The 71,480-nt window shown below is 42.8% G+C and overlaps 3 protein-coding genes across 3 annotated transcripts; 1 reads left to right on the top strand and 2 right to left on the bottom strand.

The window, feature by feature from the left end:
- Window positions 1–23,387: 23,387 nt before the first annotated feature.
- On the bottom strand, window positions 23,388–37,672 carry LOC123796941 (WAP four-disulfide core domain protein 8). The gene is made up of 6 exons (XM_045804519.2): window positions 37,587–37,672; window positions 30,857–30,966; window positions 27,648–27,788; window positions 26,255–26,422; window positions 24,495–24,635; window positions 23,388–23,527 (listed from the first exon to the last, which is right to left on the bottom strand). The coding sequence occupies exons 1-6, from the start codon at window positions 37,643–37,645 to the stop codon at window positions 23,388–23,390; spliced, it is 759 nt and encodes a 252-aa protein (XP_045660475.2). The 5' UTR covers window positions 37,646–37,672.
- An 8,151-nt stretch (window positions 37,673–45,823) lies between these two features.
- On the bottom strand, window positions 45,824–47,533 carry LOC148108023 (protein WFDC11-like). The gene is made up of 3 exons (XM_087853940.1): window positions 47,371–47,533; window positions 46,310–46,459; window positions 45,824–45,927 (listed from the first exon to the last, which is right to left on the bottom strand). Exons 1-3 carry the CDS (start codon window positions 47,477–47,479, stop codon window positions 45,824–45,826), a joined length of 363 nt encoding a protein of 120 aa, XP_087710066.1. The 5' UTR covers window positions 47,480–47,533.
- A 14,429-nt stretch (window positions 47,534–61,962) lies between these two features.
- LOC123797091 (WAP four-disulfide core domain protein 10A-like) lies at window positions 61,963–63,132 on the top strand. Its single transcript, XM_045804807.1, has 2 exons — window positions 61,963–62,053; window positions 62,984–63,132. The coding sequence occupies exons 1-2, from the start codon at window positions 61,963–61,965 to the stop codon at window positions 63,130–63,132; spliced, it is 240 nt and encodes a 79-aa protein (XP_045660763.1).
- The last annotated feature ends 8,348 nt before the right edge of the window (window positions 63,133–71,480 follow it).

The raw sequence follows: 71,480 nt of genomic DNA, 5'->3' as shown, positions 1-71,480 counted from the left end.
AAGGCCCAATTAGAAGGAAAAGTGAGCCCACTTCCAGGGATAAATACTATTCCCTGGTTCTGGTTCCTTGCCTGTCCCACTGAATGCAGCTATAAAAAATGGAAAGTCAGTACTAACAGGCAGATGGGAAAGAAGGCTAGAATTCAAGCACCACGTTGTTGGTGATGAGTCTATTGGGATTTTTCTCCCTCTCGTATCCCTGGCCAACCTGAAAAGAAGCACTAAGGCACAGATAGAGAGAATGTCAGGAGAAACCATCTAATTTTGACTCGAGTCATAGGAAAGGGAACTAGCAATGCCCAGAAGAAGTGCAGAAATCCCCTGGTTTCTTCTCTTTCTCTTGATTCTTCCCCTTCCTCCTCCTCTTCCTCCTCCTCCTCCTTCTCTTAAAGATTTTATTTTTAAGTAATCTCTACACCCAACACAGGGCTCAAACTCACAACCCCAAGATCAAGAGTTGCGTGCTGTACCAACTGAGCCTGCTGGGCACCCCATAATTCTTCTTGTGTGTCCTAGTCCCTAAGAAAATCTATAGTAGTGATGGGCAGCAGCTGGAATCAGGATTGGAAGAAGCCAAGACTGTGAGAGAAGGGAAATCTTCCTCTATTGGTGCAGCCGTAATTCTAAGAGAGCGGGTGGCCCCTGTTGTCCCTGTTTCTCTTTTCTCTCTTTGTTCTCTCATCACTTGGCTCTGGATACAGATGTAGTTGCGGAAGGGCCTCGCAGAGCAGGGTAACCAAAGCCTAAGCTGTTTGGAGCCTGAGGGAAACAGAAGGCACTGGGGAGATCACCGAGGGAAGAACTTGAGGAAGCAAACATGTACAGTGGTTTATTTATTCCTGGGTTCACTTCCAAGCTGTGCATGCACGGATATGATCCTCGCTGACATACTTGGAGAAATGAACCAAAAGATACACCAACACCTAAGTCCCAGACTAGCCACTTGGTGGTGCATATGCAGGGAGGCACTAAATGAACCGCAAACAGAGGCTTTGAAAAACTGAACTGACATTGGAACACAACTCACCCAAGACAGGTTGAACTTTTCAGCCTAAACCTAACCATTTCAATTACTTTTCAAAACACAGTGTCAACCTTCTCCATTGGGTGTATGCAAGACTCAGAGTCTTATTACATTCAAAATGTCCAGGATAGAATCCAAAATTATGGAACATATGAAGGAAAAGGAAAGCATCAACTCCTATGGCAAAAGGCTACCAACGGATTCCAGTTTCAAGAGGAAATAAACGGAATTATCTGACAAAGATGTTAAAGCAGCTACTATAAAAATTCTGAAGCAAGTAATCAAGAACACCCTTGAAACTGATGGAAAAATAGAAAGTCTCGGCAATGAAATCAAAGGCATAAAGGAGAAGGAAATGGAAATTTGAAATGAACATAATAACTGAGATTAAGTACTCATTAAATGGGCTTAATATCAGAATCCACATGACAGAGATAGGAGCAACAACCTTGAAGACTGATCCATGGAAATTATACAATTTGAACAACAAAGAAAAATACATACTAAAAAAACATATACAGAGCCTATGGGACAATAACCAATGTTCTGACATTTATGCCACAGGCCTGGAAGGAGGGAAGAAGAGTACAATGCTGAAAAAGTGTTTGAGGAAATAATGACTGAAAATTTCTAAATATGTTGGAAGACATAAGCCTATAGACTCAAGAAGCTTGTGATGATCACTTAAGATTGCTCTCTCATAACATAACATAATAAAAGAAAAAAAAAGATTTGCTCTCTCAGCAACTTCCAAATACTCAGTACATTATTATTAACTAGAGTCAAATGCTGCACATCAAGTCCTAGCACCTGGCAGGGAAGATCTGTGGTGGGGGTGGGACCAGGGGTGTGCAGCTGCACAGCAGGAGAGACTGTCTGTAGATGGCTGCCATGGTAGAGGCCAGTGACTGAAGACAGGGCCTGATCCAGGACCACAAGCAGTTGCAGCAGCCCTGAGGGTCAGCATGCCTTTCTGTGGCTTTGCGGTTTCTCTGGAGCATGTGGACTTTAGTGGAGGCCTGTCACAGGGAGAGGGGCCAGTGCCAAGCATGCATACTTCACTCCAGTGGGGGTCAGTCATGGGGGTCTAGACGGCCATCTTACAATGCACAGCTGGAGAGGCGTGGGTTGGCTACTGGTGCACTTCCTGGGCTCCAGGTGGGCAGAGGGTAAGAAGTAGGGAGAGACTCAGGTGGCCGGTGACAGTGAATGCAAATACTCATGTGGCAAAAACCAGTGAAATCCACAGGGTTCTGTGGCTGCCATGCTGGCCATTGGTTTCTTTAGTGGCAAATCTGCTGGGTTTGTTTGTAGGACAGGTCACCGTTTGCCACAATGACGGCCACTGCATGGCTGCTACTGCTTTTCGTCCTTGTTCCTAGCTGTCTCTATGTCTCAGCTTTCCTGGTCTGTGTGGGGTGAAACCAAAACCAAACTTTTGTGTGGTATCCCAAAAGGCTGGGGGGCCAGTGGCTCCTCCTGCTCTCCCTTCCCTTGGGAAGGGAACTCTAACTGAACATTTCTCCTTGGCATGGAGTGTTGCTGGCCTGGGGATGGGGTGATGCAGGCAAATGTAGCTATACTTCCATCTCTTCCTATGCAATTAATTTCAGGTGCTTGTTCCCCTGTGTTGTTGAAGTTTCTTACATGGACTCCAGAGCTCTTCCAGAACTGTTTTTATTCATGGAGAGCTGTATAATTATTGATCTTTGTGGGGGGACAGAGGCTGGGGTCTCATTGTTGCCGCTTGCTGGATATCACTCTATATACATATGTTTTGAGATGTCATATTCATTTTTCAGTTCAAAATATTTTCTATTTCCTCTCATGATTTCATTTTGACCCACGATTCCTCAGAATTGCTTTCCTTAATTTTTACTCATAATGAAAATTCTTCTATCCATTTTACTTTATTTATTTCTAATTTAATTCTGCTCTTGTCCATTTGATTTCAATTTTTTTTCTGGATCATATAGTATTTTTATTTACTTATTTATTCAATTTTATTTATTTATTTATTTATTTTATTTAAATTCATTTAGCTAAGATATAGTACATCATTAATTTTTTATTTTTATTTTTATTTTTTAGATTTTATTTATTTATTTGACAGACAGAGACAGCCAGCGAGAAAGGAAACACAAGCAGGGGGAGTGGGAGAGGAAGAAGCAGGCTCCCAGCGGAGGAGCCTGATGTGGGGCTTGATCCCAGAACGCTGGGATCATGCCCTGAGCCGAAGGCAGACACTTAACAACTGCGCCACCCAGGCGCCCCACATCATTAATTTTTGATATAATGTTCAATGATTCATTAGTTGATTTCAACTTCTTGACATATATTGAGACATTTAAAAATGTTCCATTTGCTCTTGTAAAGAATGTATATTCCACAGTAATTCTGAATTCTTTCTGATACAAGTTAGTCACTTTTTATTTGTATTGTTCAAATCTTCTAGATCCTTACTGAGTTTGTTGCATTTTGTTTTGTCTTCTTAGTCGTTCAGTTACTGAGAAGTATGTTAAAATTTTCTGCTTGTCAATTATGCTTCTGGCAATGGCAGGCCAGTTTACTTGGGACTAATCCTTCCAAGAAAGCAAAATGAGACCCCTTGGGGTCTCCCAGCCCCACATTTGGATACCAGTCACCTCCCAATTCTGCTTCTAGAGTGGGTTAACTCTGGGCTTTGAAGTGAGACACCCAAGTGCAAAGGCTCACTGTGTTACTCAATGCACCTACTGGTTAAGAGTGTCCTATCTGCCTGGTAGCTCCAGAGTTTTTCTCAACTGCTTCTTTATGTTAATTGCTTATCAGGAAACAGTTCATTGGTTTTGTCCTAAGGCAATCACTCCCTGCTAGTCCAGGAGAACACTATGGACCTGTCCTCTTTTGCCAACTCAGCTATCACTCATTCTGCACAACATACCTCCCCAACCCTATCAGCACTAGACCCCCTATTTTATGTATTTCAGGAAACTCGGGTAAAGAGACATTTAGAGAATGAGGTCTACATATCTATTTCTCATCAACCTGCTGAGTGGACTTGAGTAGGATCAGCCACCTGTCTGTGCCTGTTTGTTTTCCTTTGTTAATTTTAGCAAAAGAGACTTCTGCTCTGCAGTTTTTATGGGTGTAACAATGGAGACCAAAAAGGAAAAGTTGACAATTTACAATATGGTTGAGTCATGGAGCTTAATACCAAATTCGTGATTCAACCTTGTCCACAACTTCCTCTGTTGGTGTTGGGAGCAGGAGGAGGATAGGGTATCAACCTTTCCTTCAAGTTCCCTTTCTTCTCCCCTCAGTCTGTATTTAATTCTGCCATGGAGGAAAACCAGCTTTCATTCTGAGCTACCCCAATTCCTCCCTATCACTATCCCTCAAGGTGGAACCAAGTATCTCTTCTTCCAGGAAACCTGATACCACGGCGACAGGTATGATGACCCCTCTGTTTATACCTTAAGGCACTGACTATATATCCCATTCATCCCTTCTTGCCATGCCCCATCCTGGTTTCTGCTTGTTTGGATCATAAGATTTAACCCTTCCTTGGGCTATATGCCAACAGATGGTCACACCTCCACTCACGAGGAGTGGTCCTTGCCACAAGCCTGAGCACAATGTAGGCTCTCTATAACCCTCCAAAGTTTGCCTATTCTTTCTAGGAATATTTACATTTGAAAATATTCCTATAAATTCCAAGTGATTGAGTAAAATGCTAACAAATAAGGCAATGTCTGAGAGGAGAGATTGGAGAGGCCAATGGCATTTCCTTTCAATTCTAGATCATGGGTACTGTCACCTGTAAGGAAGATTGTACTTCCCTGGATTAGTTATAGGGAAGCCACTTGTGGGAATCTACTAGAATCACAGGCTTCAAATAAGGAAAAAAGGTTGTACCAAGAAGATCGGGGGAACCCAGAGGGACAGTGTTTTCTTTAGCCATAAGATCATCCCACACATAAACAGTTTCCCCCAGAGATGGTAGTCAATGAAAAAGAGAGCCCAGGAGTCTTGGCCAAAGGGTTCGATCTTCTAAATGGTGAGAAGGCAGGGAAATCCACTGGGAAGCAGGGGTTGGGGGCTTAGGTAAAAGGTGGAGGGAGTGAATGGTACCGGAACTATAGAAGAAGAGACAGAGGTTCTGGGTTACTGCCATAGTTTATTCTTCAGGAAAATGAGGCTGATAATGTAATGGATCTGGGAAGAGGGTTGGCAAGGAGGAGGGACATTGCCCTGGGACCCCCCCCCTTCCTCCCTCCCCTGGCTTCCCAGCTGGGACAAGACGATGGTACCAGAGGACATCAGGTGGAATTATTTGAAGTTTATCATCCAACTCTCAGTGGTGGTTGTGGGATAGAAAATAGTTTCTTTCTTGATGATGGGGTTATTGTTCTTAGTGGTGGTCTCTGGAAGAAAGAAGGCGTAGGTATTCAGTGGCCACACAGTCTGCTGAAACACATTTCTTTGAGAGTAACAGATCCACCCAAACCCTGGGGGCAGAGATATTTTCTGTGGTTTAGGAGATGCCTATACAAGGCTTCTCTCAGGGTGTTTTAAGCCCAGTGAGCAAAGAGACATAAATGTCAGATCTCCTGAGCTTTGGATAAATCAGGCAGGCCTGCAAGTGGACAATGGGGGCTTGGGCTGGAGGAAGAGGTGGGTGTCCCAGGTTGGAATGGGTACCAGGACTGGGAAGGCATAGTCTCCTTCTTTCTGCTCCCTCACATTTAGAGGTTCCATAGACTTTGAGAACCGCATGGCAAGAGAAGAGTGATCCTTAGGTCCTACCACCTTGTCTGATAAACAAGCAGATTTTTCCACAGACAGAAAAGCAGCATTCATAGCCAGTATCACAATCCCAGGAATATTTGCACTTTCTGCGGCACTCTTTGAAGGCAGGATTCCTTGCGCAGTATCTAGGTTTCGTGTATACTGAAACTGAGAAGGAACAAATGAGCAGTGACTCCAAGAAGAAGAAGAGTTTTTCTCACTATTATCAGCCCCTCTAAGGCCCCAGCATGCACTCCATTGGTTTCTCTTCTTCTGCCTGCTTAGGGATCTGGGTGGTCTCTTCCATCCCTAGAGTCAAAATCCAGCTCCCACTCCCTAGCAAATCCAGCAACCATGAAGTCACCTCCATGGAATTAAACATCACAGGACCTGAGTCCTGAAACCCAGTTCTCAGAACAAAGAGGCCTAAGAGATCCTCTGGTCTCCTGCTCTCATTTTACAGAGTGGGAAGAACAGAGTCCCAAACAACAGGAGGAACTGTCTTGTACTTTCCCCTGTCTGTCTGAGACAGCCTTCCAAACCTAGCTGTTCCCCAGAAACCTTTGCCACCAGTTATGGACCCACTATTCTCCCCTCAATTCTGCTGATTTTAATTCTTTTACCCTAGTGATTCCAAACTTCTCTTGGTCAAGCACCCATTTTATTTCTCCTTGCCATGCCCAATATTCTAAAATACTCAATTCCGTAAACAAAGGGCACATTTCAAGAAATAATAAGTACCCCTTTCCCAATTTGGTGCTCTCCCTTGGAGCCTCTAACTGGAGGAGAGGAGCTCCTGGTGGGTCAAGCTAGGCAAGGTCCATGCAGGCTTTGAACCCTGTGGAGCTTTCCACTGCTATGGGTCCTCCTCAACAAAAACACCATGTAGCCACCACAGTCCCCACAACATACATAAAAACATTGTTTCTCGTATCATCAGGAGACTGTCAAACTTGAGAACAGCACATTCAGCTTTCCTCAGGTATCCTGGCTTAAAAAAGGAACCAATGCTTTCACATATGCCAGTCCCTAGTTCCTTTTGTTTTCTACCCCCTCTTCATTTTAAAGCTCAACTAGAATACCTACTGAAATCTGGTTGCTTAGTTACAGGCACGCGTTTTCTTCCCATACCTCCTGTCACTGTCGTGATCACCAGGCAGTAGAGCGTCAGCAGCTGGAGAACGAACCACTTCATGATGTTTACTCTGGATGTCTGAGTGTGAGCCCGGCAGGAGACCCAGGATTTTACTAGGTCAGGCACAGGGTAGAGAAGGGCTTTGGGGTGTGGGGTTGGGAGAACACATGACTGGTCTCTCACTGCCCATCTGGTTCTACCTCTTCTCCTCCAGGCACCACTTCTTGGATGGCTACTGGCATCTCCTGAGATTCTTCTCTTCTCTTATGGTTTCTACTCCTCTCATTGCAGTAATGAATTCTTCATAACTTATCATTTCTTATTTTAGAAATTTGAAAAACACAGAATTACAAAGGAAACGAGTAAGATATGATCAGTTATCCATTACCTAGAGAGATAGCAGTATCATTTGTTTTCATAGAAAGACAGCTTTAGAACTGACTTTCCAACAAAAAATCATACATATTTATTATTTACATATTTTCATATCTTTTAAAAGCCATTTAAGAACATCAGTAATGTAAGGAAATTAAAATTTAAAAATCACCAGAGACTTTTAAAAACCGATTACAAAATTTGAACTGGAACAACTTTTTCTAAGCCTGAATTTCCCCCAACATTTTCTGTGTTTCACTGGAATTAGCTCCTAAATGATACCAGCACATTTCATTTTTAAAGCACACAATTTACAATTTTTATAGAGGCCCCATTTATTTTATAATATTAAATCCTTTTAAGGAACTTTTTGGGAGTGACATCAGCAAGATGCCTGAATAAGACTCCCCTGCCTGAATTCCCTCACTACCACACACACAGAATTTGGCATCCACCCACAACAAAAGTACCTTGGTGGAATCTGTGGATGCAGCACTGTATGCCAAGCGACCCAGGAGAAGCCATTGGCATAGGACCCTGAGGTGGCCTGAGAACTGACTCTAACCCCCTCAGCCACAGTCCAGGGGCCACTGGAGAACACTCATTTAGACAATTACCCACAGAAGACAGAGCTTTGTGGAAGTCTAGGCGTGTAACAGAGAAGTTCCATCACACTGTCTGAGAAAAAAAAAATCCACGTGTGGACCCATTGGAGAGATTAAAAGTAACAGTTTGACTTTACCTGCATCATATCTATCCAGAATTAAAAAACTTACTCTAAGGAACTGTGCATTCAAAAGTGTTTAAGCTGTCTGTGAACGCAGGCAAGAGGATGTATAGTCCCTGCCTCACACTTCAGTTTGTTCTGTACTCACATTGTTTACGCATATGGTGCGTTATCAATATCATCATCCCCACATTACTAAGTGAAAACATCTTCTACAAAATTGAAACCTTATGAATTTGGTTGGCATGAGCCAAGGGGTCTGAACAAGCCCACAATATTAGAAGTAAAATTGCTAAGTGTTTAGCATTTGAACAGTGAACACACCCAAGTCCGACTACATAAAATGTTTTCATGATTCTTCTGTGCACAAGAAAATAAACTATGAAAGTTCTGTAGGCCCTAGAAAGCTGTAGTGAGTCACCAGGGCATGGCCTAGTATTTCTGAATGCTGGAGAAATACGTACGTACAATGATAACCATGATCACTGTGGGAGGAAGTCAAGCACTGGGTTGATACAGCAAATCCTGTTGGATATCTTCAAATATCTCAGGAAGAAGGCAGAGGGCCTTGAGGTACTTCTGTGAAGACATCGAATTCCAGAGAGTGCAGAAGAGTTTCAAGAGATTTGAGAATGGCGAAAGACTGCTGAATTTACATACAGAAAATAAAGACAATGAATAAAAGCAAGTTTTGACTGTTTCTTTTTTTCTTTTCTTTTTTGTTTTTTTAAAGATTTTATTTATTTATTTGATAGAGACAGCCAGCGAGAGAGGGAACACAAGCAGGGGGAGTGGGAGAGGAAGAAGCAGGCTCCTAGCACAGGAGCCTGATGTGGGGCTCGATCCCATAACGCCGGGATCACGCCCCGAGCCGAAGGCAGACGCTTAACAACTGCACCACCCAGGCGCCCCAGTTTTGACTGTTTCTTAAACAGGCTTTCGTAACAACGTCTTTTCAACCACATCCACCTCCCCACCTTCAGACACCTGATGGCTCACTTCTCAGGCTTTGTGTGGTTCTTTGGTTACATGAGCTGGCTTTGCAGTCCTCATCCAGCCCGCCCCACAGACTGGCATGAATCGGGACATATCCTCCAGGCAGTTTGGTTTTCTCTTTTCTAGTGAAGTAAGATACTTACTAGTTAGCCATTCCTTTCTAGCTTTGAGTGTCTTGAAAATGCTTATTTACTGTTTCCTCTCCTGTTCTCTTTGACCTTGTGTATTAATGTGGTTTTTTTCTCTCACAACATTTCTTTTTTTTTAAATGATTTTTTATTATATTGTGTTAGTCACCATACAGACATCCCCGGATTCCGATGTAAAGTTCGATGCTTCATTAGTTGCGTATAACACCCAGTGCACCATGCAATACGTGCCCTCCTTACTACCCATCACCGGTCTATCTCAATCCCCCACCCCCCTCTCACAACATTTCTTTTAAGATTTTATTTATTTATTTGAGAGAGAAAAAGTGAGAGAGAGAGAGAAAGCACGTGCATGAGAGGGGGAAGGTCAGAGGGAGAAGCAGACTCCCTGCTGAGCAGGGAGCCCGGTGCAGGATGGATCCTGGGACTCCAGGATCATGGCCTGAGCCGAAGGCAGTCACTTAACCAACCGAACCACCCAGGCACTCCTCTCTCACAACAGGTTTTAAGTGTAAGCAGAGGTAAAGAGGATAACCATGCCCATGTCTCAGGCCCTGGCACCTGTGACTTCCTGACCTGAGGTGCTAAAGGGGCTTTGCAGATGTGATGAAGGGTAGGGACCTTGAGATGGGGAGCCAGGTGGGACCAGTGTAACCAAGAGTCCTTAAGTAGGGAATGTCTCCTGGCTGCAGTGGGTTAAAGAGCAGCAGAAGAAGCTAAGAGCTGAAGCATGAGGACCCACCTGGCGCTTGCTGGCTCTGAGGATGGAGGAATGGAGCCCACGCCAAAGCATGTGAGTGGCCTCTAGAAGCTGAAAACGGCCCTCAGCTGACAGCCGGCAAGGAAACGGAGACCTCAGTCTTAGGTCTTGGAGGAACTGAATTCTGCCAACAATCGGAAGGAACACACACATGGATCCTTCCCTCTAGAGAGGAAACACTAAAAGGAGCACAGCCCTGCTGACACCTTCATTGGAAGGCATGAGACCCGTGTGGGACTTCAGACCTAGGGAACTGTGAGATGATAATATGTGTGGTTTAAGCTCCTAAATTCATGGTGACTTGGTACAGCAACAATAAAAAACAAAAATCATATTCAAACACCCTGTTTAACTGGTGTACCCGCTTCTGCGTTGGGATTTCCTAACCTATCTGGGTGTTTCAGTTTCTTCCTAACCCACTCCTCCAGTGTCTTCCTTCACACCGGCTTTCTCTCTCAGCAAGCAATAATGGCTTTCAAAACTATTGTGGCCCTCAGATCCATGGCCATGACTCTGTCCTCACTGGTTTATTTTGTGATCCCTTTTCCCTGGGGAAATAAACCTCAGCTTCATGTCCTTATTTCGTGGTCAAAGTGCTTGTTGGAAAAACAAGGACTTGCAGAAAAAGAAAAACAATAACTCGATTAATACTTTTTAAAATGCTGCACCATACTGCCATTTTTATTATTAAGGTCACAGAGTCTTTCCTCCTCCAGTTTTGAGCAATATCATATTCCATTTTCCTCTAGTTTGGCTGTGGCTGGAATTTTCTTACTTCGATTTAACGTTTAACCTGTCTGAATGTCATTCTCGAGTGAGGGGCATATTTAATATCTTGCTTAGACCTTGTAGGTCATGAGGTGATGATCTTGGAAATGGAAACTTCATGTCAAGGGTGATGGAGCAAAAAGGTGAAGGCACCTGGATCTTCCATGGTTTTGTGTTGTCCCCAAACTTGTTCTGGATCCCTAATACCTGACTCTTCCACGTGAACAAAGATTGACCTGTGTTATTTATGCCAATATTTTCTTTGTTGCTGCTGTCTTCACGTAGTCGAAATGTATCCACCCTGAAAAACCAGCCAAAGTAGTATTAATATAGAACGGAAGCATAAGAAGTCTTTATTTTACTTATTTCTTTTTTTAAAATTTTATTTTATGTTATGTTATTCACCATACAGTATATCATTAGTTTTTGATGTAGTGTTCCATGATATATAGCTTGCTTATAACACCCAGTGCTCCATGCAATACGTGCCCTCCTTAATACCCATCACCAGGCTACCTCACTCCTCCCCCACCCTCTCCCCCTCTGAAACCCTCAGTTTGTTTCCCAGAGTCCATAGTCTCTCATGCTTCATTCCCCTTTCTGATTACCCCCTTTCTTTATCCCTTTCTTCTCCTACCGATCTTCCTACTTTTGTTCCATAGATGATAGAAACCATATAATTGTCTTTCTCTGCTTGACTTATTTCACTTAGCATTATATCCTCCAGTGCCACCCATGTTGCAGCAAATGTTGAGAAATCGTTCTTTCTGATAGCTGAGTAATATTCCATTGTATATATGGACCACATTTTCTTAATCCAGTCATCTGTTGAAGGGCATAGTTTGCCATTCTAACTGGCGTAAGGTGGTATCTCAATGTGGTTTTGATGTGAATTTCCCTGATGGCTAATGAATTTGAACATTTTTTCATGTGTCTGTTAACCATTTCTATGTCTTCATTGGAAAAGTGTCTGTTCATATCTTCTGCCCGTTTTTGGATTTGACTATTTGTTTCTTGTGTATTGAGTTTGAGAAGTTCTTTGTAGATCTTGGATACTAGTCTTTTTTTTTTTTAAGATTTTATTTATTTATATGAGAGAGAGACAGCCAGTGAGAGAGGGAACACAGCAGGGGAGCGGGAGAGGAAGAAGCAGTCTCCTAGCGGAGAAGCCTGATGTGGGGCTCGATCCCAGAACGCCGGGATCACGCCCTGAGCCGAGGGCAGACGCTTAACGACTGCGCTACCCAGGCTCCCCTGGATAGTCTTTTATCTGTAGTGTCATTTGCAAATATCTTCTCCCATTCTGTGGGCTGCCTCTTAGTTTTTTTGACTGTTTCCTTGACTGTACAGAAGTTTTTATCTTGATGAAGTCCCACAAGTTCATTTTTTCTTTTGTTTCTCTTGCCTTTGGAGATGTATCATGAAAAAAGTTGCTGTGGCCGATGTCAAAGAGTTGCTGCCTATGTTCTCCTCTAGGATTTTGATGGATTCCTGTCTCACATCGAGGTCTTTCATCCATTTGGAGTTTATCTTTGTGTATGGTGTGAGAGAGTGGTCAAGTTTCATTCTTTTGCATATAGCTGTCCAATTTTCTCAGCATCATTTATTGAAGAGACTGTCTTTTTTCCACTGGGTGTTTTTTCCTGCTTTATCAAAGATTAGTTGCCCAAAGAGCCGAGGGTCCATTTCTGGGTTCTCTCTTCTGTTCCATTGGTCTATGTGTCTGTTTCTGTGCCAGTACCATGCTGTCTTTGTGATCACAGCTTTGTAGTACAGCTTGAAACTGGCAATGTGATGCCCCCAGCTTTGTTTTTCCTTTTCAACAGTTCCTTGGCGATTTAGGGCCTTTTCTGGTTCCACACAAATTTAAGGGCTGTTTGTTCCAGTTCTTTGAAAAATGTCATTGGTATTTTGATCAGGATGGCATTGAAAGTGTAGATTGCTCTGGGTAGCATAGACATTTTAACTATGTTAATTATTCCGATCCATGAGCATGGAATATTTTTCCATCTTTTTGTGTCTTCTTCAATGTCTTTCAAGAGTGATTTGTATTTATTTAGTCCGACTCTGAGGTCTCTGAACTGCCATTTCTTCATAATAATAACTGTAATAATAGTATAAAAAAACCAGCAACAATAATGATAATAAATAATAATTAAAATGATGGCTTACCTTTGCAGGGAGAGAAGCAAGATTACACTCATAACTTGCATGGACTCGTATATACAACCACAAGCTGCTGTTCTCTGGACACAGAGGCACCTCTCAGGACCCAAAGGAAAATGCTGTGACAGTGTACTCACTGTGGAGCTGATCCAGCCTGACCTTCACATGCCTGCAAATGGGCTCTCCGCTCCTCAAGATACGGTTCCTACCCCTGCACCAGTCAGAAGATAAATAGGTTGTGGGGATCCAGCGTGCAGCATAGTGATTACAGTTAATAATACCGTATAATGGACTTGAAAGTGGCTAAGAAAGTAGATCTTAAATGTTCCTGCCACAAAAAAGAAATGGTGATTATAGGATGGGATGCAGGTGTTACCCAACACTAGGGTGGTCATCATTTTGCAGTCTATCAGTGTATCAGATCAACACCTTGTACATCTAAGACTTACACCACGTTACATGTCAATTATATCTCAATAAAGCTGAGAAAAAAAAAAGAGTGATTTGTAGTTTCTAGAATATAGATCCTTTACGTCTTTGGTTAAGTTAATTCCGAGATAACGTATGATTTTTGGTGCTATTGTAAATGAGATGGATACCCTATTTTCTCTTTCTTCAGTCTCATTGTTCATGTATAGAAATGCAACTGATTTCTGAGCATTGATTTTGTATCCCACCACATTACTGAATTGCTCTATAATTTCTAGTAGTTTGGGGGTGGATTCTTTTGGGTTTTCCATATAGAGTATCATGTCATCTGCGAAGAGAGACAGTTTGACTTCTTCTTTGCCGATTTGGATACCTTTTATCCCTTTTTGTTGTCTGACTGCTGTTGCAAGGACTTCTATACTATGTTGAATAATAATGGCGAGAGTGGGCATCCTTGTCGTGTTCCTGATCTTAAGGGAAAGGCTTCCAGCTTTTCCCCATTGAGAATAATATTTGCCATAGGCTTTTCATAGATGGTTTTTATGAAATTGAGGAATGTACCCTCTATCCCTACACTATGAAGTGTTTTAATCAGGAAAGGATGCTGTATTTTGTCAAATGCTTTTTCTGCATCTATTGAGAGGTTCATATGGTTCTTTACTCTTTTCTTGTTGATATGATCTATCACACTGATAAATTTGTGAATGTTGAACCACCCTTGCGTCCCAGGGATGAATCCCACTTGGTCATGATGGATAATCCTTTTAATGTACTGTTGGATCCTATTAGCTAGGATCTTGTTGAGAATTTTGGTGTCCATATTCATCAGGGATATCGGTCTGTAATTCTCCTTTTTGATGGGGTCTTTGCCTGGTTTGGGGATCAAGGTAATACTGGCTTCGTAGAATGAGTTTGGTAGTTTTCCTTCTGTTTCTATTTTTTGAAACAGTTTCAGGAGAATAGGCATTATTTCTTCTTTGAATGTTTGGTAGAATTCCCCGGGGAATCCGTCAGGCCCTGGACTTTCATTTTTTGAGAGGTTTTTGATAACTGCTTCAATGTCTTCATAGTTAATCAGTCTGTTTAAAAAAATCAATTTCTTCCTGTTTCAGTCTTGGTAGTTTATAGGTTTCCAGGAAGGCATCCATTTCTTCTAGGTTGCTAATTTATTGGCATAAAGCTGTTGATAAAAGTTTCTAATGATCCTTCCTATTTCATTTGTGTTGTTTGTGACCTCTCCCTTTTCATTTATAATTTTGTTAATTTGGGTCCTTTATCTATTCTTTTGAATAAGTCTTGCCAGTGGCTTATCGATTTTATTTATTCTTTCAAAGAACCAGCTTCTAGTTCTGTTGATCTGCTCTACTGTGCTCCTGGTTTCTAATTCATTGATGTCTGCTCTAATCTTGATCAACTGCTTTCTCGTGTGTGGGTTAGCCCTGTTCTTCTGTTCCAGCTCCAGCTTCTTGAGGTGAGAATATAAAAACTGCATTTTAGATTTTTTTATTCTTTTGAGTGAGACTTGGATGGCTATGCATTTTCCCCTTGGGACTGCCTTTGCAGTGTCCCATAGGTTTTGGACTGGTGTGTTTTCATTCTCATTGGTCTCCATAAATTGTTTAAATTGATTTTTAATCCCCTGGTTTATCCAATCATTCTTGAGCAGGATGGTTCTTAGTTTCCAAGTGTTTGAGTTTCTTCCAAATTTTTCTTTGTGATTGTGTTCCAATTTTAAAGCATTGTGGTCTGAGAATATGCAGGGAATAATCTCAGTCTTTTGGTATTGGTTGAGACCTGTTTTGTGACCCAGTATATGGTCTATTCTGGAGAACGTTCCATGTGCATTAGAAAAGAATGAGTATTCTGTTGTTCTGGGGTGTAGTGTTCTACATATATCTATAAGGTCCATCTGGTCTGTCAGTCAAAGCTCTTGTTTCTTTGTTGATTTTCTGCTTAGGTGATCTGTCTATTGCTGATAGTGGAGTGTTGACATTCCCTACTATTAACGTATTTTTATCTGTATGTCTCTTTATTCTGGTTAAGAGTTGGCTTGTGTCGGGGCGCCTGGGTGGCACAGCGGTTAAGCGTCTGCCTTCGGCTCAGGGCGTGATCCCGGCGTTCTGGGATCGAGCCCCACATCAGGCTCCTCCGCTATGAGCCTGCTTCTTCCTCTCCCACTCCCCCTGCTTGTGTTCCCTCTCTCGCTGGCTGTCTCTATCTCTGTCGAATAAATAAATAAAATCTTTAAAAAAAAAAAAGAGTTGGCTTGTGTATCTTGCTGCTCCCCTGTTGGTGGCATAGATATTTATAACTGTCATATCCACTTGTTGGATACATCCTTTAAGAATAATATAGTGTCCTTCTGTATCTCTAACTACAGTCTTTAGTTTAAAATCTAATCTGTCTGATATGAGAATTGCTCCTCCAGCTTTCTTCTGATGTCCATTGGCATGAAAAATTGTTCTCCATCCCTTCACTTTCAGTCTGGATGTATCTTTAGGTTCAAGATGAGTCTCTTGTAGACAGCAAATGGATGGGTCATGTCTTTTTATCCAATCTGCAACCCTGTGGCGTTTTATGGGAGCATTTAGGCCATTCACATTGAGAGTGATTATTAAGAGATATAATTTTAATGATGTCATGTTGCCTGTAAAGTCTTTGTTTCTAAAGATTGTAAATTTCTGTTCTGTATCACTCTTGGGGCCGTTTTACTTTTATAGAACCCCCCTTAATATCTCCTGTAGGGCTGGTTTCGTGGTTACAAAATTGGTCAGTGACTGGCGATTCTGGAAGGTCTTTATCTCTTCATCAATTCTGAATGACAGCCTTGCTGGATAAAGGATCCTTGGCTGCATGTTTTTCTCTGAAAAGGCTTTAAAAATGCCCCCTCCCCAACCCTTTCTCTCCAGGTCTGTGTAGACAGGTCTGATGTAATTGTGATACTTTTGCCTTGGTACCTGAGAAATTTCTTTGCCCTGGCCACTTTCAATACTGTATCCTTGGATCTAATATTTACGAATTGCACTATGACATGACGTGGCATAGGTTTGAGCTTGGGAGGGGTCCTCTCTGCCTCTTGAACATGAATGCTTGTTTCCTTTGCTAGATTAGGGAAGTTTTCAGCTACAATTTGTTCAAATATCTCTTCTAGACCTCTGTTTTTCTCCACCCGCTCGGGGATGCCAATGATTCTGACATTGGAACGTTTCATTGAGTCAGTAATCTCCCGTAAGCTACATTCTTGAGATTGGATTTTTTTGAGCCAAGTTTCTGTTTTAGCTTTCTCTTCTACCAACCCATCTTCCAATTTGCTGATTCGTTCTTCTGCCTCATTTACCTTGGCTGTCAGAGCATCTAGTTTTGACTGCATTTGATTCATAACATTTTTAATTTCTGCCAGATTCACTCTCATTTCTGCCCTTAGAGATTCTATATTCTCATTAAAATTTCGTTAATATTTTTTTCAAGTCTACACATCATCTTGACCATTGTTACTCTGAACTCCATTTCTGATAATTTGGTTATATCCATATCCATAAGTTCTGTGGTGGAGGCCACAGACTCTATCTTTTCTTTGCTGGGGGGCATTTCTCCTTCTCATCATTCTGATGAGGAGAGGTTGTGGAGATGCCCAGAGCCCAAATTATTGACCAGGACCCAGGCAGTGTGCACTTGTTTTATAGGGACCTTAGGGATGTGGGCTTCTTGATTTTTCAGCCTGCCTTCTGGGGGAGGGGCCTGCCATGCTGATATTCAGGCAACCCTGTTTGGGTAGAGTCTCCCTGTCCCCTGCGAGGGGGGATGGGGATGGGCACAATGTGAACCGGTATTTCCGGGCTTTTGTTCTCTGGCAGCTTTCCCTGGTGGTTTTCTGTGGCTCTTCTGAGAGTCAGAGCAGCAGTGGCCGTATCCTAGCCTCTGTCTCAGAACAGAGAGATCGCAGTCCACTCTCCACTGAGCTCTCTTGGCCACTTTAACTCTGTTTCTGTCGGTGCTGCTAAAAACCCTGCAGCATCCCAGGTTGTGCGCCCCACAGCCGCTCTCCCAGCCCTCGCTCCCAGGGCTGACACATCTCTGTCCTTTGTGCTTCTAACACCACCAGCCGCCCCCAGTTCCCACGCGTGCTCCTGAGCTCCGTGGTGTGGATGCTCCGGAGCGCCGGTTTTCCGTTTGGTCGCACACGCATTCCCAGACTCACGGTCTCATTCTGCGTTCTCATGGGTGCCCATCCATGAGTCCGGCCCACTCCCCAGTGCAGGTGGCTACTGCTTTCCCATGCCCAAGCACGGCAGCTCCCTCCCCCTTCCGTTTATCTTCCGATATCTGTGCGCGGATTCACAGCTCCCGCTTCGTACCTCAATACACTGTGTTGCAGATGTTCATTTGGAGAGATCCAGATGTATCTTCCTGCATCTCAGGCTGATTTCATGGGTGCTCAGGATGGTCTGGTGGATACCCAGCTCGATTCAGGGGACCAGCTGAAAAAGGGGTCCCCTACTCCTCCACCATCTTTTCTCCCTCCAGATCTTACATCCAGGGTTTTCTATTCTGTTCCATTGATCTATGTGTCTGTTTTTGTGCCAGTACCATGTTGTCTTGTAGATCACAGCTTTGGAATATAAGTTGAAGTCAGGCATTGTGAATCCCCAGCTTTGGTTTTCTTTTTCTACATTCCTCTGGCTATTTGGGATCTTGTCTTGTTCCATACAAATTTTAGGATTGTTTGTTCCACCTCTGTGAAAGATGTCAAGTGTATTTTGATAGGGATTGCTTTGAAAGTGTAGATTGCTCTGGGTAGCATACATATTTTAACAATATTTATTCTTCCAATCCATGAGCATGGAATGTTTTTCCATCTCATTGTGTCTTTCTCAATTTCTTTCATAAGTGTTCTATAGTTTTTAGAGGACAGATCCTTTACCTCTTTGGTTAGGTGTATTCCTAGGTAGCTTATGGGTTTTGGTGCAATTGCAAATGGGATAGATTCTTTAATTTCTCTTTCTTCAGTCACATTGTTAGTGTATAGAAATGCAACTGATTTAGTGCATCAATTTTGTATCCTGCCACACTGCTGAATTGCTCTATGAGGTCTGGCAATTTTGGGGTGGAGTCTTTGGGTTTTCCACATAAAGTGTCATTTCATCTGTGAAGAGAGAGAGTTTGACTTCTTCTTTGCCAATTTGAAAGCCTTTTCTTTCTTTTTGTTGTCTGATTTTTGAGGCTAGGACTTCTAGTACTATGTTGAAAAACAGTGGTGAGAATGAGCATCCCTGTCGTGTTCTTGACCTTAGGGGGAAAGCTCTCACGTTTTCCCCATTGAGAATGATATTCGCTGTGGGCTTTTCATAGATGGCTGTGATGATATTGAGGTAGACTCCCTCTATTCCTACATTTTGAAGAGTTTTAATCAGGGGCACCTGGGTGGCACAGCGGTTAAGCGCCTGCCTTCGGCTCAGGGCGTGATCCCGGCGTTATGGGATCGAGCCCCACATCAGGCTCTTCAGCTATGAGCCTGCTTCTTCCTCTCCCGCTCCCCCTGCTTGTGTTCCCTCTCTCGCTGGCTATCTCTCTCTCGGTCAAATAAATAAATAAAATCTTTAAAAAAAAAAAAAAAAAAAAAAAAAAAAAAAAAGAGTTTTAATCAAGAAAGGATGCTGTATTTTGTCAAATGCTTTTTTTGTATTAATTGAGAGGTTCATATGGTTCTTGTCTTTTCTTTTATTAATGCATCTATCACATTTATTGATTTGTGAATGTTGAACCATCCTTGCATGCCAGGAATAAATCCCACTTGGTCATGGTGAATAATCCTTTTAACGTACTGTTGGATCCTATTGACTCATATTTTAGTGGGTATTTGGCATCCATGTTCAACAGGGATATTGGTTTGGAATTCCCCTTTTTGATGGGGTCTTTGTCTGGTTTTGGAATCAAGGTAATGCTGGCCTCATAGAATGAGTTTGGAATTTTTCCTTCCATTTCTATTTTTTGAAACAGCTTCAGTAGAATAGGTATTATTCCTTCTTTAAGTGTTTGATAGAACTCCTCTAGGAAGCCATCTGACCCTGGACTTTTGCTTTTTGGGAGGTGTTTTGTTTTGTTTTAAAGATTTTGTTTATTTATTTATTTGACAGAGGGAGAGAGTGATAATGAGAGAGAGCTTGAGCAGGGGGAGAGGGAGAAACAGACTCCCCTTTGAGCAGGAAGCCCAACACGAGGCTTGATTCCAGGACCCTGAGATCATGACTTGAGCTGAAGGCAGACACTTAACTGACTGAGCCACCCAGGTGCCTCAGGGAGGTTTTTGATTGCTGATTCAATTTCCTTGTTGGTTATTGGTCTGTTCAGATTTTCTATTTCTTCTTGTTTCAGTTGTGGTCATTTATAAGTTTCCAGGAATGCATCCATTTCTTCCAAACTGCCTAATTTGTTAGCATATAGTTGCCATAATATGTTCTTAAAATTGTCTGTATTTCGTGGCTGTTGGTCATGATCTCTTCCCTTTCATTCATAATTTATTATTTTGGGTCCTTTCTCTTTTCTTTTGGATAAGTCTGGCTAGTGGTTTAGCGATCTTATTAATTCTTTCAAAGAACCAGCTTCTAGTTTTGTTGATCTGTTCTACTGTTCTTCTGGTTTCTAGTTCATTGATTTCTGCTTTAATCTTTATTATTTCTCTTCTCCTGCTTGGTTTAGGCTTCATTTGCTGTTCTTTCTCCAACTCCTTTAGGTGTAAGGTTAGCTTGTGCATTTGAGACTTTTCTAATTTTTTGAGAGAGGCTTGTATTGCAATGTACTTCCCTCTTAGGACCACCTTTGCTGTATTCCAAAGGCTTCGAACAGATGTGTTTTCATTCTCATTAGTTTCCATGAACTTTTTAAACTCTTCTTTAATTTTCTGGTTGACCCATTCATTCTTTTTTAGGATGTGCTTTAACCTCCAAGTGTTTGAGTTCCTTCCAAATTTCCTCTTGTGATTGACTTCAAGTTTCAAAGCATTGTGGTCTGAAAATATGCTGGGAATACTCCCAATCTTTTGGTACTGGTGGAGACCTGATTTGCAACCCAGCATGTGATCTATTCTGAAGAAAGTTCCATGTGCACTCGAGAAGAATGAATATTCTGTTGTTTTAAGATGGAATGTTCTGTATATATCTGAAGTCCATCTGGCCCAGTGTGTCATTCAAAGCCCTTGTTCTTTCTTGATCTTCTGTTTAGATGATTGCTGTGAGTGTGGTGTTGAGGTCCCCTACAATTAGTGTATTTTTATCAATGTGTTTCTTTACTTTGGTTATTAATTGGCTTATAAAATCAGCTGCTCCCATGTTGGGGGCATAAGTATTTACAATTTTTAGATCTTCTTGTTGGATAGGCCCTGTAAGTATGATGTAGTGTCCCTCTTCATCTCTTACAGCAGTCTTTGGTTTAAAATCTAATTTGTCTGATATAAGGATTGCTATCCCAGCTTTCTTATGAGGTCCATTAGCATGGAAAGTGGTTCTCCATCCCCTCATTTTCAATATGAAGGTGTCTTTAGATCTAAAATGAGTCTCTTGTAGGGGCGCCTGGGTGGCTCAGTCACTAAGCGTCTGCCTTCAGCTCAGGTCATGATCCCAGGGTCCTGGGATTGAGCCCTACATCAGGCTCCCCACTCAGCAGAAAGCCTGCTTCTCCCTCTCCCACTCTCTCTGCTTGTGTTCCCTCTCTCCCTGTCTCTTTCTCTGTCAAATAAATAAAAAAAACTTTAAGAAAAAAATAATAAAATGAGTCTCTTGTAGACAGCATATGGATGGGTCTTGCTTTTTTATCCAATCCGATACCCTGTGTCCTTTGATTGGAGCGTTTGGCCCATTTACATTCAGAATAACTATTAAAAGATATGAATTTAGTGCCATTATATTACCTGTAAAGTCCCTGTTTCTGTTAATTGTCTCTGTTTCTTTCTAGTCTATGTTTCTCTTCGGCTCTCTCTTCCTTTTCAGGATCCCCTTTAATGTTTCTTGCAGGGCTGGCTTGGTGGTCACATATTCTTTCCATTTCTCTCTGTCCTGGAAGCTCTTTGTCTCTCCTTCCATTCTGAATGACAGCCTTGCTGGATAAAGTATTCATGGCTGCGTGTACCCTGAATATATCATGCCAGCCCTTTCTGGCCTGCCAGAGTGCTGTGGATAAGTCTGATGTTAGTCTGACGTTCCTCCCTCTGTAGGTTAGGAGCCTCTCATCTCAAGTTCCTTTCAGGATTTTCTCTTTTTCTCTGAATTTTGCAAGCTTCACTATTATATGTCAGGGTGTTGATTGATTTATTTTTATTGATTTGGGGAGAGATCCTCTCTACCTCTTGGACATGAATGCTTGTTTCCTTCCCCAGATTAGGGAAGTCCTCAGCTATGATTTGCTCAAATATAGATTCTGGTCCTCCGTCTCTCTCTTCACCCTCAGGCACCACAATAATTCAGACGTTGGTACGTTTCATGACATCACTGATTTCTCGAAGCTTCTCTTCAAGGGCTATTAGTTGTTTTACTCTCTTTTCCTCAACTACCTTTCTTTACATCAACCTATCTTCTAGATCACTTACTCTCTCTTCTGCCTCATTCACCCTAGCTATTAGAGCATCCCATTTAGACTGTCTCAGTTGTAGCATTTTTAAATTCCGTCTGATTAGGTCTCATTTGTGCACTACGAGATTCTCTGGTGAGATGCTGACTTTAAAATAAAGAACCAGACAAGGATAGATGTCATTGCCTTTATTTTCAACATTGTTCAGAGGCTCTACATGATATAAAAAGACAAGGAAACAGAAAATCTTCTGCACAGCCAAGGAAACAGTCAAAAAAACTGAAAGGCAGCCCACGGAATGGGAGAAGATATTTGCAAATGACACTACAAATAAAAGATTAGTATCCAAGATCTATAAAGAACTTCTGAAACTCAAAACTCGGGAAACAAATAATCAAATCAAAAAATGGGTGGAAGATATGAACAGACACTTTTCCAATGAAGACATAAAAATGGCTAACAGACACATGAAAAAAATGTTCAAAATCATTAGCCATCAGGGAAATTCAAATCAAAACCACATTGAGATATCACCTTATGCCAGTTAGAATGGCAAAAATTGACGAGGCAGGAAAAAACAAATGTTGGAGAGGATGTGGAGAAAGGGGATCACTCTTACACTGTTGGTGGGAATGCAAGTTGGTACAGCCACTTTGGAAAACAGTGCGGAGGTCCCTTAAAAAGTTAAAAATTGAGCTACCCTATGATCCATCAATTGCACTACTGGGTATTTAACCCAAGGATACAGACATAGTGAAGAGAAGGGCCATATGCACCCCAATGTTCATAGCAGCATTGTCCACAATAGCTAAGTTGTGGAAGGAGCCGAGATGCCCTTCAACAGATGACTGGATTAAGAAGATGTGGTCCATATATACAATGGAATATTACTCAGCCATCAGAAAGAACAATTTCACAACATTTGCAGCAATATGGACGGGACTGGAGGAGATTATGCTAAGTGAAATAAGTCAAGCAGAGAAAGACAATTATCATATGGTTTCACTCATTTATGGAACATAAGAAATAGGAAGATCAGTAGAGAAGGAAGGGAAGAATGAAGAGGGGGCAAACAGAAGGGGGAATGAACCATGAGAGACTGTGGACTCTGGGAAACAAACTGAGGGCTTCAGAGGGAAGGGGAGTGGGGGATTGGGATAAGCCAGTGATGGGTATTAAGGAGGGCATATATTGCATGGAGCACTGGGTGTTATACACAAATAATGAATCATGGAACATTACATCAAAAACTAAGGATATACTGCATGGTGACTAACATAACATAATAAAAAATTATTATAAAAAAGGCAAGGAAACAAAGTAAGTCATGAAATTGGAATAAAGAAGAGTCAAATTTCTCATCATTTTAAGATGATATGATTATATATAAAATCAAAGTAACCCCATTAAATATTGTTATACTTCATAAGACAAGTTGGGAAGGTAGTTGGATAGAAGAGAAAATTGATAGCTTTTTATTATGCTACTCATAATTAATTAGATCAATGATAATATTTTTCACTTACTCTTCAATTTTGAGGTTCCAGGCACTTCAGTCCACAATGTGAACAGCACTTCTGTAACATTGGGCAATCATGATCCTGCAGGCACTTGGGTCTATCAATCTTGGAACACTCGATGGGCTTGCGTGGGCAGAAACTTGATTTGACTTTATGGGATAAAATAAGACACTTGAACTTGAAATACTTGATCATAGATTGGGGGAACTTGGGGAACCCTAAATAGGGTTTTATTCTGACTAAGTCTCTTACCTTTCCCCCCAGAGTAACAATAGAATGCATAAGGCAGAGTATCAACTCTCAGTGGCTAATAATTTGAGGAGTACCAAAAAGGCTTGCCATCTCTGACTTGGACAATCTGATAGGATTCCTGTTGATCCCCACAGAATTAGTGAATATGGGTTATCAAATCCCAGAGTACCAGAGGTAGAAGGACTATTAGACAGCACTTAGAACGTCCTTATTTGATAAATTGTAGAAATTGAGGATCATGTAGGGGCAAGTGACTTGTCTATGGCCATAGAGAAAACAAGTAGAAGAATTGAGTCAGTTGCAAGGCCCTGGGTTCCTTCCAGCATACCGTGCTGTATACACCACAAAACACTAAGAATCCCTGGGACATTACCATACTATCCCATCACTATGTTAGGAAATGAGCAGTAGCCTCAGAGGCTCCAGAGTTCACTTCTGCCCCAACAGCATTTTGCTACTCATCTTTTCCTCAGCATACCTTTCAGGATATGAATATGCTGTACATGTTGTGAAGTTCTGTGTAGACATAAGGGTTTATTAGGAATGTACCTAATGGTTATCATTTTTTTTGTATGAATAAGTGGATATTGTCACCTGTCAGTCAGTGAAGAATGAGACTCAGAATTAAATAAGTTCTCGTGGAGAAAAATAGGGAATGATAATGTGCATGGTTGGCTTTGAAGACTAGCACCATGGTTTCCTGAAATCAGGAGGACAACACAAGAGCAGTGATTGGGCATTAAAGAAGGAAAAATTCCAAGAGATATCTAAGGTCAACCAAAGGGGCATCCCCATTCCATGGGACAGCATGGCATGCTTAGCATATGTCCCAAAGATTTTGGGAGGTATATCCCCAGTCCTCACCTGTCCAGGCCTTGGCACAAACAAAGCCACACATGGATTCACAACATTTGTCAGTTTTGGAGCAATCGAAGTCACTCTTACATGAAGTTGGACACTCCATACGGTCCTTGAAAGGGAAGAGTGGGCACTGTCCCTTCTTGACTAAAACAAGAGTAGATGTGAGTTCCATCAAACCCCACCCCATCTCACACCCTTCAAACACCTCCCTCCCCCTTTGAAACTAGTGTGTCTTTCTGTGACTTGGTTCACTCTACCGTGACTACCTCTGGTAGGCTGTGGAGAAATGGAATGCCTCAGCATCTCATGGGATGTAGGAGAAAGAGAGTTAAGCTTTTTCTTTGAAGCTCCAGATGAGAAGACAGGTCCCTGGATTGGGGTGGCAGCTGAAGACGTGGTAAGAAGTGGTCAGAATTGAGGTGGCAGAGCAAAAATGAGGAGTTCCATTTGAGACAAGTGAAATGTGAGTTGTTTGTGAGGTTGAGATGAAGGAGTAGAGTATGCAGTTGGAGTTTGGAAGTCAAATTCAGACTGGGGTTACAACTGTGTGGGTCACTAGGACATAGATGGTGTGGAAATAAATTCTTTCAGATTTTGTGCATGTTTCCTATTGTCATTATCTAATTGCAAATTCAAGGGCAGAAAGTATTTCCTTTCTTCTCTTATTCCTTCTCCTCCTTCTCCTTCTTCTCTTTCTTCTTCTTCTCTTTCTCCTCCATCTCCCTCAAGTCAGACTCTGACAGAGTGTGGTATGTTTGACCCTCAGAGCTATTGTTAGGTTCTTCGTGAGCCCCAAACTAAATTTTCCCCAAACCTGCCCAAGCCCATTTCCCTGCCTTCTTCCTCCTGCTGCTTCTGAGGGTCAGCCAAGGTCTAACACATAGTGCCATGATTCCTTAAAGCCTCCTGCAAAGGGTTAGACCACAAGACTGCATTTGCTATTCAGGCCCAATGGACTTACAGAAATAAATTCCAGATCCACCCCTGCCCTACTGTGAATCCTTGGGAAAGTAACTTTACCTCTCTGATCTGTTTCCTTGTCTGTATACTGGAGGTGACGGTACATTATTCTGCCTGCTTTCCAGACTCTGAAAGCAAGGATCTAGTGTTGCCTTGTAAGTCATACAGTGCTGTATTTGAACATCAATGTTCACCACCTGGAGTTCTACCATTTAGCAAACCCACACTACTGACCAGCCCCCATGTCAAATCCTTTTGTTCTGATCATATATAATCGACCAAAAACTCAGTGAGGTCTTTGCTGTTATTCCAGTATTACAGGGGAGGGAACTGCACCTCCAAGAGATGAAGAAATTTGCAGTAAATGGAAAAAGGAGGATTTTTATCTGGGTTATCTGGCACCTACCTCTGTAAGACACTGTTACTGGTGGTTGTCATTATAGTAGGAATTAATCCACAGCCCTTACCTTCACCTCAGCCTATTCTTCACTTACTCCATGCTCTACCCCTACTTCTTAGGAGTCCAGACCTGACCTGTTTATGCTTCATTCTTGGGTGAGTCCCCAAGTACTACTCAATGGATATGTACACTGTGTCATTTTTCTGGCACAACAACTCCATTAGGTAAATGCTATTATTATCCCCCTTTTATAGACAAGAATGCTGAGCTTCAGCTGACCCAGGACCACCCATCAGTGAATGACAGAGTTGACTTGAACCAAGGCAGTTTAACTTCAAAGCCTGACCATATAACTATGCTGGTATACTAATTCTGGTTAGACTAATATCTCAGATTGCCTTACCAGTTGATGAGCAAGCCATTTGGCAGTGTACAACGCTGATGAAGTTGTTGGCATTCCCATGGCAGCCTCCATACTTGAAGCGTTGGCAGGACTGACGTTGAAAGTCAAAATACCAGCGCAAGAGACTAATGTTACACTGTCCTTTGTCTGAGGGTAGCATGCAGGGTTCTGAACACAGGGAAGCAGAAAGGGAAGAACATAAAGGGTAGGGAAAAATAGAAAGGGTCAGGCTCTCAGCTTTTACACAATTCTTGGTATGACCATACAAGTCATAGAGAGAGCCACTGTCAATAAAAGTTCTAGCCTAGCTCTCCTACAAATATGGAGCTGATCTTTCTTCTCTAAGGCCCTGAGCTTTGTGAGGTAAGATTTGTTCAGCGACTATATCCAAAGTGCCTAACAAAGCACCTGGCACATAGAAGGAATGAAACATGAAAAAAGAAAAACAGCAGCCTCTCATGTCTGGAAGCTGATCTGATGCTTACAGCTGAGCCATGTCAGATATAGACAAGTCACAGGACATCAACATCAAACAGGGTCTCTCTGGGACCATCATAAAGGTAGACTAAAAGACGGTATTGTGAAACCCACAAAATACCAAACACCTATGAGTGCTTTATGTTTCTCTACCCATTATAACTTTATCCTTCTCTACCCATTATAACTTTATCCTCAGTCTAGCCTGCCCTCTCTGTAGATAAGATTCCCTGAGATCATCACAAAATTGCCTGACTTTCTGACATCACCCAATGTAGAGCAAATCCACTCCCCAAATTCCCCAATCAAAGCCTCAATCCTATAGTAGATTATTTCCAACAGCTTCTTACTGAGATCCCTCAGGTTGTCTCTGGTGAATGTTCTCTCTCAGTGCAATGAGTAATAAATCCAACTTGTTCAACTACAGGTGTGCTCCTGATGGTCTTTGACTAAAGGACATTAACAATAGATAACAACAATGAGTGAATGAATGAAAATGTGTATATATAATATTTCCTATTATGAGATGCTCTATACTTTGAGTCCTCAGAAAACCTCTTTGAAGGCCACAGAGTCCAAATCCAAGCCCAGCATCTAAGCTGACTGACGTTTGTATTTACCACAGTGCCAACAATAGTCTCTTAACACTTAGTGATCATGCAAAAAGTATTAGTTATTTGTGAATGTTTGAATGTTTGATCAAAGAAGACTATCATCAATATTTTCCAGTTGACATCCACCATGCCTGGACTCATTGTTTGTACTTGAGGGTTGGGAATCTGATTAGAGAAAGAGAAAAGCATGAACCCTGACCTCTTTGTCCTACAATCCAAGGGAATCATTCAGCCAGTTCTGGATGGAGCAGGAAGTAAGACACCTGAAAAGGCACCTGTGCCCTCAGCCTGGGGTCTACTACCTTGGAATGGATCCATGCACTTTTTCCCACAGGCGAATGAGCAGCATTTCATGTGGTTTAGGCACTGCCAATCAGTTGTGCAGTAGTCTGGAACTTTAGTCATACAGATGACCCTCTCTTGGGGGCACACTCCTGGTTTCTCTGCAAGAAAGCAATGTCCAAATTCACATCCCTTGAGGGTTTCAGCTCTCCTCCCATGGAAAAGGTAAATAGTGACATTCTACCAGCCCTCTCTTCTACCTTCCACCCTCAGTTCTCCCTCTGCTTATATTTAGGAGCTGGGTCTGCCTCTCACCACTCATAGCTCATTTAGATTGATCTGAATCAGGAATCCATGCTCAGGTCAACTGAAGGGGAAGCATCTCAGATTCTATGTCAGGGAATTAGATAGGGAACAAGGGCCTTACCTTAAGTTCAGGAGCTCCTCTCTCCTCTTGAAACTTAATATGTTAATGCCCAATTCCTCTGCCTTCAGAATCTTTGTTGATAGGGGAAATTAATTAGTAAGGAGTGGTAGATATATCATGGAAATAGGAGTATAGGAGTCATGAGGCCTGATTTGGGCCCCTGACTCCTTGTGAAATCAAGACCAACCTGAGTTCCCTATATAACTTCTTAATTACCCCTAAAGGGGACAGAAATGGGCAACGGGAGGAGCAGTATAAGATGGACTTGCTTGGGAGCCTGAGTCCAACACAACTAGGTAAATAATCTTGAGGAAAAAATCTTCCTCCTGAGTCCAACATTTCCCATCTATAAAATGACAACTACATGGGGCGCCTGGGTGGTTCAGTCGTTAAGCGTCTGCCTTTGGCTCAGACCGTGATCCCAGTGTTATGGGATCGAGCCCCACATCAGGCTCCTCTGCTGGAAGCCTGCTTCTTCCTCTCCCACTCCCCCTGCTTGTGTTCCCTCTCTCACTGGCTGTCTCTCTCTCTGTCAAATAAATAAATAAAATCTTTAAAAAAAATAAAATGACAACTACAATCTCCACCTTACATACAACCTGCTTCTAAGAATTAAGGGGGATGATGCCTGTATGCACTCATCACGGTGCCTGGCACATGGGAAGAGCTTGGCAGATATGGGTTTGCTTCCTCCCTTTTTAGGGCTGGACATAGCTTTATAATTTCTGAGCTTGTGGGAGGCAGAATTCTAAAGTTGCATCCCCAAGGTTCCCATCCTCTGGTTATTGAATCAAACATGAATTTAGGTACTGCTGTGAAGGGATTGCATGGATGGAATTACAGTCCCAAGTTAATTGATCTTAAAATATAGAGATTATGTGACTGGGCCAGACCTAAGCTGTTGAGTTCTTAAAAAGAAGAGTCTTCCCTCTGACTAATAGAGAAGAGATAAGAGAGATTCGAAGTGTGAGAGGAACCCAACATGCTATTAGGAGCCTCGAGGACAGAGAGCACTAGGTGCCCTGGACTGAAGGTGGCCTCTGGAAGCAGCTTCAGTGGTACAACTGCAAGGAAATGATTCTGCCACAGCCAGTGAGTGTCACCGAGAACCCTTGGTCCCATATGGGAATGTCAGCTTTGGCTGCCACTCTGGTTTCAGCCTGCTGAGAACCTGAGCAGAGAAACCTGACACACCACACCTGACATCTGACCAGAGAGGCATGATTCTTTTGGGTACTATTAGTCTTGTAATTAGAGGAGTTTAGAATTGGAAAGACCACAGTGATCATTAGTATCACCCTCCTAATTTCCCAGGTTAAAAAAAAATTAAGTGAGATGGGAATATACAGTGAATGAGGGCTGTGTCAAGACCTCAATCCAAGACTCACTCCAGAATACCTGAACACTGTCGACTGAGACCTTTAGTACTTTTCAGCTATATTTCTGACCCATCATACCACCCTTCATGCACTCTCCAAGGACGTCTGATGCTAAGAAGAGTTATGGTTTCTAATCTGGAGTGCACATTGAAAAAACCTGTGCATCTTTTAAAAACTACAGATTATGGCCTGAATCAGAATCTCTAGAAAGTGAAGCCTAGAGACTTAAATTCTTTTCCCTCTTTTTTAAAAATTTTAATTCAAATAGCCAAGGTATAGTACATCATCTAAAATGCCTCCAATGACACCAAAACAGACAGTTGAGCACCATGATGTAGGCTGCTACTTGGGAACTACTGTTCTAGGTTTGGGCACAGAGAGAGTAAAGGGAATCAAATAGGGACACCACCAAAGAGGTAAAAAGACATACAAGTCTTTGGACTATAAAGACAAATGTCCTCTCAGTAGTGTAGACTCTAGTCAGTCCTACCCCCTTTCTGCTTCTGAGGCATGTAAACCTTTTTTGGTTTAGCCATTGAAGTTCCTTGCCCCAGTGTCAGCTTCAGCTCTCACTTAGAGCCCTCCTCCCTCCCAGTCAGCCCTCCTTAGCTAATTACCTTGTCTGTGCAGTCTCCTCCCCAAATGCACACACCCTGTGGGTTCCTCTGCACGTACTGGGGAAGCTCCCTGGAGTTTGGGTCTCAGCTCTCTGCTGTCATTACTTGACACACACTTCCTGCATTCATTCCCATGTTGCTAACTGTGATACCTATGCCTCCCTCCAGACCTATTCTCACTTCCAAGCTAAAGAAACATATCCAGCCACCTGGGGCACATACATCTGGGCATGTCATAAGACATCTATGCCCACATGTATAAATCAGCTTTAGTGTCTCCCTATCCCTCAGCAGTGCCTCCTTCTCTCTGCTCCCATCTTTATATTTGGCATCAACAGTCCCCCAGGCTGCCATGAGAACCCTGAGGTTCACTCCTCCCTCCCCTTCACCCTAGCATCCTGTCAGTCATGGACTTGGGCCAGTTCTACTTCCTAATCTCTCTCCAAGCCCCATGGCTTCCCCTCTTGGCCACCACTTCCAGGTCAGCCCCTAACGTCATCCCATCTCTCTCCTCCACTTGTGCAACCACCTCCTCCCTGTTCTCTGCTCTCGGGCTCCTGCCTAGTGACTGATTCACTTAAAAAAAAATTAAACTTGGAAAAGACACATACCAGATAAAGCTAGGGAAATAATACAGAGGGAACAGATGAAGGAAGGATTTGAAGGTTCCAGGGTGGGTGAGTAGAACTAGTGCTCTGAAGCCACAGAGGAAGTGACCTCATACAACACAAGTCCTTGCATCCTGTCTGACCCTCAGTCCCAGGAGGGCTCCTAAGGAGGGGAGGCTGCAGCTTCTCTGAACCCACGTTTGACTCTCTTGATTGGAGATGATGTGGTCTCCTCCAAAGAGAGAGAGAGAAGCAGCAGGAGTGCTGCATTCTTCCAGGAGGAGATGGAACTGTGGAGACGAAGGTTCCTGTGTGGATGGGGAGAGGCATGGGGATTAGGCACAAGCCAGAGAGAGACACAGAGCACATGCGCTGAGAACTGTGAAGAGGGCCCACTACTTCTCCCAGTTCACAGATGAGGAAACTGAGATGTACAGTGGGGAAGGGGTTTGTCTGAGGTCACATGGAGAGTAGGGCAGGACTTTCAGGCCCAGGACCCTCCCAGTGGCCCCACACTCTGCTATGATACTGGATGGTGTCCCACCAGGACATTTGCCCAATGTCTTGCTCCTACATGAGAGGTCACATATGAATGATCACAGGGATTTGTCTGGAACAGTTGCAGGGCTAGTTTGCCCACTGTCATTCCCAAGGCAACCCCAGACACCAGGGAACACCTTTTCCTTGCTCCACTGGTGACAAGAAACCGATGGTATGAAATTTTCAGGAGGGCCTGGGCATGTTCCACAGGGTCTTGGAGCCCCAGGGGCAAAAAGGTCCCAGATGAACTTGGGTTAACAAAGGGATTCCTTGTATTCCTTCTGGTGTTATACAAGCCTAGCTTCTGATAGTCCCAGAGCACCCCATAAACGGTTGATCCTCCCCTACTCATTCAACCCCCATTTCCACATATCTCTTCCTGGTCCTTTTGTACTTTTTAGTTTTGTGATGTGAAGAACTGATGATGCCTTGCCATGTTACCTCTCTCAGACTACATGCATTTTGAAAGCCGCGAGAGAGGGATGGAGGCAGAAAGGAAGGGAGACAGAAAGAGAGAGAACATTGTTATGACCAGGAATGCATCTTTTTTTGTTTTTAATCAGATATTTTTTATTTTTTAATAATAATTTTTATTATATTATGTTAGTCACCATACAGTACACCCCTAGTTTTTGATGTAAAGTTCCATGATTCATTACTTGCATGTAATACCCAGTGCACCATGCAAACATGCCCTCCTTAATACCCATCACCAGCCTATCCCATTCCCTCATCCCCCCTCCCCTCTGAAGCCCTCGGTTTGTTTCCCAGAGTCCATAGTCTCTCATGGTTCATTCCCCCTTCTGTTAGATGACTGGATTAAGAAGATGTGGTCCATATATACAACGGAATATTACTCAGCCATCAAAAAGAACAATTTCTCAACATTTGCTGCAACATGGACAGGACTAAAGGAGATAATGCTAAGCGAAATAAGTCAAACAGAGAAAGACAATTATCATATGGATTCACTCATTTATGGAACATAAGAAGTAGGAAGATCGGTAGGAGAAGAAAGGGAAGAAGAAGGGGGGGTAAACATAAGGGCCAGAAATGCATCTATGTTATTGGTGGAACTGGGAAAGGGGTAGATTCTTTTCCAGGTTTCCTGAAAACTCCCTGAGAGTAAAAGCTTGTAGCGATTTATTCATTTTTGTCTCCAGAATTCTAATCCTGTATGCTCCCCGTATTTTACAATAGTCCTGGAATGTTCAGTAATGACAATTATGGCCCCAAACCCAGTGACACTGAGTTTTGGTCCTTGCTTGGTAAATTATCACTGTAGCTGTATCTTGGAGACTCAATTTTCTCATCTGGAAAATGGAAACCATACAACCTACCTGGCAGCTTTGCTGTCACTGTGAGGATTAGATGAGATGGGGTGAAGAGTATTCATGAAGTGGCATGGAATGATCAAAAACAGTGCTTGGAGTTGGACCTGAGTTCACATTGTGGACCCCCACTTACCAGCTATGTAGTCTTGGCTCAGCCATTGAACCTCATGGATTCCCCACTTACCAGCTATGCAGTCTTGGCTCAGTGCCTGAACCTCACTAAGCCCTAGTCTTTCACACTCTTTCTCTCTCTTTCTTTTTATGATTCTTTCTTTCTTTCTTCTTCCTTCCTTCCTTCTTTCCTTCCTTCCTTCCTTCCTTCCTTCCTTCCTTCCTTCCTTCCTTCCTTTCTTTCTCCTTCCTTCTTTCCTTCCTTGCTTCCTTGCTTCCTTCCTTCCTCTCTTTCTTTCTTCTTTCTTTCAAGATTTTAATTTTAATTAGTCTACACCCAATGTGGGGCTTGAACTCACAAGCACAGGATCAAGACTTGCATGTTCTTCCAACTGAGCCAACCAGGTGTCCCGCACCTCAGTTTTCCTTTAAGGAAATAGTACACTTGTACTTCATAGACATGGGATTTAGTGGAACGATTGTGGAAAGCATGGTGACTAGCATAATTAGTGCTTAATATATTTTAGTCAATAGACTAAATATAATAAATATAAATAATAGACTGATTGCCAAAACAAGCTACCTATTATGTTTTTAGGTCTTGAATTTCCTGTAAAAAAAAAAAAACGTGTGTATCATTATTTCTGTTCCCCGAAAAGATTAGTCAAGGCCTTATGGTGTCTTAAATTCTTTTTTTTTTTTCTATGTTAGCACAAAATGAAGTTTTATTGTAGGTGGAGAAATTGTAGCCTGGAAAAACTGGTCAGGAATCACTGATGGCTGGCTGTCTTAGAAATCAATATAGATTCCTTCATGATCAAGAGAGCTGTCATGCTTCTAACCCTGTCAAGCCTAGTGGCTGTGGTTAACTTTAATGGAGCCACTTGGCCACACTCAGATATGATCTAAATGCATGCGTTTATTATTATCAAAACAGTTTTCAGCCCTCAAATGGGAGAACACTGAATCAAAGAAGATATGGATTCATTCAGAAAGTGTAAGGAAGTAAGTCTGTTGGGTTCCTGATACAGTGAGTTACTAGTTTGCCAAAATATATCTAGATGTTTTATGTCTGGTATCACAAAACATCTCTGCTTCACGGTCATTCTTCAAATCCTTGCTTTATATCTCTTTTCCACATCTATGGAGGGGGGGTGGGGGAATGGGATAGGCTGGTGATGGGTAGTAAGGAGGGCACGTATTGCATAGTGCACTGGGTGTTATACGCAACTAATGAATCATCGAACTTTAGATCAAAAACCAGGGATGTACTGTATGGTGACTAACATAATATAGTAAAAAATATTATTATTAAAACAAAACAAAACAAAACAAAATTAGCAGCAGCATTCAAAGATGGTGTCTTAAATTCTTATATCAAATCACTCTTTTGGTTTGAAGTTTTACACTTATTTTTTTTAATATCTTTTTATTTATTTATTTTTAAAGTGTATTTATTTATTTATTTTTATTTTTTTATAATAATAGTTTTTTATTATATTATGTTAGTCACCATATAGTACATCCCTGGCTTTTGATGTAAAGTTCGATGATTCATTAGTTGCGTATAACACCCAGTGCACCATGCAATACATGCCCTCCTAACTACCTATCACCAGCCTATCCCATTTATTAACCGAGTCTTGAGTACTAGTTGGTCAGGTTAGCTTGTAGTCAATTAGTAGGAAGAAGAGCCCCAAGGGTGGGTGTGCAAGGAAAGATGCAGATCAATTGGATTGCCAGATATAATACAGGATATTCAGTTAGTATTTTCAGCAGAAGTATATCCCATGAGATATAAAGACCATAGTTACACAAAAAATGAGTCAGTGTTTATCTGACATTCAAATTTAGTTGGTCATCTTACAGTTTTATTTCCTAAACCTGGCAACTTTAAAACAGAGTGAACTCATTCTGGAGGGGGATGTGTTTGGGCAAGAGACTACAAAACATGGGCCCCATGGGGGACAGGCAAATGGGTGTGGGGGGACTGGCTCAGTGGCCCCAGGGACTGGGACAGATGTGGGGGGCATACGCAAGGGTCCTATAGGAACAACAACAAGCCAGGAATGAAAAGACTTTGACTGAAGCCCAAGTTCCACCATTAATTCACCATGTCAGTTTGGGTTACTTTTATCTCAGTCTACTCATTTGAAAGATGAGAAGTAAATAAGTCAAGCAGAGAAAGACAATTATCATATGGTTTCACACATTTATGGAACACAAGAAGTAGGAAGATCGGTAGGAGAAGAAAGGGAAGAATAAAGGGGGGGGTAAACAGAAGGTGGAATGAACCATGACAGACTATGGACTCTGGGAAACAAACTGAGGGCTTCAGAGGGGAGGGGGGTGGGGGAATGGGAGAGGCTGGTGATGAGTATTAAGGAGGGCAGGTATTGCACGGTGCACTGGATGTTATACGCAAGTAATGAATCATGGAACTTTACATCAAAAACTAGGGATGTTCTGTATGGTGACTAACATAATATAATAAAAATATTATTAAAAAAAAGAAAGAAAAATGAGAAGATCAACTCAATCAATCCTATCCATACTGCATGCCGGCATACCCATACGCCAGAGGGCACAAGAAGATTTTCCAGAGGGTACACAGGCACAGACAGATTTGAGGACATGATGTCCTGGTTCCTAATTTCCACATTTACTTCTTCCTGAAGTTGGTCTTCCTGAAAAAGAGCCTGCAGTCTGCCTTTCTCTTTTTCTGTCTTTCAGAAAGTCCTGTCGTCCTTCCAAAAAAAGGCTGGGATGGAAGCATATTTCTTACCTGCCTCTTATACGTGTCCAAAGTATAAAAAGTGAGTTCCAAACAAAGGAACAATTTGAAAATGCATTTTCCTGAGGATGCTTCCCCAAGAACAAAGCAAAAAAGCGATGGGTAGGGAACACTAAGGGGTCAGTACCTTGTTTCGTTCAGGTGACAAAGTCATAGTACATGGCTACGCCTATAGCTCCCTCTTTTAGAATTAGAAATCCCAAGAGCAATGGTACATATCCACAGGGATGTGTATTAAAACATTCCTTTCAACTGAAAAATGAAGTCAGTCTTTTTGAGGGAGAAAGTGGTCTGATTTGGCTAAGTGAGGACTGACTTCGCCAATTAGTTGATTCATTTTTTTTAATAATAATTTTATAGTATATTATGTTAGTCACCATACAGTACATCCCTAGTTTTTGATGTAAAGTTCCATGATTCATTACTTGCGTATAACACCCAGTGCACCATGCAATACGTGCCCTCCTTAATACCCATCACCAGCCTATCCCATTCCCCCACCCCCGAAGCCCTCAGTTTGATTCATTTAACATTTTCCATAAATATAGTGAGTTAAATCTGTGGCTTCGAAAAAAATTTTAAGGTATTTAAAGCATGCGATAAGATACAAGCATTGTATAAAATATGTACTGTCACAAGTCCATCAAAGTGAATAGTATTCAAACTTTCCAACATTTACAGAGTGTATCAGATTTTAAAAAGTGTCTAAATAAAAGAATATAATGGGTATAATCAATAACATTACTGATCATTTGGTAAATACTAGTAAAGACTTTTTGGTAAACTTTGCAGAAATTAAGAAAAATACTTGTGATTTGTGATCAGTATCCTAATGACTAGAAACAAATTCTTTTCAAGGATACGGTTTTCAATTCTATGCCTTTATAGAAATTGAAAGGGGGTTTAATCAAGCTGTTTGTTAATATTTAACTTAGATCCTTAAAAATAATTTTTTATGATAGAGTATTATGTGATTTGGGGCAACGTCCTAGAAGTTCGAAGAACCAAGTGACATACCTATAACAAAACTCTTGTTCCCCAGCACTTACTTACCACCAGGAGATGCATTACCTATAGAATTTTGTTTGTCAATAAAATTTTGTTAATCAGTAATTTCAATGTATTTACTGACATATGCATTATTATTATGTTATTTAAATAACAAATGGAACGAAAAATCAATCCATAAGAAGAACTTTCATTCTGAGAGTCTTATGGTCCCAGTAAATGAAAAATTAAAATTTCAACCTCTACACATGTTTCTATTGCATAGCAGTATGAAATGTTGTGATTAAAAGACTCTTGAGCATAAGATTATATTGCATTAGATTAAGAGTCTGTGGGGTAATAGGAATGGAAATATGAGTTCAAGAAGACAGAGAAGTGTTTTCAAGTGTTCAACTTTTAAAGAAATGCCTTGTATGTATTTTTTAAATGGATGATGGTGGGTGTCAAGTTAGGATGGTATTTTGACCCCAGTGGATTTACTTTTACAAGTTACCTAGTACTTATAACAGTATTAGCATTTACAGCTTGTTTGCACAACGTATTTGAGATTCCTTCATGGTGTTGTGTGTTGTCTGGACCTTCTTATTGCTGACTTAGGGTTCATCTTATAAATTGCTATACGTTGTTTATCCATTCACTAGTTATGGACACTTGGGTTGTTTCCGGGTTGGGGGATTATGAGTAAACCCCCTACAAACATTTCCATACATGTTTTTATATGAACATAAAAAGTCATTTCTCTTGGGTAAATACCGGGGCAGAGGATTGCTGGTTTGTGATAAGTCTATGTTTATGAGAAACCACCAAAATGTTTTCCAAAGTGGCTGTACCATTTTGCATTTCTACAAGTGGTAGAGGAGAGTTTCACTTGCCTCACATACTTGCTAGAATTTAGGATTGTAAATGTATTATGTTAGTCATTCTAATGCATGCATAGTAGTACAACTGCATAAATTTTAAGAGATTAAAGCAATTTGTTTAAATTTCTGGGACCCTAAGAAGCTAAGTCACTTAAAATGATGGTGGGGATTTTTTCCTATTTCCCAACTGTCCATTTGACAATGTTTCAAACCCAGTGGGTTCCTTGGTTCCTGAACTTGGGTGGTCAGAAATTTCCCCAGAACCCCATCATAAAACGTACCTCTTTGCCCAGCTTCCCCACATGGCAGAGGTGGCTCTTTGCAGTAAACAGAGGAGCATTTTGCAATCAAAAGGTCTACAGATGGTCAGGAGCCAGGGGAACAGTGTGAATTTCCAGGTTACAATTTTGGGAAACTACAGGTAAGGCCCCACAATGATTCTACTACAGCCCATGACCCTTGCTGCTCCCTGCACTCCCACACCATGCTGGGAGCACACCCAGCCTCAGATCCTGTTTCCATGGCTGAGAGCTCCTCCCTCACGTTTTCCTCCTCCCAATGGCATGGCATGTCTTCTGCTTGGCTACTCAACCAAGAATGTGCCTTTAGCCTCAGTCACTGGGCAGACCTTGAGGAGGACAATTAGCTCCATGGGTCTCTTTCAAACACCTTGCCCTAAGCTTAGGCAGTATAAGTAGATGCTTCCTCCAAAGACATGACCTTCTACATAACTCCTATCCAGTGATGAACATTCTGATACTGAAACTCTCTAAGTGTGGTGTGCAGAGCATTGCATCTCTCTACTGTGTGTTGGTTAAATGTCTTAAATCTTTCTAATTTTTTGTCGCTGTCCTATCGGTTATTCAGAAATGTGTGTTGAGGGCTCTCAGTACAAAGACTTCTCAATTAATGCCTGTAATTCCATCCATGTTTGTTGAATAGATCTCAATTCTATTGATTTAGGTAAATAGATACAATTCCTGGTTAATTGAATCTTTTATCCTTATACAGTGACCCCTTCTTTATCCCTAAAATAAACTCATCTTCTAGTTCTGTATTGCCTGATATTAATCTAACTATACCATCTTTTTCCTGTTTGCATTTGCCTTGACTTCCCCCCCATTTTGCTTTCAACCTTTCCATGTACGTGTGTTTTATTTTTCAAACAGTGTCAGTGCACATTTTTTAAAAATCCAGTCTAGTAATCTTTACTGATTAATTGACATTTACGGGCTTTAACAACATATTTGCGTTCATTTCTACAATCTTATTTTGAGCTTTCTATAATCTATCCTTACCATTTGAGGATTTGTATTTGCAAATTTATTTTGTTTGTCAAACAACTCAATATCAAGAAAACAAATAACCTGATTAATAAATGGACAAAGGACTTGAACAGAAATTTCTCAAAAGAAAACATACAAGTGGCCAACCAGTATATGAAAAGATGCTCAATATCACTGCTCATCAGGGAAATGAAAACCAAAAACGCAATGAGATATCCCCACACATCTTGTTAGAATGGCTATCATCAATAGGTCACAAGATAGCAAGTGTTGGACAAGGATGTGGAGAAAAAGGGATTCTTGTGTGTGCTTGGTGGGAATTTAAATTGGTGCAGTCACTATGGAAAACAGCCTGGAGTTTCCTCAAAAAAATCAGAAACAGAACTGCCATATGATCCGCAATCCCACTTCTGTGTATGTTGTATCCAAAAGAAATGAAAGCAATATCTGGAAGAGATACCTGCACCCCCATGTTCACTGTAGCATTATTCATGATGGCCAAGATATGGAAACCATCTAAGTGCCAGTGGATGGGTGAATGGATAAAGAAAATTGTGATATATATGAATATTATTCAGCCTTTAAGCAATCCTGTCATTTGCAACAACATAGATGAATCTGGAGGATGTATGCTAAGTGAAAAAAAACCAGACGCCAAAAGGAAAATACTACACGACCTCACTTACATGTGGAATCTCAAAAAGTTGAGCTCATAGAAGCAGGGAGTAGAATAGTAGTTGCCAGAGACCGTGTGTGTGTGTGTGTGTGTGTGTGTGTGTGTGTGTGTGTGTGCGTGTGTGTATGTGTGTGAAAGGGAAGATGCTGGTCAAAGGGGACAAGCCTCCAGTTAGAACGTGGGTAAGGTCGGGGGACCCAATGTGTAGCATAGTGACTGTAAGTAATAATATTGTGTTGTGCACTTGAAATTTTCTAAGAGAGTACATGTTAAGTGTTCTCGCCACACATAAAAAATGAGATGACTATGTGACGTAATGGATGTGTTAACTCCCTTGATTATGGTGATCATTTCACAATATGTACCTATATCAAAAATTATGATACCCATCTTCAATCTATACAATTTTTATGTGTCGATCTACCTCAAGAAAGCTGGGTAAAATTCTTTTAAATACAAAGAAGTTTCCCCGAGGTATTCAGAACTAGATTAACAGTTTTCTGCCAGCACGTAAAAAATATATTACTACTGTCTTAAGCTTTTGTTGTTGCTCCTGAGTAATCCTTGGTGAGTCAAGCAATTTCTTTCTTTTTGCTTTTTACTTCAGTTATATATTTTATTTCTAGGTATTCTACTTGGTACTTTTTCAATATTCTGACGATTTTTAAAAGCATTTTATTTAAGTAATCTGTACACCCAACATAGGGCTTGAACTCACAACCACAAGATCAAGAGTCACACGCTCCACCGACTGATCCAGGCAGGTGCCCTAATATTCTGGTGATATTTATGTTCTCTTTCACTTTACCTGAGCTATTGTTGCCATCAGATCAGATTAACACAAACTTCCACACTAAAGACCTAATTAGAAGGAAAAGTGAGCCCACTTCCAGGGATAAATACTATTCCCTGGTTCTGGGTCCTTGACTGTCCCACTGAATACAGCTATAAAAAATGGAAAGTCAGTACTAACAGGCAGATGGGAAAGAAGGCTAGAATTCAAGGACCACGCTGTTGGTGATGAGTCTACTGGGATTTTTCTCCCTCTCGTATCCCCTGGCCAACCTGAAAAGAAGCACTAAGGCACAGATAGAATGTCAGGAGAAACCATCTAATTTTGACTCGAGTCATAGGAAAGGGAACTAGCAATGCCCAGAAGAAGTGCAGAAATCCCCTGGTTTCTTCTCTTTCTCTTGATTCTTCCCCTTCCTCCTCCTCTTCCTCCTTCTCTTAAAGATTTTATTTTTAAGTAATCTCTACACCCAACACAGGGCTCAAACTCACAACCCCAAGATCAAGAGTTGCGTGCTGTACCAACTGAGCCTGCTGGGCACCCCATAATTCTTCTTTGTGTCCTAGTCCCTAAGAAAATCTATAGTAGTGACGGGCAGCAGCTGGAATCAGGATTGGAAGAAGCCAAGACTGTGAGAGAAGGGAAATCTTCCTCTGTTGGGTGCAGCTGTAATTCTAAGAGAGCGGGTGGCCCCTGTTGTCCCTGTTTCTCTTTTCTCTCTTTGTTCTCTCATCACTTGGCTCTGGATACAGATGTAGTTGTGGAAGGGCCTCGCAGAGCAGGGTAACCAAAGCCCAAGCTGTTTGGAGCCTGAGGGAAACAGAAGGCACTGGGGAGATCACCGAGGGAAGAACTTGAGGAAGCAAACATGTACCGTGGTTTATTTATTCCTGGGTTCACTTCCAAGCTGTGCATGCACGGATATGATCCTCGCTGACATACTTGGAGAAATGAACCAAAAGATACACCAACACCTAGGTCCCAGACTAGCCACTTGGTGGTGCATATGCAGGGAGGCACTAAATGAACCGCAAACAGAGGCTTTGAAAAACTGAACTGACATTGGAACACAACCGGCCCAAGACAGGTTGAACTTTTCAGCCTAAACCTAACCATTTCAATTACTTTTCAAAACACAGTATCAACGTTCACCATTGGGTGTATGCAAGACTCAGAGTCTTATTACATTCAAAATGTCCAGGATAGAATCCAAAATTATGGAACATATGAAGGAAAAGGAAAACATCAACTCCTATGGCAAAAGGCTACCAACAGATTCCAGTTTCAAGATGAGATAAACAGAATTATCTGACAAAGACGTTAAAGCAGCTACTATAAAAATTCTGAAGCAAGTAATCAAGAACACCCTTGAAACTGATGGAAAAATAGAAAGTCTCTGCAAAGAAATCGAAGGCATAAAGGAGAAGGAAATGGTAACCTGAAAAGAACATAATAACTGAGATTAAGTACTCATTAAATGGGCTTAATATCAGAATTCACATGACAGAGATAGGAGCAACAACAGATTGAACAACAAAGAATACATACTAAAAAAACATATACAGAGCCTATGGGACAATAACCAAAGTTCTGACATCTATGCCACAGGCCTGGAAGGAGAGAAGAAGAGTACAATGCTGAAAAAATGTTTGAGGAAATAATGACTGAAAATTTCTAAATATGTTGGAAGACATAAGCTTATAGACTCAAGAAGCTTGTGATGATCACTTAAGATTTGCTCTCAGCAACTTCCAAATACTCAGTACACTATTATTAACTAGAGTCAACATGCTGTACATTAAGTCTTAGAACCTGGCAGGGAAGATCTGTGGTGGGGGTGGGACCAGGGGTGTGCAGCTGCACAGCAGGAGAGACTGTCTGTAGATGGCTGCCATGGTAGAGGCCAGTGACTGAAGACAGGGCCTGATCCAGGACCACAAGCAGTTGCAGCAGCCCTGAGGGTCAGCATGCCTTTCTGTGGCTTTGCGGTTTCTCTGGGGCATGTGGACTTTAGTGGAGGCCTGTCACAGGGAGAGGGGCCAGTGCCAAGCATGCATACTTCACTCCAGTGGGGGTCAGTCATGGGGGTCTAGACTGCCATCTTACAATTGCACAGCTGCAGAGGCTGGATTGACTACCGATGCAGTTCCTGGGCCCCAGGTGGGCAGAGGGTAAGAAGAGGGGAGAGACTCATGTGGCTGGTGAAAGTGAATGCCAATACTCGTGTGGCGAAAGCTAGTGAAATCCACAGGGTCCCAGGTGGGCAGAGGGTAAGAAGAGGGTAGAGACTCATGTGGCTGGTGAAAGTGAATGCCAATACTCGTGTGGCGAAAGCTAGTGAAATCCACAGGGTTCTGTGGCTGCCATGCTGGCCATTGGTTTCTTCAGTGGCAAATCTGCTGGATTTACTTGTAGGGCAGGTCATGGTTTGCCACAGTCACTGCCACTGCGGGGCTGCTACTACTCTTCTTTTTTTTTTTTTTTTTTTTTTAGTGCGTGTATTTTATTATTTTATTTTGTTTTATTTATTTATTTTTCCTCTGGAGAATTCTACCAAACATTTACTCTTTTTTGTTACGTTCAATTAGCCAACATATAATACATCATTCGTTTTTGATGTAGTGTTCAACGATTCATTAGTTATATATAACATCCAGTGCTCATCACCACAGGTGCCCTCCTTAATACCCATCACCGAGTTGCCCCTCCCCCCACCCCTTTCCCTTCTGTAACCCTCAGTTTGTTTCCTGGAGTCTAGAGTCTTTCATAGTTTGTCTCCCTCTCTCGATTTCTTCCCACTCAGTTTTCCCTACTTTCCCCTGTGGTCCTCTGCACTATTCCTTATGTTCCACATATGAATGAAACCATATGATAATTGTCTTTCTCTGCTTGACTTATTTCACCTAGCATTATCCCCTCCAGTTCCATGGCTGCTACTACTTTTCATCCTTGTTCCTAGCTGTTTCTATGTCTCAGCTTTCTTGGTCTTTGTGGGGTAAAACCAAAGCCTTTGTGTGATACCCCAAAAGGCTGGCGGGGGGCCTGTGGCTCCCCCTGCTCTCCCTTCCCTGATGAAGGGAACTCTAACTGGAGTTTTCTCCTTGGCATGGAGCACTGCTGGCCCAGGGGTGGGATGATGCAGGCAAATGTAGCTGTACTACCATCTCTTCCTATACAATTAATTTCAGGTGTTTTTTCCCCCTGTGTTGCTGAAGTTTCTTATATGGACTCCAGAGGTCTTCTAAAACTGTTTCTGTTCATGGATAGCTGTATAATTATTGATCTTTGTGGGGGTACAGAGGTTGAGGTCTCTTATGTTGCCACTTGTTGGACAACATTCTGTATGTATATGTTTTGATATATCATATTCATTTTTTGATTCAAAATATTTTCTATCATAATTTCATTTTGATCCATGATTCCTCAGAATTCCTTTCCTTAATTTTTACTCATATGAAAAATTTTTCTATCCACTTTTCTATATTCATTTCTTGTTTAATTCTACTGCGGTCGATTTGATTTCAATTTCATGACATTTGTTGAGACTTATAAAGATGTACCATTTGCTCTTGTAAAGAATGTATATTCCACAGTAATGCTGAATTTATTTTGATATAAGTTAGCCACTTTCTATTTGTGTTGTTCAAATCTTCTAGATCCTTACTGGGTTTGTTCTATTTTGTTTTGCTTTGTCTTCCTAATCTATCAGTTGCTAGAAAGTATGTTAAAATTATCTGCTGGTCAATTATACTTCTGGCAATGGCAGGCCAGTTTATTTGGGACTAATCCTTCCAAGAAAGCAAAATGAGACCACTTGGGGTCTCCCAGCCCCACATTTGGATACTGGTCACCTCTCAATTATGCTTCCAGAATGGGTTAACTCTGGGCTTTGAAATGAGACACCCAAGCGCAAAGGCCTACTGTGTTCTTTAATGCACTGACTGATTAAGAGTGTCCTATCTGCCTGGTGGCTATAGAGTTTTTCTCAACTGCTTCTTTATGCTAATTGCTTATCAGGAAACAGTTCATTGGTTTTGTCCTAAGGCAATCACCCCCTATTAGTCCAGGAGAACTCTATGGACCTGTCTTCTTTCGCCCATCTCAGTTATCACTCTTTCTGCACAATGTCCCTCTCCAACCCTATTCCCCCCTAGACTCCTTATTTTAAGAACACCTCTGGGGGTGCCTGGGTGGCGGAGTCGTTGGGCGTCTGCCTTCGGCTCAGGGCGTGATCCCAGCATTCTGGGATCAAGCCCCACGTTGGTCTCCTCTGTTAGGAGCCTGCTTCTTCCTCTCCCACTCCCCCTGCTTGTGTTCCCTCTCTCGCTGGCTGTCTTTCTCTGTCAAATAAATAAATAAATAAATAAATAAATAAATAAATAAAATCTTAAAAAAAAAAAAAAAAGAACACCTCTGGCCCCTGACATATATCTATTTCAGAAAACTCGAGTACAGGGGCATTTAGAGAATGAGGTCTACATATCTATTTCTCATCAACCTGCTGAGTGGACTTGAGTAGGATCAGCCACCTGTTGGTGCCTATTTGTTTTCCTTTGTTAATTTTAGCAAAAAATACTTCTGCTCTGCAGGTTTTAAGGTTTTAACAACAGACTCTAAAATGGAGAAGTTAATAAATTATAGTATCCTAGGGTCACAGAGCTTAATACCAAATTCATGATGAAACCATGTCCACAACTTCATCTGTTGGTGTTGGGGGCAGGAGGAGGATAGGGTAACAACTTTTCCTTTCCTCCAAGTTCCCTTTCTTCTCCCCACAGTGTATATTTAATCCTGTCATGGAGAAAAACTAGCTTTCATTCATTTCATTACTCTAATTCTTCCCTATCCCTCATGGTGGGACCAAGCACCTCTTCTTCCAGGAAACCTGATACCATGATGCCCATAATGAACCCTCTGTATTTATACCTTCAGGTACTGACTGTATATTCCATTCATCCCTTCTTGCCATGCCCCACCCTGGTTTCTGCTAGTTTGGATAATAAGACTTAACTCTTCTTTGGGCTGTATGCCAACAGATAGTCACACCTCCACTCATATGGAGTTGTCCTTGCCACAAGCCTGAGCACAATGTAGTCTCGTTATAACCCTATAAATATTGCCTATTCTTTCTAGGAGTATTTATATTTGAAAATATTCTTATAAATTCTGAGTGATTGAGTAAATAATGCTAACAAGGCAATGTCTGAAAGGAGACTTTGGAGAGGCCGATGGCATTTCCTTTCAATTCTAGACCATGGCTGCTGTCACCTGTAAGGAAGAGTGTACTTCCTGGATTAGTTAAAAGGGTGGCTACTTGTGGGAACCTACTAGAATCACAGGTCTCAAATAAGGAAAGAAAGGCTGCACTGAGAAGGTCAGGGAACCCAGAGGGACAGTGTTTTCTTTAGCCAGATCATCCCACACATAAACAGTTTCCCCCAGAGATGGTAGTCAATGAAAAAGAGAGTCCAGGAGTCTTGGCTAAGTAGTTCTACCTTCTGAATGGTGAGAAGGCAGGGAAATCCACTGGGAAGCAGGGGTTGGGGGCTTAGGTAAAAGGTGGAGGGAGTGAATGGTACTGGAACTATAGAAGAAGAGACAGAGGTTCTGGGTTACTGCCATAGTTTATTCTTCAGGGAAATGAGGCTGATAATGTAATGGATCTGGGAAGAGGGTTGGCAAGGAGGAAAGACATTGCCCGGGACCCCTCATCCTCCCTCCCCTTGCCTCCCAGGTGGGACTAGACGATGGTACCACTGGACTTCAGGTAGAATTAGTTGATGTCTGTATCCAACTCTCATTGGTGGTTGTGGGATACAAAGTAGTTTCTACCTCGGTGCTGGGTGAAGTGTCCTCAATGAAAGTCTCTGGAAGAAAGAAGGGGTAGGTATTCAGTTGCCATACAGTGTGTTGAAACACATTTCTTTGAGGGTAACAGATTCACCCAATTCCTGTGGGCAGGGATATTTCTGAGGTTTAGGAGATGCCTATACAAGACTTCTCTCAAGATGTTGTAAGTTCAGTGAGCAAAGAGACATAAATGTCAGATCTCCTGAGGTTTGGATAAATCAGGCAGGCCTACAAGTGGACAATGGGGGCTTGGGCTTGGGGGAAGAGGTAGGGATCCCAATTTGGAATGGGTACCAGAACTGGGGAGGCATAGACTCCTTCCGTCTGTTCTCTCACAGTTAGGGATTCCATAGTCTTTGAGAACCTAATGTCAAGAGAGGGGTGAATATTAGATCTTACCAATTTGTCTGATATTCAAGCAGATTTTTCCACAGACGGACAAGCAGCATTCATAGCCAGTAGCACAATGCCAGGAATATGTGCATTTTCTGTGGCACTCAAAGAATCTGGGATTCCTTGAGCAGTCTCTCAGCTTCGGGTGCACTAAAACTGAGAAGGGACACATGACCAGTGACTCCAAGAAGAAGAGTTTTTCTCACTATTATCAGCCCCTTTAAGGCCCCATCACAGACTCCATTGTTTCTCTTCTTCTGCCTGCTTAGGGATCTGGGTGGTCTCTTCCATCCCTAGAGTCAAAATCCAGCTCCCACTCCCTAGCAAATCCAGCAACCATGAAGTCACCTCCATGGAATTAAACATCACAGGACCTGAGTCCTGAAACCCAGTTATCAGAACAAAGAGGCCCAAGAGATCCTCTGGTCTCCTGCTCTCATTTTACAGAGTGGGAAGAACAGAGTCCCAGACAATAGGAGGAACTGTCTTGTACTTTTCCCTGTCTGGCTGAGACAGCCCTCCAAACCTAGCTGTTCCCCAGAAACCTTTGCCACCAGTTATGGACCCACTACTCTCCCCTCAGTTCTGCTGATTTCAATTCTTTCACCCTAGCGATTCCAAACTTCTCTTGGTCAAGCACCCATTTTATTTCTCCTTGCCATGCCCAATATTCTAAAATACTCAATTCCCTAAACAAAGGGCACATTTCAAGAAATAACGAGTACCCCTTTCCCAATTTGGTGCTCTTCCTTGGAGCCCCTAACTGGAGGACAGCAGCTCCTGGTGGGTCAAGCTAGGCAACATCCATGCAGGCTTTGAACCCTGTGGAGCTTTCCACTGCTATGGATCCTCCTCAGCAAAAACACCATGTAGCCACCACAATCCCCACACACACATAAAAACATCCTTTCTCATATCATCAGGAGACTGTCAAACTTGAGAACTACACATTCACCTTTCCTCAGGTATCCTGGCATAAAAGACGAACCAGTGCTATCATATATGCCAGTCCCTCATTCCTTGTTTTCTACCCCCTCTTCATTTTAAAGCTCAACTAGAATACCTACTGAAATCTGGACGCTTAGCTACAGGCACGCGTTTTCTTCCCATACCTCCTGTCACTGGCATGATCAACAGGCAGTAGAGTGTCAGCAGCTGGAGAACCAACCACTTCATGATGTTAACTCTGGATGTCTGAGTGTGTGCCTGGCAGGAGACCCAGGACTTTACTAGGTCCTGCAGGGGGTAGAGAAGGGCTTTGGGGTGTGGAGCTGGGAGAACACGTGACTGGTCTCTCACCGCCCATCTGGTTCTACCTCTTCTCCTCCAGGCACCACTCCTTGGTTGGGCATTGTTGTCTCCCGAGGTTCTTCCCTTCTCTTATACTTTCTACTCCTCTCATTGCAGGAATGAATTCTTCATAACTTATCATTTCTTATTTTAGAAATTTGAAAAACACAGAATTACAAAGGAAATTAATAAGATATGATCAGTTATCCATTACCTAGAGAGATAACAGTATCATTTGTTTTCATAGAAAAACAGCTTTAGAACTGACTTTCCAACAAAAAATCATACATATTTATTATTTACGTATTTTAGTATCTTTTAAAATCCATTTAAGAGTATCAGTAATGTAAGGAAATTAAAATTTAAAAATAACCAGAGACTTTTAAAAACCGATTACAAAATTTGAAGTGGAACAACTTTTTCTAAGCCAGACTTTCAACTAACATCTTCTGTGTTTCATAAGAATTAGCTCCTAAATGATACCAGCACATTTCATTTTTAAAGCATACTTAACTTACAATTTTTGTGGGTACACTAATTTTATCACTCAATTCCTTTAAGATCCATTTTGAGAGTGACCTCAGCAAGATGCCTGAATAAGACCCCCTGTTTGAACTCCCCCTCCCTGACCTCCACACAACAACTTGGCATCCACCCACAGACCAAAGTACCTTGGAGAAGCTGTGGATCCAGCACCATATGCTAAGCAACCCAGGAGGAGTCTCAGCCATGGATTGGGACATTAGCATAGAGACCTCAGTCTTGGGATGGGACCCTGACATGGCCTGAGAACTGACTCTAATCCCCTCAGCCACAGTCCAGGGGCCAATGGAGAACACTCATTTAGACAATTACCCACAGAAGACAGAGCTTTGTGGAAGTCCAGGCGTGTAACAGAGAAGTTCCATCACACTGTCTGAGAAAAAAAAAATCCATGTGTGGACCCATTGGAGAGATTAAAAGTAACAGTTTGACTTTACCTGCATCATATCTATCCAGAATTAAAAAACTTACTCTAAGGAACTGTGCATTCAAAAGTGTTTAAGCTGTCTGTGAACGCAGGCAAGAGGATGTATAGTCCCTGCCTCACACTTCAGTTTGTTCTGTACTCACATTGTTTACGCATATGGTGCGTTATCAATATCATCATCCCCACATTACTAAGTGAAAACATCTTCTACAAAATTGAAACCTTATGAATTTGGTTGGCATGAGCCAAGGGGCCTGAACAAGCCCACAATATTAGAAGTAAAATTGCTAAGTGTTCAGCATTTGAACAGTGAACACACCCAAGTCCAACTACATAAAATGTTTTCATGATTCTTCTGTGCACAAGAAAATAAACTATGAAAGTTCTGTAGGCCCTAGAAAGCTGTAGTGAGTCACCAGGGCATGGCCTAGTATTTCTGAATGCTGGAGAAATACGTACGTACAATGATAACCATGATCACTGTGGGAGGAAGTCAAGCACTGGGTTGATACAGCAAATCCTGTTGGATATCTTCAAATATCTCAGGAAGAAGGCAGAGGGCCTTGAGGTACTTCTGTGAAGACATCGAATTCCAGAGAGTGCAGAAGAGTTTCAAGAGATTTGAGAATGGCGAAAGACTGCTGAATATACATACAGAAAATAAAGACAATGAATAAAAGCAAGTTTTGACTGTTTCTTTTTTTCTTTTCTTTTTTTTTTTTAAAGATTTTATTTATTTATTTGACAGAGAGACAGCCAGCCAGAGAGGGAACACAAGCAGGGGGAGTGGGAGAGGAAGAAGCAGGCTCCTAGCACAGGAGCCTGATGTGGGGCTCGATCCCATAACGCCGGGATCACGCCCTGAGCCGAAGGCAGACGCTTAACGACTGTGCCACCCAGGCGCCCCCAACCTCTTTTTTTTTAATAATAATTTTTTATTATGTTATGTTAGTCACCATAGAGTACATCCTTAGTTTTTCATGTAGTGTTCCATGATTCATTATTTGCGTGTAACACCCAGTGCTCCATGCAATACGTGTCCTCCTTAATACCCACCACCAGCCTAACCCAATCCCCCACCCCCTTCCCCTCTGAAGCCCTCAGTCTGTTTCCCAGAGTCCAAAGTCTCTCATGGTTCATTCCCCCTTCTGTTTATCCCTCCTTCTTTCTTCCCTTTCTTCTCCTACCGATCTTCCTGCTATTTCTTATGTTCCATAAATGAGTGAAACCATATGATAATTGTCTTTCTCTGCTTGACTCATTTCACTTAACATAATCTCCTCCAGTCCCATCCATGTTGCCGCAAATGCTGGGTAATCGTTCTTTCTGATGGCTGAGTAATATTCCATTGTATTTATGGACCACATCTTCTTAATCCCGTCATCTGTTGAAGGGCATCTCGGCTCCTTCCACAATTTCGCTATTGTGGACAATGCTGCTATGAACATTGGGGTGCATATGGCCCTTCTCTTCACTACGTCTGTATCATAACAACGTCTTTTCAACAACATCCACCTCCCCACCTTCAGACACCTGATGGCTCACTTCTCAGACGTTGTAGTTCTTTGGTTACATGAGCTGGCTTTGCAGTCCTCATCCAGACTGGCATGAATCGGGACATATCCACCAGGCAGTTTGGTTTCCTCTTCTCTAATGAAGTAAGATACTTACTAGTTAGCCATTCCTTTCTAGCTTTCAGTGTGTTGAAAATGCTTATTTACTGTTTTCTCTCCTGTTCTCTTTCCCTTGCGTATTAATGTGTTTTTTTCCCTCGCACATCATTTCTTTTAAGATTTTATTTATTTATTTGAGAGAGAGAAGAGAGAGAGAGAGAGTGAGAAAGCACGTACATGAGAGGGGGAGGGTCAGAGGGAGAAGCAGACTCCCTGCTGAGCAGGGAGCCCAGTGCAGGACCATCCCAGAACTCCAGGATCATGGCCTGAGCCGAAGGCAGTCACTTAACCAACTGAACCACCCAGGCACCCCCTCTCTCACAACGGGTTTTAAGTGTAAGCAGAGGTAAAGAGGATAACCATGCCCATGTCTCAGGCCCGGCACCTACTTCCTGACCTGAGGTGCTAAAGGGGCTTTGCAGATGTGATGAAGGGTAGGGACCTTGAGATGGGGAGCCAGGTGGGACCAGTGTAACCAAGAGTCCTTAAGTAGGGAATGTCTCCTGGCTGCAGTGGGTTAAAGAGCAGCAGAAGAAGCTAAGAGCTGAAGCATGAGGACCCACCTGGCGCTTGCTGGCTCTGAGGATGGAGGAATGGAGCCCACACCAAAGCATGTGAGTGGCCTCTAGAAGCTGAAAACGGCCCTCAGCTGACAGCCGGCAAGGAAACGGAGACCTCAGTCTTAGGTCTTGAAGGAACTGAATTCTGCCAACAATCGGAAGGAACACACACATGGATCCTTCCCTCTAGAGAGGAAACACTAAAAGGAGCACAGCCCTGCTGACACCTTCACTGGAAGGCATGAGACCCGTGTGGGACTTCGGACCTAGGGAACTGTGGGATAATAATTTGTGTGGTTTAAGCTCCTAAATTCATGGTGACTTGGTACAACAGCAATAGAAAACAAAAATTGTAATCAAATACCCTGTTTAACTGGTGATCCCATTTCTGTGTTAGGATTTCCTAACCTATCTGGGTGTTTCAGTTTCTTCCTAACTCACTCCTCCGGGGTTCTCCTTCCTGCCGACTGCTCAGACGTTTACACCTTTTGCAGTGGACTAGATCCGTTCTTAGGTTATTTAGCTTTATTCCTAATTCCAAGGTTTATGGTTTGAGGTCCATACTTGTGAGAGCCAAGGTGAGTCTTTGTCATTTCAAACACAAGACAAACACTGAAAAACAACTTTTCTCTCTCAACGAGCAATAATAGCTTTCAAAACTGTTGTGGCCCTCAGATCCATGACCACGACTCTGTCCTTCCTGGTTTATTTTGTGATCCCTTTTCCCTGGGGAAATAAACCTCAGCTTCATGTCCTAATTTCATGGTCAAAGTGCTTGTTGGAAAAACAAGGACTTGCAGAAAAAGAAAAACCATAACTCGATTAATACTTTTTAAAATGCTGCACCATAGTGCCATTTTTATTATTAAGGTCACAGAGTCTTTCCTCCGCCCGTTTTGAGAAATACCGTACTGCATTTTCCTCTAGTTTGCTGTGGCTGAAATTTTCTTACTTCGATTTAACGTTTAACCTGTCTGAATGTCATTCTCGAGTGAGGGGCATATTTAATATCTTGCTTAGACCTTGTAGGTCATGACGTGACGATCTTGGAAATGGAAACTTCATGTCAAGGGTGATGGAGCAAAAAGGTGAAGGCACCTGGGTCTTCCATGGTTTTGTGTTGTCCCCAAACTTGTTCTGGATCCCTAATACCTGACTCTTCCACGTGAGCAAAGATTGACCTGCCTTATTTAAGCCACTATTTTCTTTGTTGCTGCTGTCATCACGTAGTTGAAATGTATCCAGCCACAGTGGTATTAATGTAGAATGGAGGCATAAGAAGTCTCTATTTTACTCGTTTCTCAGGTACTCTCTCAGGAAGCTCCTGTGGCATGTATGTTACCAAAATGAGGTCGTTAACAAAGAGGGAGAGGTAGGATCTAGGAAAAGGGCTCCCTAATCCAAAAGAGTATGAAGTGCCACCATGATAGTGAAGGGAAGTCCCCAGAGCTGCTGGGTATGGCCCTGGAGCCCAGACGCGCTGGTGCAGAGGCTGAGGACATTCTGAGCCCCCACAGAGGAAAAGCAACTACTTCCAGGATGCTTAGGATGAGCGGCTTCATCTAGGGGTGCACTCTTTGGCTCTACCCTCTTACTACAGCTGTGCTCCCATTTCTGTCCCAAGTAGAAAGAGAAATAGAAGAGGTGACCAAAAGTGTACAATTCTGATATTCTGATTGTCAAGGAACTAACGGTCCCCCTTAAAATGACATCCTTTTCGGAATGCCCCGGATGAACTGAATACAATGCCTTCTGATGTTCAAAGGGAGGAAAATAGGAGAAGATGTCTTTAAATAAGAAAGTCAAAACTCAAAAAAAAAAAAAAAAGAAAAAAGAAAGTAGAAACTCCAAAGTTAAGCAACTGCTCACCTAGGGCAACACATCTTCTCCCCCTTCCACCTCTCAATGGCCCAGGATTGCCTTAGACAGTCTCTTACAAACAGGTAACTTCTTTCGGTTTTCAGAGCTTCACCTGCGTCTGCTGTTTCTTAAAACTAACCGGCTTCAAATAATCGGTATGCCAAAGAGGCAGAACTTGGCCTGGCAATATTTGCTCCCCTTCATAGGAGACATCGACATGGACGAGGGAAATACCCATTTGTAAGGGTGTCTTTCTTTCTGTAAGTGGTCTTAGAGAGGGATCACTTTCAACCTCTAGAAACTCTTTATCAATGGAGCCTGTAGCAGAAATCTGCATAACAACCATACCATTGTTCACTGTGCCCTCCTGGTTGACCTTGCATAACTGGCCTTCCCCTTCCTTTCCACATCTTTTGTCTTTAGCTGAAGATGGTATTTAAGAAGATGGCTTGGACGATTTGGGGCAGTGACTCGGTTTTCCTGGTCTGTCCCATGTATAGTGGAGATACACATGTTAGTAAGCTCTTGTTTCTTTTTCTCCTGCTAATCTGTTTCTTATTGCAGGGGGTCTCAGCCAGGAACCCAGAAGGCTAGAGGAAAATTGCTTTTTCTTCCCTATAATATCCAGGTTCCTCAAGTGGACAGGTTCCTCTTCCCTGGTCCTTCCCCTGGGGGGTCCCTAACCTCTTGTTCTTCTCTACTTCTTTGGTCAGGAAGGAATAACCACTTTCACTCAATCGAGCTCCAAGTGCTCCTTATCCCTGAAGGTTAAGACAAAACCCCACTCCTGAAGGATGTTTACCTGAGCCCCTGAGTCCTTCTGCCTTTTCCTTACTCAGAGCTCTAGGGCACTGACCAGTGTTCCCTTAAGTCTTAATCCCTTGCCTGGCACTGGTCTTTGCTGTATCCCATTCTGGAACCTTTCCATGGGGTCTACAGTTGGTAAGTGTGACGTGCTGACTCATCCCATCTAAATGAAAATACCTCATTCTCAGGAAGAGGCACAGATATGAATACATTGTAGGGACTTTATAATCTTCTCATCCAAGGGAAGTTATACTTTTTAAATGATCTTCAAGATACTGATGGTAGAAATGCAGATACAATCTAGGGGAACAGGATGGGCTGGAAAGCCTGCCTGGCAGGAGTAGACATCTCAGGGTATGAATAATATTACCCAGGTAACACTACCAGGCAGACAAAACAGGTGGGAGTGAGAGGATATGGAGACTGCAGAAGGAGGAATCGTTCTGGGGGCTCAGAGTGCCCACCCCGAGGGCAGGAATGCCTTCTCTAATGACAGGGAGGTGCTCGTTCCATTGGAGAGTGAGGCGGAGGCCAGGGTCTTGGGTCTTGCTGAGGAGTTTGGCTTTGCAGAAGTATACGGTTCAGAGACTGCCATGAGTTCACCAAATCCTGCTTTCTGTCGACCTTGGGCATACAGCTAGATTGTATTTCCCTGTTTCCTTTGCAAAGAAGGGGACCCTATGGCTACATTATGGCAAATAGAATGTGGATGGAAACAGAGCTCCACTTCTAGGCCTGGCTATTAAAACCCTTCTGTAGGAGCCTCCATGCTGCCCTTCGTCTCCCATCTGCTGGCTGGATGCAGTGGAGGCCCTGGGAGATGATGGAGTTATAGACAGAAGGATGCAGGGTCCTTGAACCACGCATGGCATGGGGGTTGTTCACCGACCATCGGCAGTGAAATGTATTGTGAATGAGAATAAACTTTTACTCTGTTTACTGAGGTTTTTATAAATCTCTGCATTTTTGCCAGGGCTATGAGTCTACTGACTAATATATAGGTCTAACAGGGAAGGCAGAGTTGGGCACCTATTCCCATGGTGGGATGGGAACATCTATTGGTTGTTGTGAAACGAGCAATATAAGAAAGGAGTATGAAACAATGCCTAGCCCTCAGGTTGGTTATCAGTTTATTTGGCAGACACTTGAGCCTTCTCAGGATAGAGAGATCAAGGGGAGAATGGAAGGGTCTTTGGCCAGGGCAAGTGAACATCCCAGTAGGGAGCCAGGTAGGACTCTTCTTACTTCTTAGACTACATAGTCATCCTCTAGCCCGTACTAGTGGTGAGCCAGCTAGAACCTAGGGGTTTAGCATGGATTTAAAGGATTCTCTGGAAGAGACAAGTCAAGTGGTTAAAAGTCAGGGACTCCTGGGAACCTCCATTTCCAAACTTAATAGGACCCTGGTGCCTGTCCACGGGAACAGAAATTCTTTTCTCTAAGATCACTAGTTACCCATTTTAAGCAATTTCTCCCAAGAGATTTGGCAATTGGGCAGATAGGTGGAGACCAGGTCTCTTTGGGTCTGCCTGAGACAAGGGGCCAATGGAGACGTCAGACCAAGGAGGCAATAGTCAGGGCCTTGGACAAAAGACGGATGAACAAACTGATGGGTGACCCTTTGGGGGAACCGAATGAAAGCAAAGGAAGGAAAGTGGAGCCTCCCCACCCCAACATTGGTGTCTTGCGTTTTTTGCCCTAAATGGCAGCTAGGTGTGGAGATAGAAGGACCTTGCCTTATGCTGCCTGTTTGTTTGACCAGGATTTGGATGAATCTGTCCCATGTCACAGCTTCTGAGTGAGGGTGACCAGTAGGGAGGAAGCATGTCCATGCCCAACCCTCCCACTCTAACCAACTCACTTATTGTCCAAGGAGACGTTTCCACAAAAGGTCCAGCAGCATGTATGACTGGGAGATAAACACTCTTGTAATTTTTTTTATTTTTATTTTTTATTATACTATGTTAGTCACCATACAGTACATCCCTGGTTTCTGATGTAAAGTTCGATGCTTCATTAGTTGTGTATAACACCCAGTGCACCATGCAATACGTGACCTCCTTACTACCCATCACCAGTCTATCCCATTCCCCCACCCAAGCAAAAGAGCCTCCCTCTGCACTGTCCAATAGGGTAGACTCTACCCACATGTGATGATTTTAATGAAATTTAAAATTTAGCTTCTAGTCATTTCAAGCCTTCGACAGCCACATGTAACTAGTGGCTATTATATTGGACAGCTCAGACATACAACATTTCCATCATCCCTGAAAGTTCTAGTGAACAACGCTGCTCTAGAAGAATCAACCAAAATTCCTCTGTTCAAATGCACGTGTCCTGCTAGAGGTCATTTAAAAGGGGCAAAATTCTTCAAAGGGGGCTTTGAAACCTTATTCTCCTTTCAGAAGAAGTGAAATTTAGAAGCTGGAAAAATGTAAGTTTTAGGCATGTGAATCTTTGACACATCGACTTTGAGCAGGTTGGATTTAGGAGACCTGAGGAGAAGAACAAGAAAAGGAGATCATGGAGAGAAAGCAAAGGAGAGAAGCTTTTAAAATGTAAAAGATCAGGTGTTGGGGGGCTTCCATCTTACATGCTTACAGCTGTTCTCCAACTTTCTCCATTCAGAACCGTGTCCCTGGCAGCCTGGCTTGGTGAAGGAAAACTGCCAAGTGAAGGTATTGAGACTTCATTTACTATTGGGCGATATCTACCAAAGGATATAACCTAATTGGTGAAGCTCCAGGCCTAGGGTGAACTATCTCTGAGGAGCATGGTAGGGTGCCAGAAATCCTATAAATCACTCACATAGTTTGTCCCAGAAAGCCAGGTTGAGGTGGCAGGATACCCAGTTCTTGAGCCTGGCTCAGAGTGCTCTTGTGATCCTCTGAAGGTAGCCGTGCATAGCAAGGCCGATGAACAAAGCAGATGCTCTGTCATCCACTTACAGGTGGGATACGACGTAGAAGGTAGCTGGGTGATGGTGAGCATGCACTGGGGTGGGCTGGATTCCTGTGGCACTTACACTGCCTTTGCACAAAGAAGGAGGAAGACTGGTGCACACTGACAGAAACACAGTAAATCCAAAGCCATGGGTTCCATGAAGCTATTTATTTATACCTAAAAATATCATTCTAGATCTAAGTGCTCCAGAACTTTGAGATTTGTTCAATGAAAAAAAAAAGGCCTTACTCAGTCCGGTTTTCTAAGCAAGTTCCTTACTTGCTCTTAAAGAGTTAGGATCCTGGGGTTGATAATCTCTTTCTTTGCACATCTCAGGTGCACTAACTGAGCCAGAGGAGAGAAATATAATCATGCCCAGGCTGCGAACTACTCACATACAGAAAGCTGAGTGAATTCTTTGGTTATCTTGACCTAGAGTGTAGGACAATGACAAGGCCCCCAGGCATCACAAAGACACAGAAGGACTGCTGCCCTCAGAATTCAGAATCCTGGGCTTTCCAGATAATGTTAAAGAGGAGAAAGCATTGGACTTAGAGTCAGGAATACTGGTATCTTGTTTCATGTCTGCCCCTTTTACCTGTGGAACCTCAGACAGGAATGTCCCCTCTGTCTCAGTTTTCTTATTGGAACACCAGAGACAATCATCTCCATCTCACAGGAATAGTGTTGACACCGCTTGGGCAGGGAACTCATCCAAGTAAGCCACAAATTAAAACTCATACCTCCAGACCCTTACCCACACTTATCTCTCAAGGTGTTGAGTTGAGTGTGTGCTATAACTGGCTGACAGCTCTTTTATGTGGCCTCGTCTTACTTGGGGAGGGGGAGCAGAGGTCGTGGTCTGGAACCAGGGGCAGAGGAGCAGAGAAACAAAGTTCAAAGGCCTAGAACTTAATGGTGATTTGGATTGTGGAAGGTCTGTAAGTTCTGCCCAGGAACTACATGGTTTTTTGTTTGTTTTATAATAATTTTTTATTATGTTATTCACCATACAGTACATCCCTAGTTTTTGATGTAAAGTTCCATGATTCATTTCTTGGGTATAACACCCAGTGCACCATGCAATATTTTCCCTCCTTAATACCCATCACCGGCCTATCCCATCCCTCACCCCTCCCTCCCCTCTGAAGCCCTCAGTTTGTTTCCCAGGAACTACATGTTGACCATGTCACAGACTCTTTCCTTTGATACTCTCCCATTCCAAAGTATTGGGTTTTCTTTGATCTGAGCAGTATGTCCTCCTAACTAGGAGGAACACTTTGTACCTTATCACAGTCCTGGCCACCCAAACAGACCCAAGTCTAGAGTCTTTATCTGATGCATCTGAGTCTACCCACAGGTGGGCAGTGAAGGGCAGTCTGCCTATTTGCCTTGGACTTGTTCTGTGCTAATAAGGTCCCACCCAATACTTTCTCTGTATTGGTTCTCTTTTGCTAATTAAAGCATAACACCATCTCCCACCAAATGCCCTGGGGGTTTTATGTGGATAAAAAGAGACTGAATAGGAAGGACTTTAGGAAAGACACATGACCATCTAGTAAATGAGGGAAGTGAAGTGATGGAATCTAGCACCCACATCTTGGCACAAATTTGTGAGTTGAGGGCTGGGGGGATTTTCCCACCAAATATCAGAGAAAAGCTACCATACCCATGATTTGGAGCTTATCAGAAAAAAAGAAGAGTCAAATGGGCAAGGGCCAAGGCTGCCAAGGAGCAGACCTCCTTCCTCCAAACTCTATGTCCAGGAAGATTTCATACACTGACTGGAGACGCCCATGTACAAGTGACTTTTCCCAGGATGCGTCAGATGCATTGAACAGTGGGAAATGTACGTCAGGATTCTGGGGTTTGGCTGAGGAGAGTGGACTGTATAGAGACAAAAGGCAGAATTTGGGGACCTGGGTACAAAGGTGTGGGAGCAAACGGAAGGGAACTTTGCAAGTGGTGCCACACCTAAAATGATTGACTTGTGGATTCCCAAGTCCTCACTTTCTATGGCTGGAAAATGACGTTCCATGCAGGGCAATCACAGCCCTGCCCTGCATCTGGCCCAGGTGTTGGGGTTCCTTAGTGGTCTGTTTGAGGAGCACAGTCACTGTAAGTGCCAAGGAGGTTCCTCCCAGGATTCCTGCCACACTTGGCTCTGGATCATTCAGACTGGTCTGCAATAAAGCTATGAAGAATTTGGAAAGCAGCAGACCTTTGCTCTTGCTTTTGTTCTCTATATTTTATATACATACACAGACATATACACACATATGTACAGACATATATGCACATATACATATAAACAGAACTGCATATATACACACATATACATATGTATATATACATGTACATATATATGGATATAGATTTATGTATACATACATACAAATTATTGTGTATATACATGCATTATTTTATGTGATTATATGTATCCATATCTATATCTATATCTATATATATATATGGATACATATAATCACATAAAATATATATATATATATATATATATATATATATATATATATATATATATATATATAAACACTACCTGCTCATGTATTTTTGATTCATAATGTGCCTGTGTTTTCTTCTAGAACTGTAAGGTCCCCATTCCTGAGCTCTCCAGAAATCCTGGTGATTCCTTAGTCCACAGGTCTTCACAGTTTTTAAGAAAGATTTATCTATTAATCTGAGAGAGAAGGAGAGAGAGAGAGAAAGAGAGTGAGCAGGGGGAGGGCCAGAGGGAGAGGGAAAGAACCCCAAGCAGACTTCCTGCTGAGCCTGGAGCCCAGGTGGGGCTCTATCACAGGACCCCAATATTATGACACAAGCAAAACCAAGAGTCCAATGCTCAACTTACAGAGCCACTGAGGCACCCTGGTATTTACATTTTTTAATTGAAACATAATTGACATACAACTTGGTAGTTTCAAGTATACATTCAATATTTATATAGTGAAATGATCATCACAATAAATCTAGCTAGCATTCATAACCACACAATTACACAATTTCTTCCCTGTGACAGGAGCTTTTAAGACCTACTCTCTTAGCAACATTTCTTTAAAAAAAAATTTTTTTTAATATATTTATTTGAGACAGAGAGGGCCTACATGAGGAGGGAGAGGGAGAAGCAGACACCCCACTGAGCAGGGAGCCCAACAATGGGGGGAGGGGCGCTCCAAACCCTGAGATCATGACTTGAACTGAAGTCAGATGATTAACCAACTGAGCCACCCCAGGCACCCCAGCAACTTTTCAATATAGAATACAGTATTGTTTACTACAGTCACCAAGCTATACAGTACATCCCCAGTACTTATTTGTATTATAACTTACAATTTATAAATATTTTATTTATCTTGTACCTTTTGACCCCCCTCACCCATTTTCCTCACACCCTACCTGCCTCCTCTGGCAACCCCCAAACTATTCTTTGTATGTATGAGCTTGGGCTGTCTTTGTTTTCTGGCCACATATACATGAGATCATACAGTATTTGCATTTGTAAAGGGATCCAATTTCCAAAGGAAAAATGGCTGATGATGGAAATTTAAGCATCCCTTAGGAATCCTTTTTTGGATAGGGAGGTCTGTACAGTTGACCACAGGTTAAAGAGTGAGGATCGTGTGTCTCTGGGTAAAACTATCCCACCCCAAAAACACTGAAAGAGGAGACAGTTTGTGGAGATCTGTCCACAGTCACAAGGGTAAACAAGGAGGCAGGGGAGAAGGAAAGGCTGAGGGGTGCCCCCCAAGGGAGTAGGTGGTAAAGCCTGTCAACAGGAAGAAATAACTTAAGTTGAAGGACAAGGTAGAGTAATTGACTCTGACCTCACACAACAGGAAAAGTTTCCCAACTAAGGATTCACCTCCTCACTCGATAAAACCAGAACAAACTCCCCACATTTTCTGATCTTTCAGAGTAGAGGTAGTTCACTTGAAATGGCTGTTTTGAGTCCCTATATCTACTCCTGGCTCTGCCACCAATCCACGTGGAGTTGGCGGATCTGCTTGGGTAAGTATGCAAATCCCCCCGACTTCTGGACCAAAAGTTTTTCTTCTAAGAGTTCAATTCCTAGGCCAAGTCTTAATACCCAGCATAAACCAAGAGCTAAGAGAGTTCTTCTGGTCCCTGGGGCTTGCTTTGTGAGGTTGGGAAACAAGATTGGAGAGAAGACAAATGTACCACATTGAGCACCTACTGTTGCCAGGTACTATGAAGGTGTTTGTAGATATCCTATTTCATCTTCACCATGGAGGTGCCAAGAATTGATGAGTGAACTAAATCTATAGAGGTCATAGGACTGTCCCGGTGTTATGACACTGGTGAATATTGGGGTCAGAATTCAACTCCTCATCTGCTTTAGGACAAAACCTGTGAACATTCTTCTGCTACTCAAATATTTATAGACAATAGAGGGCTCATTCCTACCCATTATTTCCCCACATGGTGCCTTACAAGCTTTGGGGAAATTGACACTCATCCTCTGTTGACTTAAACATGATTTAAACATGTTTAATTACAAAACCAGTTCTCTGCCCCCCCATATATATTTATATATAGGTATAGATACACATGCATACATGTGTGTATTTATTTACTTATACTTAAAATACCTACTTAACTCTTACACCCATAAATTCCACCTCTCTTATATTAATCTAAAAAATGAAAGACTTATGGTTGAAAATGCTCAACAGAGGGACACCTGGGTGACTGCTTGAGTGACTCAGTCAGTTAAGCATCTGTGTTCGGTTCAGGTCATGATCCCAGAGTCCTGGGATCAAGCCTCGCATCTGGCTCCTTGCTCAGCAGGGAGTCTGCTTCTCCCTCTGCCTGCTGCTCCCCCTGCCTTTGAGCTCTTGCCCTTTCTCTCTGACAAATAAATAAATAAAAACTTTTTAAAATGCTCAATATAATATATTGTCTAGATAATAATGCAAATGCTTGACAATAGGCATTTATTTATTTTAAATGAGACGTATGTAACCATGGAAAACCACACTGTGAAATATTTACCTCATTAATTGAGTAGGACAAGATGGGTAACAATAGGTGGGTGATTCCAAATGTGAGAAGACAATAGATTATTTATATTAAATCTGCAAAAAAAATAGAATGGTAATAAGAAGAGACACATGTTAATTCTCTGCAGTTAGATTATCATAATTTTTTAAAATTTTACTTTTCTCTTTTTCTGTAAATTACCTTATAATTAGAAAGTGTACTGTATGGTGACTAACATAATTTAATAAAAATATTATTATAATAAAAAAAAATCTAACTCCTCTCCCCATCCTAAAAAAAAAAAAAAAAAGAAAGTAGGAAAAAATTGTTTACAAAGGAGAAGGTTAGTCCTGTGAGAGCAGGAATCCTCTGCAGAAGGCCCAGTCCCACAGAGAACAGGCTGTGGTAAGGGCAGGCTAAGGGGAGGAAACAGGCCTCCTTGTTTGGTCAGTGGAAGCAGGGAGGAGCCCAGGATAACCACCCAGCTCTCCAGGGAAGTCTGTGCCAGACCGAGCGCTCTCCACTCTGCTCAGAGTCATGCCAGCCCAGGCTCTGTTGCTCATCCTCTTCCTCTGTGTGCTGCTGCCGCAGGCCCAGGGAGGGCACCGGAGCCTGAAGATGATGCAGAGTAGGTGATGGACTAGGGGACAGGGAGGGGGAGGGGGCCAGGAGCGGCTGTGTGCCTTCTGAGGAGGACCTGGGAATTGAAACTTTAAGCACATCCTGCTCAGACCACAGCATTATGAAGACTCTGGGTCCTCCCAAACCGTGGCCCTCTGGCCCTTTTACTCAGTCCTGGGAACAGTGATGGGGGTGGAGGGAGAGCCTACATCTTTTGATTCTCTGTTCCAAATACCCAGACACAAACAGTACATACAGTAGTGAAAGATACATCATGGGCTGAGAATCACATGGGAAAAACCAAACAACTGTTCTTAGATTTCTGCACACATGTGACACGTCACATCCAGAAATGTTGGTGGAAGAGGTGTAGAATGAAAGGACCTTGGGAAAGCAGATTTTGGGGTACACAGGGTCAAGTCAAAGTTATCATCAGAGAAACCAGGATGGTGGCAGTGGAAGGGAAATAGTGCAAGTGGTATTTTCTGGGAAGAGGCAAGGGCCCTGGAGAAAGTGACAGGGACAGGAGAGAGGGGGCAGAGTGGGAAGTCCTCTTCCTCTCTGGACCCTGCAAGTTCTGGAGAGTGGGGAGGGTCTGCAGGGTGTCTCAGTCTCTGCTGAGTTCTCAGAGTGTACACTCTATGGGGTGCATCACCAAGGCCATGATCAACGTGGAAGACAGGGTCCTGGTTGCAGAGTATACAGAGGGCCCTAGAAGGCCAGGTATTGAGATTTGTTGGGGGAAAATTGGGGGATGTAGGATTTAAGATACTACCCGTCACCAGGATTGGGTAAAGGGCAGAGAGTGAGTTCCCTGAAAAGTCCAAGAGTGTCATGTGTCGTTCTGGGTTCTGTTGTTTTCGGGAGAGGCTTTAAGCAGGAGAGGAGTACTCTCAAGGGATCTGGTTGCACTGACCCTGCTCTTGCTCTGTTTCAGAAATAGAGCTGATCAAGGAAATCAAGGTTTGTGAAAAGCATACCAGCATATATATGTGCAGACGCCCCTGTGAATATCATCAAGATTGTCAAGCAAATAACATATGCTGTTCAACCTTCTGCGGGAATATTTGCATGAGCCTGCAGTGAGTGGGTGAGGGAGCTGGGCTGTTCCCCCAAACCTCTATTCACACCAAGGCATGAGGACCTCAGAACCCAGGCAAGAGGATATCAACAGGAATGCACCCTTCCACCAGTCTGAACCGTTTGTTCCTGTCAAATAAACCAGAACAAATGTCCACAGATCTGCGTATTTTACTCCCAGTGTTTGTGATCACTGAGGACCCAGTGCAGAGTGCTCCCTTCTCTAGATCCAGGTGTCTGATCTCTCTCCCCTTGTCATTCTTCTCTATTCTCTCTCCCATTGGCCCTGCACCCCTGCCAGATTCCCGAGGCCCAGCCTCATTGTTGATCTGCTCACCGAACCAGTACTCCCAGGGCAGAAATTGTCCATGTGTGGTATCTTCCAGTGCTAACCAGAACATTCCTCAGCCTGGGGTCAGAAGGGTCAAGTTAAACATAAGGCAGGTGGAGGCTAGACCCTGGTCACAGAGTAGGAGACCCCCAGGGAGGCCTCTTCTTAAATTTGACCCACCCCCATCCCATTCTTCCCATTTTCCTTGTGAGTTTCAGATTACTGTCCTTTTACAATGAAGAAAACCAATCGGAGGGAAGTGAAGTGACATGCTCAAGGCAAAAGAGAGTGAGAGGTCATGATGTGGCTTGAGGAGGATGTTTGTCTGGACCTCCTGTTTGCTCACAGCTCTTCCACTATGGGAAGACCATGGGCATGGAAGTGAATGCCTACACTAACATCTAGTGTTACACTCTAGTCCAGTGCTTCCTGCTGGGCATCAGTAAAGGATTGCCCAGGGGAGGAAACCTGTCTCTCTTGAGCCAGAGCCTCTGGCCCACCTTAGAAGCATCTCAGGGCTCCTAGTATCAGAGGAGATTCTTTACCTCTCCTAAAGGGCTTCCTTTGGAGCAGGAAAGTTTAGGAAAGAGATTATGATCAACCAGTAGCACAGCCATCATGAGACACAGGTGGGTGGTAAGGGCATGCTCTGCAGGAGTGCTTCCTCACATAGCCTGACTCTGCAAGCATCTTCCCAGTGCTTGGCCATGCCCCAAACACCCTGGGAGAGACTATTAAGAGAGGCAAGGTTACCTGCCAGAGCCCACATAGGGAGTGACCTCCCATGTCTACGATCAGTGCTCCCTACCATGTGGGTACACCATGCTGCCAACTGACCTAGTCCTTGCCCCTGGCATGAGCCCCTCAACCATGAATTCTACTGGACCTGCTGGTCTTCTCCATCGTGATAACTGGTGGCCAGGCCTGTGTTCCACAGAGCTCTCTGGACACTCCACCCTGCCCCAGTGGACTCAGAGGCTACACCTAGAATGCTTCAACTGGGAGGAGTGCTTGCCTGGCCAGCACTCCATGTTCTGTCCTATGGAACAGCTGTGTGCCTCTATGGTAGGTCGAGTGGAAGATTGGGGACCCCTGCAAGGCCTTGACTCTCATGGAGGCAGAGGAGGGAGTAAATGTGAATTCTGCCATGACCTGGGTGTCCAAAAAGCCAAGTTCCAGCATGCAGAGAATTGTTGATCAGGCTGGTCTGTCTGACAAACACATGGCCTACGGCTGTCATGGCTTCTGCAGTGATTGTTCTCTCCTCATGCTCCAGCCATGCTCCTTCTCTATGTCAGTGCAGATGGCAGGACTCTAGAAGTATCTTGCGCATCTCATACACCATGATGATGGTCAACTCCTGCTTCATTTCCATCCTTTGGGTGCCCCCCACGCTCACAAGTGGGTCCATAGTGATGCCTTCACCCACAAAGTGTGTCCCACCACCGTCTCCTGGTAGTAGTCTGTGTCATAACAAACCCAGGGTGCCTAGTTAAGGAGCTATAGGAAGTTCTGGAATGCAAGGGTTGGGTTTAGGTGCCAAGTGCAAGACCTACCACCAAGAAATGCCCATTGACCCAAATATAATTAGAATAGGCATAACATGCAGGATTCGAGGAAAGCTCTATCCCGAGGCAGTTGTTTCTAAGCCTAAAATCTACCATTAAAATTACATTCTCTGGGAGTGCATACCCAACAGTGAGTGTAGTGTCTGTGCAGTGTCTTAACTTGGGAAGTGTTCACTCCCTGGAAAGCATTAGTGAGTGGGTGTGAGAAGGTAGAAGAATCTACATGAGAGGACACCATGTGTCTAAATTCTAAGGATATTCTGGGTCACTGTTGCTGGGTATATGGTGGTCCCTTTTTATGTGGATTCAGGTTTTTTTAATTGATGGAACGGTTTCTTGGATTTTAGTTTTTAATATTGGTAACTTGTTTTCTTTTCAAAAACTCCAATATTATTTATTTATTTACATTTTCTTTCTCCTATTTCTTTATTAATCTTTATCTCTCTCATTGTTTTTACTTTTGCATTTTATTTGTGATCTCTTATATTTTTTCATTCTTTTTCTCAATACCTCTTACAGTTCATTTGAATTTATTCTGTCTTGAAATCTTTTAACAATCTTAATTTCTGGGACACCTGGGTGGTGCAGTCGTTAAGCGTCTGCCTTCGGCTCAGGGTGTGATCCCGGCGTTCTGGGATCGAGTCCCACATCGGGATCCTCCACTGGGAGTCTGCTTCTTCCTCTCCCACTCCCCTGCTGTGTTCCCTCTCTCGCTGGCTATCTCTCTGTCACATAAATAAATAAAATCTTTTTTTAAAAAATCTTAATTTCTGAGATGACCTTTAACTTCTTTGGTTTTTGTATGTTCTGTCTACCTCTTATTTCATGTTTTCCTGGATTTTTTGCTACATATATGCTGAGTTTCTAAATTTCTGATTCAAGGTATTCTTTTCATCTGTCAAAACCTTTGTTTACAGATATTTATTTAATTAAAGTTGCAGGTTTTGTATTACCCTTCTCTTCCTGACAAGATGTTTCTGGTAGGAGAATTTTTTTTTCTGTAGATATAATTCAGTTCCCATTCATTCTGTTTTCTTTAATTCATTCTGTTGTTTTTAGTGTTGGTACACAGTGTTCCTCCTAGCTTAGAAGGCCATCCTGCTCATATCAAAGAAAATACAATACTTTGGAATGGGAGAGTATCAAAGGAAAGAGTCTGTGATATGGTCAACATGTAGTTCCTGGGCAGAACTTACAGATCTGCCACAACCCAAATCACCATTAAGTTTAAGGCCTTTGAACTTTGTTTCTCTGCTCCTCTGCCCCTGGTTCCAGACCACGACCTCTGCTCCCCCTCCCCAAGTAAGACGAGGCCACATAAAAGAGCTGTCAGCCAGTTATAGCACACACTCAACTCAACACCTTGAGAGATAAGTGTGGGTAAGGGTCTGGAGGTATGAGTTTTAATTTGTGGCTTACTTGGATGAGTTCCCTGCCCAAGCGGTGTCAACACTATTCCTGTGAGATGGAGATGATTGTCTCTGGTGTTCCAATAAGAAAACTGAGACAGAGGGGACATTCCTGTCTGAGGTTCCACAGGTAAAAGGGGCAGACATGAAACAAGATACCAGTATTCCTGACTCTAAGTCCAATGCTTTCTCCTCTTTAACATTATCTGGAAAGCCCAGGATTCTGAATTCTGAGGGCAGCAGTCCTTCTGTGTCTTTGTGATGCCTGGGGGCCTTGTCATTGTCCTACACTCTAGGTCAAGATAACCAAAGAATTCACTCAGCTTTCTGTATGTGAGTAGTTCGCAGCCTGGGCATGATTATATTTCTCTCCTCTGGCTCAGTTAGTGCACCTGAGATGTGCAAAGAAAGAGATTATCAACCCCAGGATCCTAACTCTTTAAGAGCAAGTAAGGAACTTGCTTAGAAAACCGGACTGAGTAAGGCCTTTTTTTTTTCATTGAACAAATCTCAAAGTTCTGGAGCACTTAGATCTAGAATGATATTTTTAGGTATAAATAAATAGCTTCATGGAACCCATGGCTTTGGATTTACTGTGTTTCTGTCAGTGTGCACCAGTCTTCCTCCTTCTTTGTGCAAAGGCAGTGTAAGTGCCACAGGAATCCAGCCCACCCCAGTGCATGCTCACCATCACCCAGCTACCTTCTACGTCGTATCCCACCTGTAAGTGGATGACAGAGCATCTGCTTTGTTCATCGGCCTTGCTATGCACGGCTACCTTCAGAGGATCACAAGAGCACTCTGAGCCAGGCTCAAGAACTGGGTATCCTGCCACCTCAACCTGGCTTTCTGGGACAAACTATGTGAGTGATTTATAGGATTTCTGGCACCCTACCATGCTCCTCAGAGATAGTTCACCCTAGGCCTGGAGCTTCACCAATTAGGTTATATCCTTTGGTAGATATCGCCCAATAGTAAATGAAGTCTCAATACCTTCACTTGGCAGTTTTCCTTCACCAAGCCAGGCTGCCAGGGACACGGTTCTGAATGGAGAAAGTTGGAGAACAGCTGTAAGCATGTAAGATGGAAGCCCCCCAACACCTGATCTTTTACATTTTAAAAGCTTCTCTCCTTTGCTTTCTCTCCATGATCTCCTTTTCTTGTTCTTCTCCTCAGGTCTCCTAAATCCAACCTGCTCAAAGTCGATGTGTCAAAGATTCACATGCCTAAAACTTACATTTTTCCAGCTTCTAAATTTCACTTCTTCTGAAAGGAGAATAAGGTTTCAAAGCCCCCTTTGAAGAATTTTGCCCCTTTTAAATGACCTCTAGCAGGACACGTGCATTTGAACAGAGGAATTTTGGTTGATTCTTCTAGAGCAGCGTTGTTCACTAGAACTTTCAGGGATGATGGAAATGTTGTATGTCTGAGCTGTCCAATATAATAGCCACTAGTTACATGTGGCTGTCGAAGGCTTGAAATGACTAGAAGCTAAATTTTAAATTTCATTAAAATCATCACATGTGGGTAGAGTCTACCCTATTGGACAGTGCAGAGGGAGGCTCTTTTGCTTGGGTGGGGGAATGGGATAGACTGGTGATGGGTAGTAAGGAGGTCACGTATTGCATGGTGCACTGGGTGTTATACACAACTAATGAAGCATCGAACTTTACATCAGAAACCAGGGATGTACTGTATGGTGACTAACATAGTATAATAAAAAATAAAAATAAAAAAAATTACAAGAGTGTTTATCTCCCAGTCATACATGCTGCTGGACCTTTTGTGGAAACGTCTCCTTGGACAATAAGTGAGTTGGTTAGAGTGGGAGGGTTGGGCATGGACATGCTTCCTCCCTACTGGTCACCCTCACTCAGAAGCTGTGACATGGGACAGATTCATCCAAATCCTGGTCAAACAAACAGGCAGCATAAGGCAAGGTCCTTCTATCTCCACACCTAGCTGCCATTTAGGGCAAAAAACGCAAGACACCAATGTTGGGGTGGGGAGGCTCCACTTTCCTTCCTTTGCTTTCATTCGGTTCCCCCAAAGGGTCACCCATCAGTTTGTTCATCCGTCTTTTGTCCAAGGCCCTGACTATTGCCTCCTTGGTCTGACGTCTCCATTGGCCCCTTGTCTCAGGCAGACCCAAAGAGACCTGGTCTCCACCTATCTGCCCAATTGCCAAATCTCTTGGGAGAAATTGCTTAAAATGGGTAACTAGTGATCTTAGAGAAAAGAATTTCTGTTCCCGTGGACAGGCACCAGGGTCCTATTAAGTTTGGAAATGGAGGTTCCCAGGAGTCCCTGACTTTTAACCACTTGACTTGTCTCTTCCAGAGAATCCTTTAAATCCATGCTAAACCCCTAGGTTCTAGCTGGCTCACCACTAGTACGGGCTAGAGGATGACTATGTAGTCTAAGAAGTAAGAAGAGTCCTACCTGGCTCCCTACTGGGATGTTCACTTGCCCTGGCCAAAGACCCTTCCATTCTCCCCTTGATCTCTCTATCCTGAGAAGGCTCAAGTGTCTGCCAAATAAACTGATAACCAACCTGAGGGCTAGGCATTGTTTCATACTCCTTTCTTATATTGCTCGTTTCACAACAACCAATAGATGTTCCCATCCCACCATGGGAATAGGTGCCCAACTCTGCCTTCCCTGTTAGACCTATATATTAGTCAGTAGACTCATAGCCCTGGCAAAAATGCAGAGATTTATAAAAACCTCAGTAAACAGAGTAAAAGTTTATTCTCATTCACAATACATTTCACTGCCGATGGTCGGTGAACAACCCCCATGCCATGCGTGGTTCAAGGACCCTGCATCCTTCTGTCTATAACTCCATCATCTCCCAGGGCCTCCACTGCATCCAGCCAGCAGATGGGAGACGAAGGGCAGCATGGAGGCTCCTACAGAAGGGTTTTAATAGCCAGGCCTAGAAGTGGAGCTCTGTTTCCATCCACATTCTATTTGCCATAATGTAGCCATAGGGTCCCCTTCTTTGCAAAGGAAACAGGGAAATACAATCTAGCTGTATGCCCAAGGTCGACAGAAAGCAGGATTTGGTGAACTCATGGCAGTCTCTGAACCGTATACTTCTGCAAAGCCAAACTCCTCAGCAAGACCCAAGACCCTGGCCTCCGCCTCACTCTCCAATGGAACGAGCACCTCCCTGTCATTAGAGAAGGCATTCCTGCCCTCGGGGTGGGCACTCTGAGCCCCCAGAACGATTCCTCCTTCTGCAGTCTCCATATCCTCTCACTCCCACCTGTTTTGTCTGCCTGGTAGTGTTACCTGGGTAATATTATTCATACCCTGAGATGTCTACTCCTGCCAGGCAGGCTTTCCAGCCCATCCTGTTCCCCTAGATTGTATCTGCATTTCTACCATCAGTATCTTGAAGATCATTTAAAAAGTATAACTTCCCTTGGATGAGAAGATTATAAAGTCCCTACAATGTATTCATATCTGTGCCTCTTCCTGAGAATGAGGTATTTTCATTTAGATGGGATGAGTCAGCACGTCACACTTACCAACTGTAGACCCCATGGAAAGGTTCCAGAATGGGATACAGCAAAGACCAGTGCCAGGCAAGGGATTAAGACTTAAGGGAACACTGGTCAGTGCCCTAGAGCTCTGAGTAAGGAAAAGGCAGAAGGACTCAGGGGCTCAGGTAAACATCCTTCAGGAGTGGGGTTTTGTCTTAACCTTCAGGGATAAGGAGCACTTGGAGCTCGATTGAGTGAAAGTGGTTATTCCTTCCTGACCAAAGAAGTAGAGAAGAACAAGAGGTTAGGGACCCCCCAGGGGAAGGACCAGGGAAGAGGAACCTGTCCACTTGAGGAACCTGGATATTATAGGGAAGAAAAAGCAATTTTCCTCTAGCCTTCTGGGTTCCTGGCTGAGACCCCCTGCAATAAGAAACAGATTAGCAGGAGAAAAAGAAACAAGAGCTTACTAACATGTGTATCTCCACTATACATGGGACAGACCAGGAAAACCGAGTCACTGCCCCAAATCGTCCAAGCCATCTTCTTAAATACCATCTTCAGCTAAAGACAAAAGATGTGGAAAGGAAGGGGAAGGCCAGTTATGCAAGGTCAACCAGGAGGGCACAGTGAACAATGGTATGGTTGTTATGCAGATTTCTGCTACAGGCTCCATTGATAAAGAGTTTCTAGAGGTTGAAAGTGATCCCTCTCTAAGACCACTTACAGAAAGAAAGACACCCTTACAAATGGGTATTTCCCTCATCCATGTCGATGTCTCCTATGAAGGGGAGCAAATATTGCCAGGCCAAGTTCTGCCTCTTTGGCATACCGATTATTTGAAGCCGGTTAGTTTTAAGAAACAGCAGACGCAGGTGAAGCTCTGAAAACCGAAAGAAGTTACCTGTTTGTAAGAGACTGTCTAAGGCAATCCTGGGCCATTGAGAGGTGGAAGGGGGAGAAGATGTGTTGCCCTAGGTGAGCAGTTGCTTAACTTTGGAGTTTCTACTTTCTTTTTTCTTTTTTTTTTTTTTTTGAGTTTTGACTTTCTTATTTAAAGACATCTTCTCCTATTTTCCTCCCTTTGAACATCAGAAGGCATTGTATTCAGTTCATCCGGGGCATTCCGAAAAGGATGTCATTTTAAGGGGGACCGTTAGTTCCTTGACAATCAGAATATCAGAATTGTACACTTTTGGTCACCTCTTCTATTTCTCTTTCTACTTGGGACAGAAATGGGAGCACAGCTGTAGTAAGAGGGTAGAGCCAAAGAGTGCACCCCTAGATGAAGCCGCTCATCCTAAGCATCCTGGAAGTAGTTGCTTTTCCTCTGTGGGGGCTCAGAATGTCCTCAGCCTCTGCACCAGCGCGTCTGGGCTCCAGGGCCATACCCAGCAGCTCTGGGGACTTCCCTTCACTATCATGGTGGCACTTCATACTCTTTTGGATTAGGGAGCCCTTTTCCTAGATCCTACCTCTCCCTCTTTGTTAACGACCTCATTTTGGTAACATACATGCCACAGGAGCTTCCTGAGAGAGTACCTGAGAAACGAGT

The sequence above is a fragment of the Ursus americanus genome, chromosome 22, assembly GCF_024610735.1.
Source record: "Ursus americanus isolate L20-20 chromosome 22, mUrsAme1.1.p, whole genome shotgun sequence".
Classification (NCBI taxonomy): domain Eukaryota; kingdom Metazoa; phylum Chordata; class Mammalia; order Carnivora; family Ursidae; genus Ursus; species Ursus americanus.
The sequence above is the reverse complement of the archived record's forward strand: the minus strand, read 5'-3'. Positions and strand labels throughout refer to the sequence as shown.

Bases quoted from the DNA above. Each gene is read 5' to 3' on its own strand.
- LOC123796941 (XM_045804519.2), bottom strand. From the start codon at position 37,645: ATGCTCCTCTGTTTACTGCAAAGAGCCACCTCTGCCATGTGGGGAAGC. The intron at 27,789-30,856 runs GTGGGTTCAGAG...GCTTTCTTGCAG, and splicing joins TCCAATCAAGAGAGTCAAAC to AGAAACCAGGAGTGTGCCCC. The intron at 23,528-24,494 runs GTGAGGACTGGG...TATCCCATAAAG, and splicing joins TTGTGCCAAGGCCTGGACAG to TCAAATCAAGTTTCTGCCCA.
- LOC148108023 (XM_087853940.1), bottom strand. From the start codon at position 47,479: ATGAAGTGGTTGGTTCTCCAGCTGCTGACACTCTACTGCCTGTTGATC. The intron at 46,460-47,370 runs GTAGGTATTCTA...GTCCCTTCTCAG, and splicing joins AGCTAAGCGTCCAGATTTCA to TTTTAGTGCACCCGAAGCTG. The intron at 45,928-46,309 runs GTAAGATCTAAT...TCTTTCTTCCAG, and splicing joins CTTGAATATCAGACAAATTG to AGACTTTCATTGAGGACACT.
- LOC123797091 (XM_045804807.1), top strand. From the start codon at position 61,963: ATGCCAGCCCAGGCTCTGTTGCTCATCCTCTTCCTCTGTGTGCTGCTG. The intron at 62,054-62,983 runs GTAGGTGATGGA...GCTCTGTTTCAG, and splicing joins GAGCCTGAAGATGATGCAGA to AAATAGAGCTGATCAAGGAA.